Source organism: Ascaphus truei, chromosome 1, assembly GCF_040206685.1.
Source record: "Ascaphus truei isolate aAscTru1 chromosome 1, aAscTru1.hap1, whole genome shotgun sequence".
Lineage (NCBI taxonomy): Eukaryota > Metazoa > Chordata > Amphibia > Anura > Ascaphidae > Ascaphus > Ascaphus truei.
In genome coordinates, this window is record NC_134483.1 from 450,341,956 (window position 1) to 450,414,044 (window position 72,089).

Consider the following 72,089-nt stretch of genomic DNA (forward strand, 5'->3'; position numbering starts at 1 on the left):
CGAGCAACAGAGGAAAGGGCGTATCTTTGTTATATTGCGGGGGAAAAAGCGACAGGTTTTAGAAATGTTTTGAATGTGAGGGGCGAATGTGAGAGAGGAGTCGAGTGTGATCTCTAGGCAGCGTGCTTGGGCTACTGGGTGAATGATCGTAGTTCCAACAGTAATGTGGAAGGAGGTAGTAGGGCCAGGTTTGGGAGGAAGTATGAGGAGCTCTGTTTTAGGTAGAAAGAGATACCCGGGCGCTACCTCTAAATAAGAAAGGGTAGGGAAATAAAAATATGAATTACAACCTTAAAAGTTCATAAGGTTCCCCTCCGCTTCTTGGTCTCTTCCTGTGACTCAAAAAACCCCAAAAGGATCTATCCAGGATCCTTGGTAGTGTAGGGATACAGAAGGAAAAAATGAGGGAGCACAGGTTGAGGGGTAGATAGGAATAACAAATTAGATTCAGGTGTATTAGTCCCTGAAGCAATAGATGTGGGGATGTTAAAGTGTATAATACTATAAACACTTACACGGCCTTGTGCAAATGCTGTCGCATCAAGGTTTCTTTTGGTACACCTGAACCTAATTTGTTATTCCTATCTACCCCTCAACCTGTGCTCCCCCATTTTTTGCTTCTGAGCTCTGTTTTAGCCATGTTGAGTTTAAGGCGGCGGAGGGCCATCCAGGATGATATAGCAGAGAGACATTCAGAAACTTTGGTTTGTACAGCAGGTGTAAGGTCAGGTGTTGAAAAGTACATTTGTGTGTCGTCAGCATAGAGGTGATATTTAAACCCAAAATATGTTATTAGGTCACCTAGAGAGAGTGTGTACAGAGAAAAAAGAAGAGGTCCCAAGACAGAGCCCTGGGGTACCCCACAGAGAGATCAATAGAGGAGGAGGAGGTGTTGGCAGAAGAGACACTGAAAGTACGATGGGTGAGGTAGGATGAGATCCAGGATAGAGCTTTGTTTCGAATACCAAGAGTATGGGAATGTGAAGGAGAAGAGGGTGGTCCACGTTGTCAAATGCTGCAGAGAGGTCGAGTAATATGAGCAGAGTGTAATGACCTCTGTCTTTGGCAGCATGGAGGTCATCTGTTATTTTAGTGAGGGCTGTTTCCGTGGAGTGAGCAGTGCGGAAGCCAGATTGTAGAGGGTCTAGGAGAGAATTGGTGTTGAGAAAATGGAGCAAGCGAGAGAATACAAGACGTTCAAGGAGTTTGGAGGCAAAAGGCAGGAGGGAGACAGGTAGATAGTTAGAAAAACAGGTAGGGTCAAGCTTGCTGTTTTTAAGTAATGGTATAACTGTTGCATGTTTGAAGGAGGATGGATAGGTTGCAGAGCAGAGGGAAGAGTTAAAAATGTCTGTGAGCATAGGGATTATAGTAGGACCAAGAGGTTTTAGGAGATGGGAGGGAATGGGGTCAAGAGAGCAAGTGGTAGAGGGAGAAGAGGCGATCAACAGCAACACATTCTCCCCTGAGATAGTGGAAAAAGAGTCAAGGAAGGCAGGAGGAGAGTTAGGAAGAGGTGTAGGATGGGAGGAAGAGACAGAGGGGATGTTCTGACGTATGGATTCCACCTTTTCCTTAAAATAGTCAGCAAAGTACTGAGCGGAGTTGGAGGAAGGAGAGGCAGCTGAGGGTGGTTTGAGTAGAGTATCAAAGACAGAGAAAAGTCGGCGTGGGTTAACTTGTGCATGTTGATTAGTGAAGAAAAGTAGGCTTGTTTAGCTTGCGAGAGGGCAGAGTTGAAACAGGATAGCATAAATTTGTAGTGAAGGAAGTCTGCGAGAGTATGAGATTTCCTCCAGAGGCGTTCAGAGGAACGAGTGGAGGAACGCAGATAAATGTATATGTATATATTACTCACACGGCCCTGTGTGAGTAACAATCCTATAATGGGTATCTTGTCCTTGGGCTTCTAAATAAAATGCCTATGGTCTGGTCTCAGTTCCCCCTCAGTGTCCACATCTCAAAATGGTGGTCTTCACCTCGGTGTTGGTATGTGCAGAGAAAATCCAACTCGGTAAAAGTGAATAAATTTATTACATAAAAAAAATGGTAACTCCACACTTACATTTTGATATGCTCGCATCGGCACGTGCCGGGTCTGTATGCAGCGTGTGACTCGAGATTAGTCCCCACTTCCGCGTCTGGATCCTGTGGTTGTGACGTCAGCTCTAGCAAATCCCCTACGGTGGCTGTCTGCAGTCAATTCTAGAGCAACGCGTAGTAACTAAGCTTTGTCAGGCTCACCCTGACTATATATATATAGTCTACCGGAGACTCTCACTGCCGCCACCAGTCTGGGTTCTTTCAAAACTAAAACTGTCTCACATTTTAATCTGGTCTGTAACTGTTATATACGCATATAGCATATATTATCTTTAACTGTGCATGCAATGTCTTGTATATAATGTACTGTTTAACCCTTGTCACTTAATGTAACTATGTATTTGTAACCATGTATTTGTCATTATAACTCTGTGCCCAGGACATACTTGAAACCGAGAGGTAACTCTCAATGTATTACTTTCTGGTAAAACATTTTATAAATAAATATATATATATACATAGTTTATAAGTATTTATGCTTATTTACACATATGTAACTATCGTTCCATACATATAAGAATCAATCAAAACGTTTGACATACTGTATGTAGAAGTGTGTCAAAAATACATATCATACCTTAATACTTTTCATGCTGTTATGGTACTGATATACTTATACAACGGTAGCAATAATACAACCTACACACACAGATTTGTCACCCTGTCATCATTAGAAATTTTAGGGAAGCTTAATGCAACCTCAAATATACTAGCCAGAGGAACTGGTAGTGTGCGCCAGTCAAGACTCTGAATCCCTAAGTCAAGAGATAATGTTAATAGATGTTCACTTTTTAATACATGTTCACTCACTCACCCAAGTGTTGATCGTCTTCACATTTGAAAGACACACCCACAAGTATACAGCATATAACCGAAGAAAACATTTTAGAAAAAGTTCTCTGGTAAATCTTGTGGGATTGTTTGCTTCAGCCTGAGGATATATCAAACAGTATAGACAATAGTTAGGTGTGTGATGTAACTGGGAATTATTCTATGTGTGATAATAGATCTTCTAACAGTTCAAATCAGTCCAGGAAAAATATCAGTTTGCAAGACCACAAATACCCTACAGCTATTTTGGGGTAACAAAAAATCAACAAACACACACACAAAGCCTGTTATTCATTCTATATTTTCTCACTATTCCAACTTATTTTTTTTTCCTGACCTTCCCCAAATACCTTTTTTACTTACACTTTCATAGAATGTATGTGTTAGCAAATTGTATATCCGTATAGGTTAACTAGTGTGTTGATGAACCAAGCTGCAATAATGTTAACAGGTACATTTTGTACATGTGCTTCTTAGTACAGTATCTATATGTTAAACTCTCTTTCTTCCTTGCCCCTGACAATGTCTGGGAAGTAAACATACAGTAATAAGATAGTGAATCTTTTGATCAATGCGGTTTTTGTATCTCATCTATTCTTATATGCATGAAATGGCAGAGATCATTTGAAATTCCCCAAAACTTGGCATCACTAAATAAAACAGAACATATATATATATTTTTCTCATTGAGCAGTGGGGATTGCTGTTTAAATAAGGTACTCTGATGAATATGTAAAAGAAAAATTCACAAATAAGCACTCTACCTATATTAAGTGTTGTTAATCTATATTAATTGTTGTTACTGACACCCAGTTGCAATTTTTTGGAATACAATGGGAAATATAAATGTAAAGCGAAATACAATCGATCATATAGATCCATGAATTTAGATAATTAATTCAACCAACAACGACGCTTAAAAAACAATAAAAAGTTGAGAATGTCTCAAAGAGGTCTCAAGAAAAAGCTCCTGCTGCCTGGATAACCCACAGATTCTCTCAAAATCTACAAATCGATACTTGAAAAATGGTTCTCCTTGGCGCACATGTTCAAAACTGGAAGGTCATAAAGTGGGGGAGAGAAGAAAAGTGAAAAAAGCCATATAATGTAGATAATGTATCCCTTATTGGTGTGTGTGTGTGTGTTGTACAGTGTTCGACAATTAATGATAATCACACGCCCGTGGCGAGTGGATTTAGGCCGCTGGCGAGCGCGTTCTGCGGCTCTATTAATTTTCCCCTGCTCGCGCCAAAATGTTAAAATTTAAAAAAAAAAAAATAATTCCTCTTGATCAACGAGAGCTACGACCGAGATCCCCTGAGGCTCCCAAGATGGCCGCCGACCGCACGTGGACCGCCTGAAACAAGCTTCGCCGCACAATCACCAACCGGCGGGAGAACTAACGGGGATGCCCGGGATGGACGTCTGAGAGGGGAGCGGGGAGCGGACGTGCTCCGGTGCAACCCTGACTCCGGCGTCGCCGCAGGTGAGCACGAAGGGCAAGCGGGAGGACGAGAGCTGTGTGCCTCAGGGGATTGGATGGGATGCCGGGGGCAGGGCTTTAAAATGCCGGGCCGCAGGGGATTGGATGGGATGCCGGGGGCGGGGCTTTGACAAAAAAAATCAAATAAAAAGCAGTCGCAGGGGCGGCCACGTGGCTTCCCGCTCTCCCCTGCCTTCCCTACCCCGGCTCCTCTTCCATTGGCACCCCGGTTCTGCCTCCCTCCGGCTCCTCGGAACTCCTTCTGGTTCCCGGCTCTCCTTCCCCAGGCACCCCGGCACTCCCTCCCCCCGGCTCTCCCTCGGCACCCCGGTTCTGCCTCCCTCCGGCTCCCCCTCCGGTTCCCCGGCTCCTCCTCCCTCGGTACCCCGGTTCTACTGCTCCCCGGCCCTCCCTCTGGTTCCCAGCACTCTTTCCTCAGGCACCCGGGCACTCCCTCCCCCCGGCTCGCTCTCCCCACCCGGAGCCCGCTCACAGCCGCTCGCTAGACGTGCAGCACCTGCTGCTAGTGGGCGCGTGCCTCCGCCGAACCAGCCGCCTCCACCGAACCCGTAGCTACCTGAGGTAGGATACATACGGGGGGAGATGCAGAGGGGAGATGCAGAGGGGGGGCGGGAGAGAGAGATGGGAGATGCAGGGGGGGGGACAGAGAGATGGGAGATGCGGGGGGGAAAGAAAGAGATGGGAGATGCAGGGGGGGGGAGAAAGAGATGGGAGATGCAGGGGGGGAGAGAGAGAGATGGGAGATGCAGGGGCGGGGGAGAGATGGGAGATGCATGGGCGGGGGAGAGATGGGAGATGCAGGGGGGGAGAGAAAGAGATGGGAGATGCAGGGGGGGAGATAAAGAGATGGGAGATGCAGAGGGGGAGAGAAAGAGATGGGAGATGCAGGGGGTGGGAGAAAGAGATGGGAGATGCAGGGGGGGAGAAAGAGATGGGAGATGCAGGGGGGGAGAGAAAGAGATGGGAGATGCAGGGGGAGAGAGAAAGATGGGAGATGCAGGGGGGGGAGAAAGAGATGGGAGATGCAGGGGGGGGAGAAAGAGATGGGAGATGCGGGGGGGAGAGAAAGAGATGGGAGATGCAGGGGGGGGAGAGAAAGAGATGGGAGATGCAGGGGGGGGGGAGAGAAAGAGATGGGAGATGCAGGGGGGGAGAGAAAGAGATGGGAGATGCAGGGGGGGTGAGAAAGAGATGGGAGATGCAGGGGGGGAGAGAAAGAGATGGGAGATGCACCCAATCACCCCACCACCCAATCACCCCGCTACCCCACCAAATCAACCCCGCCACCCCACCCAATCAATCGCTCTGTCTCTCTCCCTCTGTCTCTCTCTTGCCCTCTGTCTCTCTCTCACCCTCTCTCTCTCTCTCTCTCTCTCTCGCCCTCTCTCTCTCTCTCGCCCTCTCTCTCTCTCTCTCGCCCTCTCACCCTCTCTCTCTCTCGCCCTCTCTCTCTCTCTCGCCCTCTCTCTCTCTCTCTCGCCCACTCGCCCTCTCTCGCCCTCTCTCTCGCCCTCTCTCTCGCCCTCTCTCTCTCGCCCACTCGCCCTCTCTCTCGCCCTCTCTCGCCCTCCCTCTCTCGCCCTCCCTCTCTCGCCCTCCCTCTCTCGCCCTCCCTCTCTCGCCCTCCCTCTCTCGCCCTCCCTCTCTCGCCCTCCCTCTCTCGCCCTCCCTCTCTCGCCCTCCCTCTCTCGCCCTCCCTCTCACGCCCTCCCTCTCTCGCCCTCCCTCTCACGCCCTCCCTCTCTCGCCCTCCCTTTCTCGCCCTCCCTCTCTCGCCCTCCCTCTCTCGCCCTCTCTCACCCTCCCTCTCACGCCCTCTCTCACCCCCTCCCTCTCTCACCCCCTCTCTCTCTCTCACCCCCTCTCTCTCTCACCCCCTCTCTCTCTCTCACCCCCTCTCTCTCTCACCCCCTCTCTCTCTCGCCCCCTCTCTCACCCCCTCTATCTCTCGCCCCCTCTCTCTCTCTCACCCCCTCTCTCTCTCTCACCCCCTCTCTCTCTCTCTCACCCCCTCTCTCACCCCCTCTCTCTCTCACCCCCTCTCTCTCACCCCCCTCTCTCTCTCCCTCTCTCTGTGTCTGTCTCACACTCTGTTTCTGGATCTCTTATTTTCCCTATATATCTTAACTGCCCTATACTACACCGAAATAACCTACACTGCTTTAGATATTGTGAAGCGGGGACGTCCATACACTGGTTAAGGGGTTCAGGAAACTAGTCATTCACATCTGGCTTTTATTTCTAGATCCGACATTTACACACACACACGTAACAAGGACTAATTGTAGTATAATGTAATACAATAAATACATTTATGTCAAAAACGAATGTTGTTCTGACTAGGAATTTATTAAATGTATTTTATTTATATATTTTATTTTAAAGCGGGGTTGGGGGCGGGACTAGGGGCGGGGTTGGGGGCGGGACTAGGTGGCGAGTAGATTTTTTTGTTGGGCGAGTAGATTTTTGGGTGATTTGTCGAACACTGTGTGTATGTATGTATGTATATATATATATATATATATATATATATATATATATATATATATATAAAGAAAAAGACACAGGCGCACACCTAGTGCATTAACGTAATAACATAAAATTTATAGAACTTAAATTCATACAAATGCCCACTCACAAGAGTACTGAATATATTAGCAGGTATGAGATTGGCTCTCATGTGCCAGCATCTGGTTCAAAGCACTAGCATCCTCACGTGTCTCTCCTCCGTGTGACTGGATAGCCAGAAGTGAAGTATTTCCAAATTGGTGTCCAGTGTATGAAGTCCCTCCGGGAACCAGCAACTCCAGGATCTTTGTGCCGGCAACAATACCACGGGCGAACAGGAACCAGCGTCGCACTTCCAACAGTACCAATGTTCATAGGCAAATGACGGCCTCAATTAGACCACGCCCTACGCGTTTCATCATCTATGATGACTTCATCAGGAGTTATACACTGTATATACATTTTAAGTTATGGTGGGTGAAAAAGGCAACAAAAACCGTCCACCGTTAGCATATAGCCAATAAAGAATATCCCTTGTGAGCACATACACATGTCTTTTTCAGGTCTGCACCCCTGCCTTTCAAACATTATCACCTAGCATACAGTGCTATTTTATTTTGCATTGTGGGATGAGTGATTAAACCTAATTGGACAAAGATTTATAACATGGAATGAAACACTTGGAAAATTAAATTTGAAACTCCATTAATTTGTGGATTTTGTTATCAAATTGTCCTAGTATTGGCAAACTTTAGTTAAAAAAACGATAATATCTGGCCAATTTAATTCTCTCACTATTGTGAGGTATTATACGATCCAATAAGTAAGCCTAGTTTCCACTGACAGTCAATGCCCTGACAGCGATCAAGCAGTGTCAAGTCAAAAAAAATTTAAATACTGAATACCATTTAAATTCTCACATTATTGTATGTAATTGCATACAGTATAGCGCTGAAAAACAAGTACAGGATGTAGCTGACTTCAGTGGTGTCAAACAGTGGAACTCCTGTATATGCAACAGACCTGTGCAGCAAAATAATGTCACATGCAGCAATTATTTCTGGCAAGAACCAAAATAGCGTAATTCAGTCAAACTGAATCACATGCAACATTTCTTCAGTAAAAAGATCACTATTATTTCACAGCTGTGTCCTCAAATCTGACATAACAATGATAAATGTCCTAGTGAGGAGCGAAACTACAATCTCCCTCTTCAATACATATACTACTTTTTTTCATCAAGGGCAGTGGAGTGCCATACTTTTCTATCTTTATTTGAATTATCAACCCTTCCCTCATTGTTTCAGCTGGATGTGTACCCATGACAGCTTTCAGCAGTACCGTGAGGGCTCCAGTTATGGACATAACGTATGTGCCATGTTAAAGCTCATAAAATTGTAGATATTTACCTCCGTAATCTCTTAGCTGCTGACTAGAGTATAGGCATTGCTCTGCATTATCACCTTGTTCTATATTCTGTAAAGCCACTCCACCATGGTTTGGAGTCAGGGGCGGATTGGGCCGCCGGGAAACAGGCATTTGCCCTGTGGGTCGGTGGGTCCATGGGCCGGAGTAAGCAGGGGTTGATGGAGGTTACAGAGGTAAACTGATTCCCAGATAACTCCGGGCCTCTGTAAGTGTCTCTAATCGGAACGTCATCTCTTCCTGTAATGTTGCGTTGTCATGGTGACCCAACGTCACATGGCAATGTTTTGCTATGAAAATATATCATGACAATCCGACTAGAGATGGGCAAATCCGCTCAGATCCGTTTCTCAGATTTTCTCGCATTTTCCCCCAAAAATCTGTTTCACGGTGTAAAATAGCAAATGGATTTGGTTGCGTTTAATTTGTGCGGATTCATCAAAAGCTGCCATTGGATACAAACCATGGACGATTTGTAGAATCCAATCCACAGATTCAGCAATCCGTTGGTGGATTCTTAAGAATGTATATTACTAATATAATAATAAAATCCGCATAACGCCAATCACCCTTTATGAGATCCGCGGACCAAAGGAACTGGCCAATCCGTTGTGGATCCAAATTTGCCCAAAAAATGTGCCCATCTCTAAATGCAATGTCTCATCACGCTGTATCATTGGAGGAGGGCCGGTAAGACAGATATCGCCAGGCTGATATCTGTCTCCATTCATCTTTGTAACACAGAGAAGTGGCTTCACAGCATATTAAATATGGATTGTAGCTTATCTGTTGAATAACTTTCCAAAAACTAAGGGGTAAATATTTGAAATGGGACATGGAACACAGTCTTGTACTCCTGTCTGTAAATTCTCCCCACTTACCATTTAGATTGTAAGCTATTCGGGGCAGGGACTCCTTTTCCTACTGTTTTATTTCTGAAGCGCTTTTCCCCACTGTGGCAGGACGGCCTGTAGCCGAGGTCAGGGAACAGTCCACACGTGTAGTTTCAGGATAATGAAAAATTTTCAATGGCTTTATTTCTCCACAGTAACATAACATGCGGGTACACTGTCCCTTTAACAAAATAAATCCTGCTCGACGATGGGAGAAAAACTGACTAACACAGCAGACCTATCTAGCAGGCTGGCTGGTTAAACCATAACCAAACCTTCAGAGTCTTTTAAGCAGTCATGAAAACAAATTAAACAAATCTTACTTTTGGCTGCAGTAAGTAGTGTGTTGTATCCTTCTGGCTAGCAGCACATCTATCCATGTGCTCTTGTCTGAGGGAGCCAGCTACTGCTGGTAACAAGATCCTTTTCTACCTTTCTGGCTCTCAGGTGTCAGCTTACTTCCTGACTACCCAAGTTCCACCTGAGTTAACCCTTATGAGTGCTGGATGAAGCACTCAGACATATGTCTCCCAGGCGTAACTGATAGGAGTTGACTTCACTCTGTCACACCCACAATGTGTTATATTATTATGTCACATGTATTACTGCTGTAAAGTGCTTTGTACCTGAATGGTGCTATATACTGTAAATAAAGATATATATATATTGTGACATAGTCCAAAGATATTAGGCAGCTTTCTGCCCGGTTTTAGGTCAGAAAGTACAGGAATAGTGCAAAATAATCCATTCCACAGCTTCCATTAACTCAGGCTGGTGGATGGAAAATCCAGACCACAGTTTACAATGTGTCTAGTTCTCCCTCACCTGCTCTCCTAATCACTAGAACAGGTATTTAGAGCAGAAAGGGTTGCTTTTCAGTCTCTCTTCTTTGAGCCTGGAGGCTGGGGGCATCGCTGCTCCCCTGCATCCAGTTCGGGGAGGACGCCCCCTTCAAGTATCGCAGTACCAGAAGATTTGCCTGGACACTTGGGACCAAGTTCCCCAACACGAACAGATAAGACAAACAAATGTTTATTGCTGTATCTAAAAGACTGTATGCTGTATCTAGTGACCCTAAATGAGAGGGCATTGTTTTAAGCTGGGGAACCAGGTTAGTTGGCCCAGCAGCAGTTAGAGAGGCTGATTCTGCTGTGTAGTTAGATCCCTGAATGGGATAGGATTTTGTTTATATGATTTATTTCTGTTTCTTAAAGTAACAGTGTGTGAAATATTATAACACTGATATGATTAAACCGCTGAAGGTTAATAGCTGAGCGCCTCCTACCTACACATGTTAAAGCTGCAGTCCCTTACTGGGATGAAAATAAAGCAGGCAGAAGCCTGAGTTAAGCAACGTAAGGCTTTGTATGATCCTGTTAATTGTATAATTAACTCTAGAAGACTGTGTCGGGAAGATCCCAGACAGACGTCAGCGCTACAAAAGAGGTGCGTTTGTCACAATATATATATTAAGACACAGACACAAGCACACCGTCAAATAACTGATACTCAAAACAAACTGGCATATATGCTAATTAAAAAGATATACAGTATATAAATACATACAAAGAAAATAATGTTCACCAGATATAAATGTTAGCAAAAGAGCACTCCTTGCTCAGCTGAGGTGATCAAATACTAGTAAATGAGGTGCAGAAACAGGAAAGAGCAGATATAATCCTGAAGGAAATAATGGCATCCCCAGATTTGGATAGTAATACTAATTGGATAGCAATACAGTACATTTTGTCATCTTTAAATTATGGCACCAGCTGAAATTAATACTAAAATAACCTTCCTTTGCAATGAAAACCAGGCACCAGTCACCAGGAGAAAGAGGGATTTGCTACATAAACAGAAGTTCCAAACAACGTACGCTTTGAATGGTTTTGCTATAAATTTTCTTTCTGTACAGAAGTTACACACTTCCCAACACAACTCCCAGTGTTTGGGATACAGGAAAGCTATTCTACACTATAAAGGTATTACTGTTCAATGTATAAAATGCATTGTCCCTAGTGACTTCAAGTATAGGACACAGAGTAACAGAGTTGGTAATGCTTGGGTTGTTCTTCTTAAAATTGGAAGAAAGGAGACACCAGGTATTTATTTAATTGGTTATCTGTAATTCGATGAACATAATGTCAATTCTGTAGATTCTGTTATTATATAGATAAATTGCATTTATTCCATACTACTGTTCCAACATTTTGGCCCAACTGAGGCGCCGGATATATGATACCAAAAAATGGCGCGTCAGCAGAAGCCAGAGGGGTTACTGTACATAAATAGTCCGTATGGATTGCATATTTTCTGCCAAACGTTCTGCCCTGATAAAGGCCAGGGTTGGGCCGAAACATTGGAACATTAATATAAAATAAATTAAATATTTATCTTCATGAATTAGTGATTCCTGCTTTGTCTTGCTGTGCCTCTTCAAGAAGTGTCATATACAAGACGTTCCCAGTTATCAGTGGCACCTTCACCTCAGTATTACTATTTGTTACGTTTGTATGCCTAGCTCGAGTTGTAGAAGACAAACAGATGTGACTGACAAAACCCAACAACAAAAGCGACAAACAAAACAATAGGAAAATAAAATAAAAATAATAATGGAATTTCAGAGTAAACTGCATTACAAAGATATAATAATTATATAGTATGTTATAATAAAGTAGTCATGACAACTGGCAGCCTGGACTCACATGGCTTTTTTATATCTTTCTTTGGGCCATACTTACTAAGCAGTGCTACTCTATAAAACTCCTTCCAGCAAGGCCTATTAAATATTGCCCTTTAAGGCCCATTTAAGTGACTGGGGCTATAAGATGTCGTCTAGCACTGAATGGCGTCATATAGAGTAATACCCCTTAGTACATATGGCCCTTTATGGCTTATTAATTTATATGGCTGTAAGGTGTCTTAAGGAATAGCACAGTAAATATTCCCCTTTATATCATAGCCTGAATTTGTATGGTATTTATATGTATCTATGTATACTTTTATTTGTATAGCTTCAACAATGTATGCAGTGCTTTACAACATTACAGTACAAGGTAAATTAATTTACAAACACTGGGAATAAGTGCAACAAGTAAATTACAGTAAGGCAAAAGGAGACCCTGCCCTGAAGAGCTTACATACTAAATGTACTGTTGGAAGGCTTACAGACACATTGGGAGTAACAAAATGCATTATTAAAAGTGCAGTCAGAGGAGGTCAAGTGCATCTGGAGTCCATGGTAGAGTCTCAGAACATTTAAGGAGATAGTTCTTCTATGAGGTGGAATTTCAGCTTAATTTGTCTGTATGTAATATATATATATATATATATATATATATATATATATATATATATATATATATATATATATATATATATATGTATGAACCAGGAGAAGAAAAATTAGGAGTAGCGCCAAAAGGATAACAAAAAACTGACAAATAAAGCTGTGAAGACTTAGTGAACCATATACTAATAGGAGTAAGAAAATGAAAAATAGTAACAACTATACACAACCATTATTAATAAAAAATGTATTAAAAAAATACACATATAATATAACACATAAAAAATAATAATAATAAAAAATGTATATAATGAAAAATATATAAATAAAAATATATAAAAGATACAAAAACCAGTCCCAGAACACTGTCCTTCAGAGTCTTTGCAGCCCGTTCGAGAGGAACACCACTCCCTTGAAGATATCTAAAGGAGAAAAAAACAAAAAACAGGCGCACTCATAGTGTAGTAAGGTAAACAAATTTATATATGGGACAAAAATATATGGGGTAGATAGCCCCAATTAACCAGTGCTACAGAGCTATGTATAACCCACAATAATTGGAAAATAAATGTTTCTGACTGCGTTTTGAACCGGATCACTTGGTGTGATAATGCATGCTTGAGGCTATATGCATAAAACCCCTAGATGGCACCAGGTATGGCAGAGATATGCAGAGTTGTAAGTGGGGAGTCTTTGAACCCCCCTCTTGACCTCTGCAGTCTCCCTGAACTGGGTAAACCTGTATGCCTGGGGTGGCTCTCTTTAAGCAGCACTTGTACTCACATGTGATGTGGACGCCGGTTCTGTGTGCTCCATGGCTGATGTGGAAAACAGAAGGAGTGTACCTGTTCCGGTTGAGGAGAGGTGATTCAGCGGGCACCACGAGGCAGAGAAAAAACGTAGCGGAAGCTGGACTGTGCTGTATGATGTTCCTTTATTAAAGCATAGTTAAAAAGAGGGGGGATAAGGCATGCCCCTGCACCTCTAACGCGTTTCACCCAGACGAGGGCTTTTTTTTTTTTTTTTAAAAGCCCTCGTCTGGGTGAAACGCGTTAGAGGTGCAGGGGCATGCCTTATCCCCCCTCTTTTTAACTATTCTTTAATAAAGGAACATCATACAGCACAGTCCAGCTTCCGCTACGTTTTTTCTCTGCCTCGTGGTGCCCGCTGAATCACCTCTCCTCAACCGGAACAAATTTATATATGGGACTGGTAAAATATGAACTATACACTCACAAACGGGCGATATTATTTGGAGTATTTTTTTATTCAATATTGAATTTTTCACTTTGGGAAAACGGAGATATCATTCGTTGTACTGTCGGGACTCATTGCCATTACGGCGCTTGCTGCACTATCAGTGTTGGAGCTGACCCGGAAGCCTTCCATGCAATACACGTATTGTGAGTGACGACGCTGACCCGGAAGCCCTCCACAACGAGTGAGACACTTGAACAGCGAGGAGGTGCCTGGTTACTTTCGATCCATGAAGGAAGCACTACCACGGACTCCTTTCCATACGGTGCTGTGAACGGTCTTCTATCTGGTGTTGCAGTCGAGTTCCTGCTGTACATGTTGGCGATTAAGTAATATGTCTCATACATGCGATTTATTATCCTCCGTTTGTAAGTGGAAAATTCATATTTTACCAGTCCCATATATAAATTTGTTTACCTTACTACACTATGAGTGCGCCTGCTTTTTGTTTTTTTCTTCTTTAGAGAGATATATATATATATATATATATATATATATATATATATATATATATATATATATATATATATATATATATACATATACCTTAACCCTGGCTGTGCTCAAAGCTGTGACCATGCAGCAAGCTTAAGCCTATAGGGAACCATGTTAAAAATGGTTATTGAGGCAAAAAGTGACACTGTGTGCTCATTTGCATGTCATTTCCCAGAATCCCTTGCTGCAGTGGAAGTGCTGTATTCTGGGTGATAATGGGGAAAGGCGGGGTTGCAGACCTGCCTAAGACATGCAGATGAGCATACAGCTATATTTGCATATTTGGTTTCCTGTGGAGGGTTTTTGTCACTTTTTTACTCACCATAACTTAACTCAGTATTATGGTTTAGCCTATCCCATAGCCTCTCTTGCATTCGCAGTAAAATCAACCCCACACTGATGAGACCCATCAAGGTCGAAACAGCTGTCTGTGGGTGGTTTTCTGGGTATGCACCTTAACCCTGGCTGTGCTCAAAGCTGTGACCATGCAGCAAGCTTAAGACTATAGGGAACCATGTTAAAAATGGTTATTGAGGCAAAAAGTGACACTGTGTGCTCATTTGCATGTCATTTCCCAGAATCCCTTGCTGCAGTGGAAGTGCTGTATTCTGGGTGATAATGGGGAAAGGCGGGGTTGCAGACCTGCCTAAGACATGCAGATGAGCATACAGCTATATTTGCATATATATATATATATTTGTATATATATATATATATATATATATATATATATATATATATATATATATATATATATATATATATACAGTGTTCAACAAACCTATACATTTGCTCGCCCCGGGCGAGTGGATTTAACCCCCGGGCGAGTAAATATTGGCCCAAGCAGCACACGTTTGGTACTAGGTGGCGAGTAGATTTTTTTGTGTGGCGAGTAGATTTTTTGGTGATTTGTCGACCACTGTATGTATATATTATATATATATATATATATATATATATATATATATATATATATATATATATATATATATATAATGAATGGGGGAACATGAATAACATCATAAGATAACTAGCACGGAATCCATAGAGAATATGTATTTCAACTGGTGTAAGATCTGTAAAGCAAACTAGTTATACCTGTGTTACATTTCTCTAGAAAAAGGAGCGCAGGCTGTACATTTTACAGTGCAAAACGTAGTTTTAGTCAGTAGCCCTGAATAATCCATGCACAAGTCATTATTCTGCTGAGGGAAAGGCAAACAAAGCAAACTGATGAGTGACATTTGTTTATATTAGTAGAGACGTCTGAGTGAGTGGTTTTTCTAAACATAGAATGAAAATCTCTTGGTATTTAGTTTCATATTGTAGATGTTGCTATTTTGTATTGTAGTAGTAAGCACCGCTCATGATGTTTTATAATATAATATTCTTTTTTAAATTCACATTCCTTGGTAACCCTGTTTAATGTAGTTGCCATAGTCAAATTAAGAATGACTAGTGACCACAGTGCAGTATGTAATGATTTTTATCATCACGGTAGACTATCAACGCCATAGGGAGGGGAGGTAGAGTTGCTACAAGCAACTGTTTGTTATTATAACATATTACTAACAAACAAATAGAAGAGTACTTACCCATACTGCAGTAATGGTTTTATTATTTGTGTGTACAATGGGTTTATAGGTTTAAACCACTGAGCAATGTGTATTTGGCCTGTAAAACAGGCAAAATATCTCTTAGTTTCAATAATATTAATAATAACCATCATATATGTAACCCTATATCCCCCTGACTAAAGGGACTACCGGTTCTGCCGTCACCTGTCTGGCTGCCAGAAGACCTGAACCTCCGCCACTTGGAGCCTGGGGTGTCAATTGTCTGCTGTGGTTCAGCGCCTCCACCCGTGAGGGATCCCAACGCAGTGGGATGATCCCTGCACAGGAGCCAATACAAACAGTAATCACACCACAAGTATGTAACAATAGGTTTTACTGAACAAATATACCTTCAACCTATACCATACATTATATAACACTCACAACCCCAATAGACCACACGAGTGTCCCCACAGAACAAAGGGTACTTGGCACCAATACCCTGATGTCTTTTACCCCAATGTCAAGGCCCACCCAATAGTGTGTATGGTAGCGCTACCCTTGAACCATTGGTGCACTTTGTGAGGTACCTGTAGTGGCCGACTAACAAACAGGGATCCGCTGATGCAGCGACGTCTTCGTCCGTGAAGGCTTCCGCATCCGCGTTGGGTGAACTCCGGTAGGAGGGTCTCATCTTGGAGAGTCTCTTAAACGTAGGTGATCTGGTGCCAGACTACAGGCCGCAAGACACTGCGCGGCATCTGCACTGCCGCTATACGCTTACTATATGCAGCTACTGGGGAAATGTCCTTAGCTATGGGTTTCCCTGTAGCAGCCATAATCTTATTATGTGAGTGGGGCCTATCTTGGACGTAAGGGTAATCTGGCCTAGTCTGGGTGCCACTGACACCCAGACCCTACCATCCCCTTCTCTGTCCTGGCTCCCGCCTCGAGCTTTAAGCGTGCCAAATGTAGTAAAAACCCTCACAGTAAAATCCTCTAACCTTATTGGTTAACACTGCCCTCGTGGTCAGGCCGTCCCAGAGCACTCTGGGTATTGTAGTCCCCTGCGGAGAAAATACAGAAAATGGCCGCCACTCTCTCTTCACCTCTGCACATGCGTGCCTATCTCTAATGGCCACTGCAACTGTCCGGAGCTCTCTGCGCATGCGCCCTTTGTCGTGCATGTGCAAACATTCACAAGATGATGGCGGCTCCCTGTGGTAGGTGACACTATGGAGTCCCGGCGACCCGCACGACACACCCTCGCATGCCCACACTCCCTGTACAGCCACAGTCTCCCTTTACCTTCCCCTGAGTGCCCGCACACCGCCAACAGCCAGCCGCTTGCTCCGGCAGCCGCACTACCAACCAGGAGGTAAGTAGCACGGGGAAGACCTAGCTACATATAACTAATAGTTTCTCAATAAAATGTTTAGTACTTTTGAAAAATTAAGACCAAAATTCTAATATTATGTAGCCATGTGTAAAAATGGTGTACATATCTTTCTCATGCTGGCAGTAATCCTGGTAAGTATGCAGGGTTGCCAGTAACGATCATGGAGGTTTGCCCTCAAACCCTGGTGAAGTGTCATATGTAACAAAGGAAGTGACAGCATGCTTGTGTCCACTGTTAGTGACACAGAGGTGGGTCTGTTTTCTGGAGTCTATATAAGACACAGCACTGCCTAAAGTTAGTAGTTTCTGTGTGTGTTAACAAGGAGAGTTCAAGGGGAAGTGTCTGCAGCAGTTCAAGTCTGCCTGTCAGATACTTCGTTGCAAACTGATTACACACTGTGACCAGGGACCTGGCACAGCTGGTGGATCTTCCTTAGGGGAGAGGTGGAAACAACTCTATTGAAAGAGGAGGAACCTTCTGAATGGAGTACCTCATGAAAATGCTGGACTAAGTGACAACCGCGATGAGGGGCAGTCTGCCTATGGAGATGACATTAAAGATGCCCTGGTTCAAAAGATCCCTCCTGTGTGAGTGTGGAGTTATTCCCCAGGAGGATGCACCAAGAAGGCGTTCCCCATCAGATACTTTCCCCTGCTGCCGTAGAGATCCTGATGGGGTGGAGGCACTGCAATGAATGTGAGTAGGACTCAGACACTACCTCAGACGCCTGTCATGGTGATACTTCCCCAATACCAACCCAGCGGGAGACTCAGGAGTCCTGTTGCCAGCAGGTGCACCACATATCACACATCCATGTAATTGGGGGATTTTCTTACATATGGGTCAGGATCAGAAGGGCCCAGGGAAAACACTGTTACTATTACAAAACAAAAAGAACAATGTTTTGATTTTATTCAAAATGTTCTTGCCATTTTGCAATAATTTGCCAGTCAGTGCTTGTTGAATACTTCAGTAGATAGCCTGCAAATCATTTGTGCATTCGTTGTAAAATAATATGTGTAGTTTAGATAATCAGGTTAAATAATTACATATATAAGCTGTGAATGCTGCTTTACTCCTTAAAAAAAATGAAGCTATAACATGATCTGTTCTTGTTGAGGTGATTTCTTTTTTGCTTTTAATTTTTTTTTTTTTTAAATATGAGCTTTTGCCGTTCTGTGATTTGTTTATGATGTCATTAGCATCCGTTTGCATGATGCAAATTTTTGCTTTTTTTTACTGTGTGTGATGGCAGCAGCCATTGACATTTCCATGGGAAGCAAATGTTTAGTAACACCCCCAGAATGCAACTACTGAATGTAAAAAGGACAGCATTGTTAAATATAGCAGGGAACCGGCCACTCCGGACCCCAGCCTCCTAGGCACATTCTGTTAACAGTTACCCCGCAAAAAAAATTCCTTGAAACTCATACCCTAACAATTCCTGCTTGCTGGCATGCCCGGAAATAAAATACTTTTATTACATACAGTATGATAGAATGGTACAATGTATGTGGGCCCAAGAGCTAACCCTCTTGGACCCTTATACATGGATCAGGGGTAACCAAAATGGGCTAGACTTTATTTGGGAGCCTGGTTACCCCCTCCCGTCACAGTGGTGCTTTATATTAAAAAAATATATATTAAAATAAATTGTCCTTGGTATATCCAGTATTTAAACAACTTCATAGACTAAAAACTGAAATAATCCAGTAATAGAGCATTTAAAATGACAGTACTATTTTTGTTCTTTTGGGTCAAGTTTTCAATCAAACATGCATTCATTCAAGATCAAGCTGTTCTTCATTATAATCAGCATTAGAACAGAAGAGCGCCGAGTTCTTAATTTTATCCAATACTGTAATTAGAGCCAATGTGGCTTCTTCGTTATTGTACATCTAATCCAGTAGCAATAACTAAAAGCACCATAAAAACTGGAGTGAAGTTGATAAATTATATTAAAACTGGATTAGTGAACAAATAACACTGAGTGAATTTACAGTCTCACTAATCTATTGCTGTCTTCTTAAACATTTACTTGACATTTAATTACAAAACTGCAACCATCTTGGATAAAATAAATCTGTTTAAACTTTCCCACCTCTTGCTTAATATTAAACACAGAATGTCATAAGACTGCTCCATATATTTTCTTAATGTGAAGCAGAAAAAAAGATTGTAAAAATAACTACAAGAATATCTGTAAATAGGAAATAAATCAAATATTAAAATGATGAACTACTGAGTGGCTGCAACTGTTACCATGTTTGCACTATAAACTAGTCCTTCATTCTATAGCAGCGTTTCCCAAACTTTTTTTTCCGTGACCCGGTTATTTTTGAACTTCTCCTTCGTGACCCACTAAAATTTTTATCGCCTATAGGTAAAATAAAACCGCTATGAATGTCCATACAGATTTCATATATTCTCCCAATCCCCTCTATTCTCTCTCTCCCTCCCCACCCTCTCTCTCTGACCTGCACAGACGCACACAGTCACTGACCTACAGATACTCACACAGACAGACCAACACACACAGCCACTGCTGGCCTGCACACACACACACACACACAGCCACTGCTGGCCTGCACAGACACACACACAGCCACTGATACACACAGTGGCTGTGGCTGATACACACACACACACACACACACACACACACACACACACAGATCCATACACATACACAGATACATACATACATATACACACACACACACAAACACACTCTCTCTCCCCATACACACACACACAGATACATACACACAAAGATACATACACACACTCTCCCCCATACACACACACAGATACATACATACATACATACATACAGATACACACACACACACACACACACACAGATACACACACACAGATACATACACCCACTCTCTCCCCCATACACACACAGCCACTGATATACAAACACTCCCCTATATATACACACACACTATCTCTCCCCTATACACACACACGCAGCCACTGATACACTCACCTATACACACACACTGATACATACTCTCTCTCTCTCCCCTACACACACACACACTCTCTCTCCCCTACACACACACACACACACACACTTTCTCTCCCCTACACACACACTCTCTTTCCCCTACACACACATACACACACACGCTCGCTCTCTCCCCTACACACACACAAACACTCTCTCCCCTATATATACACACGCACGCACCCACTGATGCACGCACCCACTGATGCACACACTCTCTCTCTCCCACACACACACACACTCCCCTATACACACACACTCCCCTATACACACACACTGCCACTGATACACACACACACACTCCCCTATATACACACACACACACACACACACACAATTTATTACAGAGGCAGCGACGGATGTGAGTGACTGGAGAGGGGGGGGGGGGCGGGGAGAGAGGAAAGGCCAAGTGATCCGAGCAGGCAGCTCCACGCCTCCCTCTGCCCGCCAGCGACCGCACCACTGCGCCTATCTCCCGCACCAAGGGGACTGAGGGGAAGGGAGCGCCAGGAACGGAGGCACAGGTGCGCCCCCGCACCACTTCCTACCTCATGCCGGGCATCGTGTCCTGTGGGGGGCGGAGCATGTCATGGGCGGCAACATCATGATGCAGGGCTGCAGTTGGAGCCCGATTCAGCGAATCCCTGTTGACACCCCAGCGATAGCAGCCTGCACCACTTCAGCACTGTCCCGCACCTCACCTCGGGCCGCCGCAAGGAGGGAGGGGTGGACGCCGCAAGGAGGGTGGGGGGGACGCCGTGCGGCCAGCCTCGCTGCGACCCGGCAATTTTGCTTCCGTGACCCGGTGCCGGGTCGCGACCCACCATTTGGGAAACGCTGTTCTATAGCATTTAAATACTATATTAAAGCAGGTGTCCAAGCTGCCATTTCAATTTTTTTATTTATTTATTTTTCCTCTTTAATATGTGCATCAATACAAATCACACAATAATAAGTAATTAGCTAAGTGAGCCCCCAAACCGAATCTTCGCCGATCGATCACAGGAGAACGGATCGATTAGCGAAGATTCAGCTCGAGGGTTCACTAAATGGCGGTAATTGCAGTAGAACAGAACCAAAGATGCAACGTTCTGTGGGGAAGAACATGTGACCAGACAGTCACTAGATACAATTCGTGCATGCTAGAGGAGGGGAAGGGCTCAAAAAAGGGTGTGCCAGAATCTGTTTCAGAAGAGGAACGGTATGTTACTTTGTAAATGGTTGCTATAGAAACAAAAAAATGCTTGTTACATTATAATACATTAAAAATGTCATTTAGAGTTGTTTGAGAAAATACTTGTAGCATTTTTTATAGTACAGAACTGAATTATTTAAATAAAAAAAAAACACATGTATGATATTGCATGAACTGCAACTTAAAGTAATTATTCAATTATGCCACAAAACATTAGTGCTATTTAAGTCCATCTTGTTTTCTTTGTTCACTAATCCCCTCTAAAAAGGTTTCATTCGATCGTTTGGTGTTTTCAGTTACTAAACATGATACTGTAGCTGGACATGAAACACTAGTGGCATATTACACGATCACTTTATTGTTCTATGGGTCTAGCCTGAAATGTAAATATCAAGTGGCCACATGGCCACAAAGTGTGAAAGAAACCAAGGCGGAAATTGAACCCACAAACATTTGTACGCAAGTCTAATTCCATAATCCCCATACTATTGACAAAGAATGCGTTTGGAATGGCCTCTCTGTGTCTCCAGTTGCACTCCAACTTTCAAGACAATTGTGTCATCAGTTTCATGCAGACTGAATCATTAATACTCTCAAACCCTTGGAAAGCAATGTAAAGAAATGTCTGCGATAGACTGGCATAAAGTTTAAAAAAAGATGAAACCCAACACTGATGACTCGGAAGGCAGAAATGTTTCTTGTTTAAAGTAATTAAAACAAACGTGTTTCAGCGCAACTTTTAGAGTGCATAAAACGTGTGATCAGGTGAAAATAAAAGGTAAATATAATGAATACAACCCCTTTACAATGGGAGGTGCTGCTTGTTTAAACTAATATCTCAAATTGATAGCAGCATACGTGTTCCAGAATTTTGGTGACCTAATCACTAAAAAATAAAGCGGTTAATTAAGTAACATGAGTAAATCTGGGTCATAGTTTTGGTGTTCGAGAAACCAAAGACAAAACTAAAAGTGGAACATAGTGATCTCAATTTCTGCAAAAGTTATTCTACCAACTGTTCAATAGTCTGAAATCATTTACACTAAAACAGCAATAGGCCATTGTATCTTTCAAGATAATAAATATCTATGCATTTTGGTAACATGACCATGCCCATCCCATATAATTTAAGACATTAATCCAATCCAAGCCAATGCTGGTTAATAGTTTTCCTTGGATTATCATACTATACAGTAGGATAACTGAAGAATGGAGACAATGTTATGTAGAATCAAACACTCAGTATTACAGTGTAAGAGCGGCTACACTTACCTCTTGGGAATGGAAGGATCGTGAACCAATAAAAGAACAATTTGGAAAGACAATTCTATTATGTTTGTATGAACTGTATGTATCCTTTTATTTATATAGCGCCATAGTTTACGCAGCGCTTTACAAAGAAACAATACCAGATCAATAGAGTACAAATAATGGGGATATGCACAACAGGTAAATGTGTACAAAGGAAGACCTGCCTCAAAAAGCTTACACTCTAAGTCAGGGGTGCACAAATTTCTGGTGCTGCGCCCCCGTGCCTGCCCTCCCCCATTGCTCGCGCCCCCCCCCCCTTACCTTTGTTGCGCCGTCAAATTACGCCGCAGGATCACGTGATGTCACACTACGAGACCCTGCTGCATCATTTGATGCCTAGTTGCCATGGGGAAGTGGGTGACAAATTATGCTGCGGGGTCATGTAACGTCACATCACCCTGCGACATCATGTGATGCTGCAATGCCATGGCAATGAGTGGCCCGAAGCCGGTTGAATCACGGTAAGTGAGTTGCAGAGGCCTCACGCCGTCCACAGGCATTTAATTTAAATGCTTTGGGGAAGAGTGCAGGACCTCTGTAACCGCCACACCCCCCCCAAAAAAAATCTTGCGCTCCCCCAGTTTGCGCACCCGTGGTCCAAGTGATAAAATAAATGTGATTACGTACAGTCGTATGTAGGACAGCATTGAACTCATTTTATTTGTGCTACAGTATGTTTACTTGATCACAAACAGGCAATACTGATAACTACGACATTCTTATCTTGGAAATGCTTGTAAATAATTTTAGGCGGATGTTTAAGGTGGGTTGTTCTGCCCTTATTTTTGCCTTATTTATCCTAATGTATAAATAAGACAGTTAGGGAAATTAATGATCTCCCATTCAAAGTCCCCATTGCAAATATAAAGGAAAATTGTTGATACTTATATTTTTACTTTAAAGGCATCAATCACCTAGTATTTTATATACCTAATACCGGTAAATAAATTGTTGCTGTTCAATGTAGGTTTATGTGGAACTATAAAGACATGGAACCCTCTCTAGAAGGGCAATTACTAATTTATATAACATTTAAATATGTTATTTTTTTACAAAAGAGTAAAGCTGAAGTCAAACATTAAAATGATCTGAGGTGTAGTACAAGTAGGCAGTGGAAGTAAATGCTAAAGTGTAACGGTGTAATCAATCCTGGCTGTTGCTTGGTAAATCTGTACAGATCGTACAGATGTAACTTTTCTTAACTACCGGAATGTCTCTCGTTTTAGCAGAACTGCCATGTAAGGCTTTTTTTGCATGACAGATTACCAAAATTCCAGAAATATTTCAGGTTGCCGTATTTATTGAAATATATTATATATAAATTGTAATTTCTTTGCTATTGTCTGACATTATGTTTGCTACACGTATTGTATTATAATTGTCTGTATTCTATTGTCTCTCTTGTAAAGTGCTGCATACATAGTCGGTACTATATAAATGACAAATATACATACAGTACACTCAGTCTAATAAGCCTATTATTTGAATGGGTTAACTGATATATTCTCACAGTTCTGCAACAAGTTATGATGTGCTTTGTTCTTTTTCCAAACCACTGTTAGGATAACACAAGGAAGGAAAACTATCACCCACTAAGAGTAAATACATGAAAAAAGGGTGATCCGCTGACCCCTTTCTTCTTTTGTTGTAGCTGCGTTGTGGTCACTCTGGTTACATAAAGCAGAAGAAATGACACAGTTGCGCACCGAGTTCAGAGTACATCTGTCTTGAATTTCAGAACAGCCAGATTTAGCCTCACACACATTCACACTGACGTACCATGAAAAGTTCTTTCCATCATCGTGGGACAATGCTTGGGGAGGTTTTGCCATGATTACTTTCAACACTAATTGATTTTACAAAGTTCCCAAGGGTGCTTATTCAAGGGAAAGGATGAGATAAGGGTTGGCTGCGATTTGACCTGGTTTAATTACATCTATTTGTAAATCTTGTTTTGCAATAGACAACAATGCGGATAGCATTGAGCATGACAGACTGGTTTATATGTTCAGTTAGCTTTAGCAAAAATTAATCAAACATGTTCTCTCCGAGGGTTAGCCATTTGGTTCATGGACACTACTCTCTTGCCATATTTTTATAGCATAAACAAACTAAGCCATTAAGGTGACTTTTTAATTTATGGTACATGTGTGAAATAACCCTTTCAGTGCTGTAATACCCAAGGAGTTAAAATAATAAGGATATGCTGCATTTTTATCAGTGTACCTTCCTTTCACAATGGTTTGCATTGAGAACTATCATGGAAGTAGCACCCATATAATGTTAAAAGCACAGGCTTACAAATTCAGAACATCAGTGCAGTGTGTTGAGCTGAATTAGTGGGTCTCTATATGTACCAGTGTATGACACAGCAGTTGCATTAGCAGGGTCAGTAGCTATAAATGGCTGTGGGCACGATCAAAATGTGTGTTTGCAAAATATTTATCCTGCCTGATTCCTCCGACTACTAAATCTTAAAATCACTTTGAAGGAGATTTACTAACCTCTGATATGTTGCAATGCAATCCCGCTTTAAAGAGCCAGTCCAAGCTATGCGTTTTGTTGTTGTTTATTTTTTAATAGGATTGAAGCAGGGGGTCTCCAGAGTTGAACCCCATTATTGCAGTTCCAGGGACTCCCTACTTCCCAAGATAGGGGGTGCAAGTAGCCACCGGCTGGGCTAGCTGTGGATCATGAAATGGTGGCATCAAAGCTGCCGTGTCACACAAGCCAATAGAAAGCATCCCTTGTAGCTTCCTATTGCCCGCGTGACCAGGACCTTTAAACATCACCAAGATACTGGCATCCTCATAATACAGGAGGTAAGAATCTCGTGAAGCAGGGTGTCCACAATGCTGAACTTAATGGGACTCCGTTCTGGAGACCCCCTGCTTCAATCCAGCCTTTTTTTTTTGCCTCATAGTTGAACTACTCCTGCATTGAAGTTAATTAATTCCAATATACATACATAAAGAGAAAGAATCCCTGTATAACAAACACTCTTCCTCCACTAATTTTTATTTAATTGATTTGATTGTGATTGTAAAGGAGACAAACAAAAGAGTTAAAACCTAAATGATGCTAAAGTGCTAGATGCCCACTCATCAACACAAATAGTGAAATAAGTGTCATACTGCACCGACACACTTTATTCGAGCAAATACCCAGTATGTACCTGGCAGATACCTGGAATGCGCCGCTCCTCACCTCAGACAAGCCCCGTTGTGTTTGCCTTCCCAGCCTGGGTTCATGCCTGGCTGACGGGCGGCTGATCTGTTAAATGATAATGATTAGGATTTAATAGGCTGCAATGCTTCGCGTGTCTACCAGATGGCATAAATTCATGAATTGTAATGCAGTATATATATATATATATACTGTGCAGTATTGCAGCCAGCGGGAATAAAATGCTTCAATCCCTGCCTGGAAAATACCTCAATGCACTCGGGCAGAAAACAGTCACAAACCTCAATACACCCGAATTCGTGGGACTAGCCGAGCTCGAATAAAGTGTGTCGCCAGTGTATACACAATTTGTGTGTTTGATTATATATAAATAACCATAGGTAAATGAATCTAATTGATATCATAAACATACATGGACTATTAAGTCCCTAGTATGTGCAAGCGTTGGTAAATAGCCCATAAAGCGATGCAAATGTCATGATATATCCCATGTATTAAAGCATCAACAGCTTTGTTCACCTATGATCACACTATTCCCTATGTTGTATGGTCTTATACCAAAATTGCTGTAGTGTTGTTTGGTACATAATCAACCATAAATTAGGCACATATTAGACCATATTGGTAGTGTACTAAGTGTTTGACCACATAATATAGCCTCGAACAGTTAAAATTAGTTCCCAATTGTCACGGTAGACCAGAGCTTTTAACACCAAAATATCCTGATACTTTGATTGAGCAAAGCAAGAGATAAAATAAATTGTGATTTATTTACAGAATGAACATACACAGCTGGATTTACAATTACCACGAAAAATACACTTCCTGGAACTGGGTCAAACGAAATAAAATGTTCCCAAAACGAAATGTTGCCATAACAAAGTCTCGAGGAGCAATTTCCAAGGAGCGGGATTTGCTCGCAAAAAGAGCCTGAAACAGACCTCGGTCAGCAGCGCAACTTGCTGCGGCTGTTTACTCCACTGAGCTGCTTCTTTCGTGATGAAACTTTAAAATCTTGAAACTTAGATGTTTCTTGGATGAATCCTTAGATTGTATGAAACTCTTACAGCATGATGACTCTCATTCCTGAGATTCTTGTAGGGTTAACAGTCCTATACATAACTACTGCAGCCTATCTTCTCCATGGGAATATTTCCTTCCCCCTATCACGGAGTTGCCAATACTTTGCAAACCTGGCAGAGGGGCTTCTCATTCTGCTCTGGGCATGTGCAAACTTTGCACCGTGGCTGCTTAGCATATGAGACCTTGCCCCTCTTACCTGGTGCCATTCAGGCTGGGCAGAGTGACAGCTGGCCAGATGGCTTATTGAAGTTGTATGCCTTTCCCCCTCCTTGCTAACAAAAGGTTTAACACCTCCATATCCTGGATCGCCTTTGAAGCTTAGAGGGCGGAGTGGCCCCTCCGTTTCCCATGCCAATGGATTTTTATCCATACTGAATGACTTCCTCTGAACATTACTTTAATAAAAATATAAACCTTGGGGACTTTTAAAACCATTTTCTTTTCCACCTATACAGAGAAACCTTGCCATTTCATACACTTAAACTAATAACCATATAACTCTCGCCACCTTATTACTGGTGGGAGATACACTAAACCCCCCATTGGTTCTGGGGTTCTTGGGCATATACCGGGGACATTTTAATGTAATTCAATTCCCTGCCCACTCTTACTGTTCTTGGTCTTTGCTGAATCAGGGAGATTTGGCGGTGAGCTGCAAACTGCTTTCTAGGGAGGATTTTATCGGGTGGTCTGTGTTCCTCATGTCCTCAGGAATCTGGGGGGATTCCTGAGTATATGTTTCAGGGTAACCCGCAACACTGGCCCCCCTTCTACCCAAACACACCCTGACGAAATGTTACCGCAAAATCACCCCTGAAGCTCACGCTCTGCAAATCTCCGCTGGTTGGCACTCTTGGAACAGTAAAAATACACATACAGCTGCAGCAGCCGTTATTCTAAAACTTCGCCCGGTATACCGCTCGGAATACCCCTGTCATGGCGCGTGATGTTTTCCAACCGTACCGCATTAAGACGCGAGTGCGGCGAGTGCAGAAAATGGCATTTTAGAGTTCTGGTTTTTAAACACCTTAAATTGACACAGTTGCACAGTACTGTACACATTGCAATTCATTCATTTCATTGCACCCAAAGAAACAGAATCCATGAAATTCAACAAAGCAATCGTGATAAGCGCGGGTGCCTGCGGCGATTGGCCGCGTTCATGCTGCGTGGAGTACAGCAGAGCACACGAAATCGGCACCGTGAAGTTTTACAATAACGGCCGCTGCAGCTGTATACCTTTATTACAAATGCAGTTACATTCCATGATTGGGTTAAAGAGCTGACAATCACAATTCCCCAATATGGCTCAGGGGCACCCAGCCGGGCTAAATACATTTATTAATTGTCTGGGTACCCCCTCTCTGTCACACCAATATCCATAGACTTTTCAAGTGCATTCGTATTGTCAGACTGCGTGTGTGCACACAGCGTAATAGGATCAAAAAGCTCTGTGGGAAACAATACCTCCAAACGGTTACCCATCTAGCACTGGCTGTTTCTAGTGGATACCTCCTGGGGCCCACAACTTAGTTTAACTGACTGAAAACATAAGGCGCACAGATTGCTGCAAAATTACCCACTTAGAAGCGGAGCTGGCACAAACCGCAGCCTAATACTGCGGTCAAATCCCTGACATCACAGATGCCTGCATCATTGAAACGCGACACACATTTAGTTCCCATGGGAACTTCACCGGGGGTGTGCGGATACCTGCAAACTACCTTCTATAATATTCCTCTCATTATAATTGGCTGCCTCTGAGCCAATCAGTGTCCACCAATATTGGACACTTGATATTGACATTGAAGGTGTTGTGTTATTGGCCCTGTTTAAAAACACTGTAGCATGTGTTAAAAACATAAAATCGACGCAATAATATGCATTACACACTGTGTAAACTGGCTAAATAGCACATCGTACACACAAAGTCTGCATATCCACCAAAACACTTTAAGCAGTTAATGCTTAACATAATGATATGTTACTTAAACCAAACAGAGTGACATTTGTGGTTGTGTTTAATGGAAACCCAAGTACTTTGGGCTAGTGCTTACATAACTTTATTAGGCATTAACTTGCTACATTGGCACGGAGGACATTGATGTAAATTTCTTCTATTTGTCAGGCCATATGATCATCATACTATTCTATATATCAAATTAAATATGGAGAAATGGTTCTTATCAGTTCTTAAATAACATATCCACAATAGTTATGTTACGTTCTCTCTCAGAGTGCTGTTTTTGCATGTCCTTTGTCCTACAAAAAACGACAAGGTAGGTGGTCATAATTCTGGACATCTTATCCCATATATATTGGTAATTTGGCCTATTTTGGAAATGAGAGATAAGGATTCTCAAGAGGGGGGGAGGGAGGGAAAGGGGAGAGGAGGGGGGGGGGTTAACCCCACTGTATTTAATTTCTCACAGACTGTGTGGGAGAGGAAGTGGCTCATGAGTAACGACACTGACTGGCACTGAGAGTTTGAAGCCTGGTTCAATGCCCTGTGTCGGCTCCTTGTGACCTTGGGAAAGTCACCTTATCTCCCTGTGCCTCAGGCACCAAAAACATAGATTGTAAGCTCCACGGGGCAGGGACTTGTGCCTGCAAAATGTCTCTGTAGAGTGCTGCGTACAACTAGCTGCGCTACACAAGAACATGCTATTAATAATTATTAATTACCTAAAACCCTCATTGAGTCCATGCTGTGACTGTGTTCCCAACATGTAAATCCATCTCGCTTCAGACCTAAGTAGCATGTTGACCAGATCTCCACTTCTGGCACCCAAAGTGATGTGATCTATGCCCTGAAATGATATAAAGGAGGTGTCCCCATTGTTTACCCTCGTGACATGCCTGGTCACCGACGTGTCTATTTAATTTCTAATAGTGCCAATGTGTTCGAGAACACGCCTTCTCAACTGCCTCGTAGTATTTCCCACATATTTCATTCAGCACCTACTCATAACTAGGTACACCACTCCAATGGTTTTGAAATTTAGGAATTTCTTTATATCAATTTTTTTTGTTTTATCCCAGTTCCAAAATACCTTGGATGGGTTAATGAATTGACATCCTTTGCCAGACTGCAGGTGTAAGTACCCACAGTTTTGGAGTGTAACCATGTCTTTGTAACCCGTGCCACATAATGGCTATGGACCAGAAAATTTGACATTCTGTGGTCTCCTATAAGTGATCGAGGTGTTCTTATTCAAGGTTTCCCTCAGATCCTCGTCCTCTAACAGAATGTGCCAATGGCGATTAAGAATATCACGGACACTATGCCATTGTCCACTATATGTGCCTATTATTTGTATAGGTTGTTTAAGTTGTTTTTATCCCCGTTGGCACCATACAGTAGACAGTTGCAATTTGTCCTTTTCGCTCTTGAATATGCCTTCTTGATACTGGTCTGGCTATAGCCCCGGTCACGGAAATTTGATTTCATGACCCATTGGTATTCCTTGTATCAGGGCTTTGGGATGATGACTAGAGGCTAGCAAGAGATTGTTTGTTGCTGTGGCCTTTGTGTGAACAGATGTTGTGAGTGTTCCCTCAGGATTTTTCTTGATCTCCAAATCAAGAAAAGTGATCGTGACCGGATCAATCTTACGAGTCAACTTTAAATTGTGATTATGTACATTCAACTTCTTGATAAATTCGTGAAATTGTTCTGATGTGCCGCTCCAGAGGAGCGGCACATCATCGATATATCTCGACCATAAATCGATGTGTTGCATATATTCCAACATCTCATTAGTGAAGGCCTTGCATTCTTCCCGCCAACCCAGGTAGATATTGGCGTACGTTGGGGCGCAAGTCGTCCCCATCGCCGTTCCCTGGAGTTGGTGGCAAGTCTTACCATAAAAAGGAAATAGTTATGTTTCAAAACATACTGTAGCAGATCTACCACAAACTCATTATGATTTATCAGGTCCACCCCTCTCGCCATTAGAAAGTGTCTTACTGAGGACAAACCAACCTCATGTTGTATGCTCGTATACAGAGACTCGACATCGAGTGACGCCAGAAAAGTATTTTCTGATACACCCACTCATCTAGTTTTCTTAAGATGTCAGTCGTGTTTTTTGTATAAAAAGATAGGTTTGTCACAAATGGCCTCAGGATTGAGTCTAGGTATACAATTGCGTGCTCCCCTAAGGACCCAACCCCGATACTATGGGCCTGGTTTTTGTGCAACTTAGGTATTGTATAAAACGTTGCTATCTTGGGGTGTTTAACCATTATAAAATCATAGTCCCTTTGTGTGATAACCTTGTTATTCAGTCCTTGTTGCAAGATAGATCTCAGAATTTTACTGTATGTTAGCGTGGGGTCTGCGGTTAAGGTCTCGTAACAGTTCTTATCCCCAATGAGTCTTAGATTTTCCTGAATGTAATTATGTTCTTTCTGGAGGACAATGTTCCCCCCTTATCCGAGGGTTTAATCATCACTCCTTTCATATCAGTTATTCATTGAGGGCTTGTTTCTCCCCATGACTCATATTGTTACACCCCCTCTTTTCTGCATCAATTCAAGGTCTTTTTGTCACTAATTTTATGAACACATCAATGTTGTTACTTGTACCGAGGTGTGGGGTAAATTTGCTTTTGGGACCAAAGTTCGTGAAAGGGCCATGTCCCGACTGTCTCTCATTGTCCTTGAGCAATTAGATCAAGTCCTTCAGATTAGCAAGATCTAGATCATTGATGTTGTCTAATTCATCAAGGGGTAGGAGGGAGTGGTCTCTATAGTTTGTGCAGGGCTAACTTTCTTCCAAATAGGTTAATGTCTTTAACCCGTTCATATCACAGGATGGTGTGAATGATAGTCCTTTTTTAAGGACAGACAGTTGGTTTGATGTTAAAACCTTAGTTGTCAAATTGACCACCTGGAGTTCATTTCTGTTGGCCACTGTCGGTTCCTCCTCCTGCCTCTGACTATGTATCACCAGATTCTTTCTTTTCACATGTAAATTGTTCAATATTCTTTTTTCATTTGATTTCTAGATCTTGAAATCTGCATTCTCCTCCCAATGCCCTAAAGACTTCAACTCTGTATCTAACTCACCGCTCACTACTGCCATATTTTTCTTTTCATATTCTATCAGTAGTACCATTAGTTCTTTAGAGCAGTTATACAGAGTGTCGTCCCACTTTTTTTATAAAGGCTTCATCCTGAATCCCATGTATTCTGTGGTCTCCCTCCCCCCCCCCATCTCACTTAGTGGCCAGTATCTGGGAAGGGAGCGTGTTACCTCGCTGTTTGGTGCTTCACCTGTTGGTTCGCAGGAGGTCTGAGATGTCTGCAGGGTGTTATTGAGACTTGAAGACTTGGACAGGACTTGGTTCACAGGACTCTGGTTCTTTCATGGTGTTTCAGCGCTTCCAGTAGTGATGGCTCCCACAGTGTAGGCGTCAGCACCCACCACTACACACATACCTTCTCTCAGCCCAGGGACTGACACCATAGGCTGAAGAATAATTGCAGGATCTTTATTCGCAGCATACATCTTACAGCTTAGCGGCATACTTCCCTGCATATGCCTCAGGACATCTGGACGGTGCTTACTTCCACTGCTTCAGGTGGCCTTGACTAACTAGTGAAGTGAACAGGCTTACCCCGCAATGGGGAAGACTCATAGTTCCCACCTGCTTCATTCCTCCTTCACCCTAGCCAGGGATCAGACAGGGACTCTCCTTCATCCTCTCTCTCCCCTGGGTGAGAGGAACACTCTTCACGCACATCCTTACTCCAGCAGGAACTGGGAAGGACTCTCACACGTCCTCCCTCTCCAAGGTGGAGAGGAAGACTGCCCACTAACTTTAGCCTACTCCCCTTAGAAACTTCTGGAAGGGGCGGGCTCATGGACTGTATCCACCTACTGTACAAGGGGCTGTACACAGGCCATGAGTCACCACAGACCTTCCTTCACTTTCTGGGGAAGCAGGAAGGGAGGTTAAGGGCCCACAGATTAACCTGCTAATGCCTGGAGCTTAACAGGGTTTACAAAGCAGATACACTGGGTGGAGAGGAACAGGCACGGTTGGGACATACCCTGTTACACCCATATGAGGGGAAGGTGTTAATTCTTAATCCCCTGGGAATCATGTTATTTTTAACATAATTTCTCAGGCTCTGTTGCATCAAGATCGATAGAAAACAGTGTATCAGCTTCTTGTAGTCTGCTTTGAATGTCAGTTCTACTAGACAGGAAGCAAATATCCAGGACATGGAAGACCTGTGCACCGCCGAAAACTGAGCAGGAGCTGGACAATATGACACAGTTGAAAAATGTATTGATAAAAGAGCATCACAGTAGAGTCCTGGCGGATCCTCTAACGCGTTTCACGCCAAATTGCTTTGTCCTATAACGCTATGTGTGCACACGCAGTCTGACAATACGAGTGCACTTGAAAAGTCTATGGATATTGGAAACTAATTTTAACTGTGTGAGGCTTTTATTATGTGGTCAAACACTTAGTACACTACCAATACTGTCTAATATGTGCCTAATTTATGGCTGATAATGTACCAAACAACACTGCAGCAATTTTGGTATAAGACCATATAACATAGGGAATAGTGTGATCATAGGTGCACAAAACTGTTAATGCTTTAATGCATGGGATATATCATAAAATTTGCATCGCTTTATGGGCTATTTACAAACTATCCTGGAACCAGGGTCACGTGTGATGTGTGAATAGCTCCAGTTAGCTTAACTCGGCCCCCTTTCCAGAGCACACTAAGTCCTGCTATATTTCTTTACTTTATTGAGAAAGCATCAATCATATACAGGCACTTGTGGATGGTGTGGTGAGAGAGTGCTTCTCTGTGGGTGCTTTATAATCAGAGGCAGGTAAAAAGGAAATGACCTTGCCAAGAGGTGTGTAGCATAGGAGTACTCACTCAACCAGGTCAGGAAGGAAAAGGAAGTGTGTAATGGTTGTAACACAGGAATGGGGACAGGGCTAAACTACCTGTGAAAACAGACAGGGGAGAATGGAAAAGTCCCTTTAACTTGGAGGACTAGAGATGTTGCCAGGGCAACCGGGGTCTAGCAGACTGGAGAGAGAAAAGTAACATAAATGTATCCATTCCATCTGCACTAGGTGTGAAGCTGCAGGGAAAGCTTACATACAAATAAAGGTAGCAGGCAGAGCTGCAGAAAGTGTGGGGGGGGGGGCACCAGGTCACACAAGTACTAAAACTCCTCAAACTGTTAGACAAACTGTAGCTGCATGATTCATAAGAGCAACAGATGCGTGAGAAAACGATAATAGTCACAGGGGGAATCATATATTGTAATTCCCACCACAGAATTTCACAATACAGATTGACTCAGAACCAAACATTATTGCAGTAACTACTTGAAAATATATTTACAATTTTACTTAATGTAACGGGTATTCCACCCCACCCAATCGCATATATAGTGTGGGTGAGTAGAACATGTAGTGTTACCGGTGTGGTGCGTATACCTGCAGGCTCACAGGAGGTCTGAGCCTCCGCTAATGAGAGCCTGGGGTGAATCCTCTGGAACGAATCTTCTTTCAGCGCCTCCACCTATGTAGGATTCTATGGAAATGTAGAATGACCCTAACATAGGAACCCACTCAGAAACCACATACACCAGTATTATGGATAACAGGTTTACTGAATGAACAAACACTTTACTAACACACATATAAGACATTACACAACATCATAACCTTATGCTATAACCGTATCACCTTCTGCCCAATGTCTGGTGTTCCCACCCAGTGTCCTGTAATCCCCACCCAATGTCCCGTACTCCTACGGAGATTGTGGGTGACTGCGCAGTCACTATGAACTAATAGGCCTGTTGGTGCACATATAATACAGAGGTACCTTCCGAGCACTCCGATGCTCGGGCCTGCAACACTCTTCTCAAAGGGTCAGACGTGCGATGCATCCGTCTGATCCTATCCAGGTACTTCTCCAGGAACCCCAACGAGGGTCCCACCGCTTCACGGGAACACAACCGAATCACGGCAACACCAACCGCATCACGGGAACAGCAACCGCCGCTATCCCTGTCTATCCCTAACTAACCCTAAAGTGACAGGAACCCTAACCTAGGGCCTGTCCCTGATGAACCGTAACCTGAGGTGATTTGGGGGAAACTCCTAGGGCCTGCGGGGTTAATAACCTGCCCCACTCCCTTAGCTACCCAAGTCCCTAATCCTCCCTAACATCTAGCTACTCGCTACTCCTAACAGCCTGCAGCAGACACACAGCTCTCACCGTCAGCCTGCAGACATTCACACACGCTGCACACACTGCACCCAGCACATGCAGCGACACACACACAGCTGGCAATCGTACACAGCCACCTGGATACCCGCAGCAATAATCCACTGCACACACTCTGTGCCTATTTGCCAGTGCGCACAGCACTACCCACTGTGGCACTGCCAAACCTGCACCTTACACACCTAAGGGTGACCTCCTTATCTAGGGCCGTCCCTTATAAATTACCCACTAACCTGGTGGGGAGTTGGGGCCTACCTGGAGTGTGGGTACCTATCTGGATGCAGGAGCTGCACTCACTCCCTGCACCCTTGCTTCCCCTTCAGCTCCGCTGCTCCAACTGACTCACGCAGCTCTCTGCCCGCGAAATGTATCCAATTCCTCTCAGACTCTTGGCCCTCATTGGCCACACTGTCCCACCTGGTGTGCCTGGCCCTAAGCCTCATGGGAATTGTAGTCCCGAGGCCCTTACAATAACATTGGGGCCGCGTGCGCTCCTCCCCTCTGCCTACACTAACTCCTAATGGCCGCCGCAACCTTTCCTGAGCTATCCCTACTCTCGCGCGACTCTCCTGCGCTTTACCTGCCCTCACGCAACTGCTCCCTGTCGCTAGGGTTCTCCTTGCGCATGCGCGAGCTATCGGGGCCGCCTAGGACCTACTGCGCATGCGCGAACCGGCGCAACATGGCGGCGCCCTTACAACCCGACTCCGAGAGTGCCGGAAGCCCTGAGACGCGCGTGCGGCCTTGGCAACCGGCCGCACGCGTCCCTGGCAACCCCCGAGTGGGGCCTGACCGCCCTCACCCCTGAGATCGCCGCGCGGTGCCGCCATTTGACTCGGCTGCACCCGCGATCGTCAGTAAGGTGAGGGGGGTGCTGACAGGCTGGGGAGACCTGGCTACATTAATATGATTTCTTCAGAATCTTGCACTTAGTGAGAATATTCCTCACAAGACCACATCCTGTTTCAAAGTTGTCTCAACTGTTCATTTTTAAATTATTATTAAAAAAAACTGCTGTAATGGCACTCTAAATATAATAAATATGATTCAGCAAATCTATATCCGGGAGCCCTTAAATTACCACACTGACACATACAGTATGCTGAAGTTTACAGAGAACCCCTAGTCCTCACAGAGCACAGACCTAATCTGCAGGTAACAGGAAGAAGATTCCCTTCAGTGATTTCATAGACCTTTGCTCTCCACTAAAGAAAACACAGAGGAGAAGACGTTATACAAGATTTCCAGAGGATATGTTGCTCTTTAATGGTGAAGGTCAGGTCTTTTATGTGGGGGAGCTTGCAGGAACTGAGTTAGAGAACCTTCTTTTTTACCAGCAAAAAAACTCCATAAAGTGATTACAAAAATGATTCAGAATGGACCTGAAATTAGAAGAGGATACATATTTTTTCTAGCACATATCCTTATTTAAAGTTGAATTACTTATTGTAGTTGAAATATAAATTATGTTATCTTTGCTAAGTGCTTTTTCCTCCTACAAAAACACTGCGAGTGAGTTGTTGCTAGCGATTGTTTACTTAAAGTGACATCGTTTTCACACAAGACTGATGTACTTTCATTTTGGAAAAGTAGTTGGCGAATCGATGAGACAGCAGCTCCTTGAAAAATAGAAACTCACCAGCAAATAGAAAAATAAAAAAGTTTATTGACCTACATAAAAATTACAAAAAACAAATGAAACCACAGACTCGCCTCCCACGCATTTCATTCCCCCTATGGCGCTTTCTCAAGATACTCCTTGAGAGAGCGCCATAGGGAGTGTGAAATGCCTGGGAGGAGAGTCTCTAGTTTTGTGTAACAATGCTTGTCTCAAGCAGGAAGCGGACCCGCAGGGCTGAGGTAGGAAGGTGAAAGAACAGACCTGAGCCGAGGGACAGAGTCCTGTTAGAGTAGTGTGTAGTAAGCCGAAGATCAGGGCTGGTAGCAGAGTTGTGAAGTGTGGATGCAGAGGTCGAGGAAGGCTGAAGTCAAGGATAGCCGAGATACTTGCAGTGGTCGGGGCGGGCTGAAGAAAAGAATAGTCGAAGTACGTGAGCCGGATCTGGTTACATGAAAGACAATAGGCAAAAACGCGTAACATGAACTCAGTAGGAAACTGGAAATTTGCTCGGTAACTTCCTGCTCACAGTGCTGTTCTTTAAAAGGAAGCTGCCAGAAGCAAAGATGGACAATCCAGCCACAAAGGGCGAGCAAAAGCAAAATCCCGTGAAAACCCGGAAAATTATTTTGTCAAACCTCACATTTTGTTCGTGTTTTTGAAATTTTTATGTAGGTCAATAAACATTTTTTATTTTTGCTGGTGTGTTTATTTTTCAAGGAGCTGCAGTCTCATCGATTCAGCAACTACTTTTCTAACACTTACTATTGAAGAGACGCACTCGGGTGTTACTGAGGATTTCACAAAGAGCTGATGGGCATGTGCGTTTCATCATCTGGAGGAGCAGGACGGTGAATGATCGTGAGCAAGCTACTACTCCACACCTGGCATACCGGAGACACGGAGATAAGATACAAGTTTTGGACATTCATTGAGGATTTCATTTAACCCTCACTTGAGTGTTCTAACTGCTACATTCTATAATTCCCAATTGATATATACACCCTCTCAACCCGACTTATGCTCCGTTTTGATAGAGATATATATATATATATATATATATATATATCTACATTCTTATTTTTAACTTTATGTTCTGTATTTCCTTGAGCTTATATTTGGTTTTCTTTATGGTACTTTCATTTTGGCCCACAGAAATTACATAGAAAATATTTTAGATAATACTTGTAAAAATGTGGCATCTCTGTATAGGAGTACACAAGATAACTAATTAAATGTATAAACCTACAGGAACAATGCATGCTGTTTTATGCATGGTGACCTCTACTGGTGTATACACTGGGGTGACTGCATCTCAAGGTGATCAATCAGTGGTGTTCTTTCCAGAGTTTGTTTTTTTTTTTTTTGTCAAAATGTAAAAGCATAATCCTTCATTATAACAAGATGCCAACCAAGCACATTATGAAGGCCATATTTTGACATACTGTACTTTTTCTGTCAAATTATATTTAGCTACAAAAATACAGTTGGCACAGTGTAAAACATGCTAATAATAATAAATTATTAAATTAATAGGATAGGGTGTTGAGTGTAGGATGAGTAAGATTTTCAGTCACCGAAAATCCATCATCTTTAATGAAACAATTAAAAACATACACAGTGATCATCATGAGAAATACATGTGCCAATACTCTAATAGATAGCCTAAATTTAGAAGATTTGATTGAAGTGAACAATGAATTATTATTGATGGCTATAAATATGTACAACAAGCGACAGAGAAGCCCAATGCTACATCCGATATGACAAAAATACACAGTAAAATACTTATATATTCTAATGAAAAAGGGTCATTTAGTTTAACCCTTTGGCCAAAGCATTGTATGCCTGTGAGCCATGACAAGGCAGACCCAGTTCACAGGTCCTATCACTACCAGATAAAATACTAATATACAGTACCTCTATTAGGATTACAATTATCCTTTACCTCTATTAGGAAGGAGAAAGACCAACATTGGATCTATATCCAGTAGAATGAAAAGGCCTGCTGACTTGGGAAGTGGGGGGGTGGGGAGGGGGGTGAGCTTAAAACCCTTGGAAGGAGGAGCCACTAAGTGGTCTAAATGAGCAACAGAACTTAAGGTGCTTTCTTGACAGGAGATCATTTTTTCCCCATTATACTGACAGAGGCATCTACGTGGATTTCATCTGATCCCTTCTGGACTCCATACCTCATGAACTTCTCATTCGTACATATTATTAATATTCATTGTTACGTTATTGGGATTGAAATACACAACAAAGCTCTCGAATAACATTTTCTTATTAGCAAGTTTGGAGTTTTCTTTTCAGTTCTCTTTATTTGATTTGTTCATTCACTTAGGTGTTGGTGTTACATGCACCTGTAATATTGTCCATTTTCACCTTTGGTTAGAAGTGATTTATTTTTTGTATCTGTAACCCTGCTTCCCCCTCCCCCCAGACTCTACGGTGGTGTCTAGGGTGCATGAGGGCGGATTACATGCGGTGTGGTGCGTACCTGTGAGGAACAGGAGGGCCTGAGCTTCCCGCGATGTTGTGGGGGAGCCAGGACCGGGCATCTGGGGTGGTAGCCTCCATGATCTCTTAGTGGTGCAGCGCCTCCATCTTCTATACTCCCAGGAATATGGGACAGGACCGGTATAGAAGAACCCCTTGGGTCCCAGGGTAGTATTTTCCAAGTCACACACAATCTTTGATGATAAGGAATAGTCTCTTTTATTGACAGAGCAGCAATATCCCAACGATAGTGGCTTCCAACAGCCGCAACAACAATAGCCAGGACGGGTTATTATGCCGCTCGCCTTGCACCCAGATAATTCCTCCTCTCCTTCCCTCCAAGTCGCTCCTCCGGCAGGATGGTCTGGGCTAGGGCTTCAATACCCCATGGCCCACCCCCGAGGTTAGCCTCGCGGTGGGTCTTGGATTTTCCCCATCACCCCTGGCAGTGGGGTGAGGGCATTAGTCCACCAAGTCTATAATTCTATCAGCTCTACTAAAGGATGCTGAATCTTTCCGCTCTTCTCTCTCTTGCACTCTGCGCAAGGGAGACCGTAGTCTCCTCCAAATCCTCGGACCGATCCGCAGAATTCCTTGACTCATGGCATATTAACTGCCCTGCATACTCCCGGCATAACTTACCGGCAACTCCAGACTCTCGATCTCACTATTAACTCTCGGTATCACTAACTCTCTAACTCTACTCACCGGAGTTGGCTGCTAAATATAGAGCTAGCCCCGCCCCTCGTGATGTCAACAGAACCTCCCCTCTTGCTCACGCCTGCAGCAGAGTCCAGGCCTGCGTCTACCACTCAGGATAGGGCTATGAAGGGGGAAAACCCATGATGATTACTGGTGCCTGATCTTAACAGGACTTACCACAGCAGAAGGAAGATAGGTATAGCCTGTGCTGTCTACAGGGGGCTACATATCCATTTAGGTATCTGTGCTCGTCTCACTCCTTAGGATCCTGTAAGGGATCTCGCACTTCCCCTCTCTGTGTGGGGTTGCCATGGCGACCGGCAAACACTGAGTGTTTGGTCCGGTGCTCCCATGTTTGTCTGGGGCCCGCCCCTTTCGACGTCTGACGTCAGCACGACGCATCGATGCACCTATGTCATCTGGGGGAGGTGGACGGTCAGAGCGAGGTGGGGTGAGTACCAGGGTATAAACATTTTTATATGTTTAGTTTTGTAGCCCTCACCTTGTAAAATTCAAGAGAATATATAAGTATTTTACTGTGTATTTTTGTCATGTTGGAAGTGGCTTTGGGCTTTTCTGTTCTATGTATCCGCCATGCTCAGTAGCACTCCTTTTTGACACTTATATATGTAGCCCTGTTTCCTAGTAAATACAGTACGCTACCAATGCTGTGTAACCTGTTGACTCGCAGGGCCTGAGCCTCTGCCACGGAGAGCCTGGGGCGCTCACAGGAATATTGAGAACCTCTTACTTGGTGCAGCGCCTCCACCTGCGATGGCTCCCACCATAGGGGGAGTGGTTCCTCGCAGGACAATATATATATATATATATATATATATATATATATATATATATATATATATATATATATATATATATATATATATATATATATATATATATATATATATAGAGATATCACTCCACACGCAGCATGTATAATAACCAATGACTTTACTAACGCAACCAATAGTATGCATATAACCAACAGGTGTCCCTCCCTAGAGGAGACACTAAACTACTGCGTCTCGCAGGCCTCAAGTGAGAAATATGTATGTGTGACTGCGCAGCCACTATGACTTGGTATAGAATATATGGTATAGTGGTGCACTTGATGATGTTACCTGCCGAGCACTCCGGTGCCCGGGCCTGCCAAGGAGCTTCACAAAGGATCAGACGATGGTTGAATACTGGAACTACCTTCCGGGGCGATCCCACCCGGTCGGCTGCTGCTGTGGCAGCGGAGGTCTGAGCCCAAACCTCTGGCCAGATAACGCAACTGTCTCTGTACTTATGGTTCTCCGACGCACAGTAAAGGGGAACTGTAACCTTACTGGGGCTGGTCCCTACATCCGCTCCACTCTACGGGGACTCAGGGCCTAACTGGGCCGGGGTATAAGGCCTAGTATAGGGGCTGTTGACCTCCCTACACATAGAGCTCCTTCTCCTTCCTCCTCCCGCTCGGTTCTGCCAAAACATGCTCCCCCTGCGCAACCTCTAACCTTCCTCCCGATATCCTGGCCACCCTATAGGCTCCCTGGCATCACCTGGTCTCGCGGTGCCTGCTGGGACTCGTAGTCCCGTACGCTCCACCCTATAGGAGCCGTCCATCTTTCGCGGGCTTTGCAACCTGTGGCCGCGCATGCGCGACCTCTGTTCCCTAGCCACCTCCACGGCCCGCCGCGCCGGTGCGACCATTCAATATGGCGGCGCCCTGATCGCGCTCTGATACTGCGGAGCCTCCGGTCCGGAGGGATTTCAACTTCAATTGGCTTGACCCTAAAAACCACAAAATCCAGATACAACTCAAGTCACTTAACCTATCGCAACTCATTTCCCAACCCACACGAATAAACCTGAAGTCGCATAACCATTCCTTGCTAGACTGGATTCTCTCCTCAAACCCCAGCAGAATCCAATCCTCTGGCATCCTTCCTGACATTTTCAGTGACCATGCAATAGTGTACTGTGTAAGGAAAATTAAACCGCCCCATTCAAGCCCCAAAGTTCTCCTCACTAGAACATTTAAAAACTTTAACCCACAACAGTTTCTGGATGACCTTACCAACTGCCCATGGCACAGAATCGATTTAATTCCCGACCCTGATTCTGCGCTCGACTATTTCCAATCCGAGTTCTTAAAACTCTGCGATACCCATGCTCCACTACGCAAAATAAGGGTACGGGGGGCCCACCTTCCATGGGTTACACCTGACCTTATAGCACTCTACCAGTTCAGGGATGCCTTGTGGAAAAGCTACAAAGTAACTGGCACTACCAAGGATCTCAATCACTACAGATGCCTGCGGAACGTGTGCACAAGGCAAACAAGGCATGCAAAAGCACAATATTACTCTGACAATCTCCTCCAGAATACATCAAACCCAGCTAATTTCTGGAAGGTTATCAACAATATATTCCAGCCTCCTAACCATCAACAACCAAGTAATATCACTAAGGGGGATATTACTCTGACAAACCCCACTGACATTGCAAATGCATTCAATGATTACTTTGTGGGGTGTGCCACTAACTTATTAGCGAAACGCAGCACAAACCCCAAACCTGAATCTCATCCTGGGAGTACCCCTATAGTCCCACCCCCTCCCAACACTGCCCACAATTTTCAATTTAGCCCAGTATCTGAAGAGGAGATTACACAAGCGCTCCTCAAACTAAAACTAAGCAGCCAATGTGGACCCGACTTACTACAATCTAGGTTCCTACGACTTGGTGCCCCAGCCATTGCCAAACCAATTGCGTCCATAGTCAACTCTATCCTGTCTGCAGGCCATATCCCTAAGACCTGGAAAACTGCCAGAGTTGTCCCAATCTTCAAAAGTGGGGACAAAAACACTGTCTCAAACTACAGGCCAATCTCACTTCTCCCAATTCTATCCAAAGTTATGGAAAAATGTGTCCACTCCCAATTAAGCGAGTTCTACACCAAGACAAATTTCCCTAGCCAATTCCAGTCTGGGTTTCGTCCCAAACACTCCACCGTAACTACCCTGCTAAAAGTTTGCAATGAAATCCAGTGTGGAATGGAACGGGGACAACTCACTGGTGCAGTATTCCTAGATTTTGCAAAGGCTTTTGACACAGTTGATCATGCTATCCTGCTTAACAAACTCCAGAGCTCTGGAATAGGGAAACATGCTTTAAACTGGTTTCAGTCCTACCTATCAGGAAGATCCCAACATGTGTCCATCTCAGGCTCTAACTCCAACCCCCTGGATATCACCTGTGGTGTCCCGCAAGGCTCTGTTCTGGGGCCCCTACTCTTCTCAGTTTTCATTAATGATCTTCCCACAGCTTGTAAGGAAGCCTCAATACACATGTATGCAGATGACACAATCCTGTATGCACACAGCCATAGCCTCTCTGACCTTCAACACATACTTCAGTCTGACTTTTTGAGACTCGAAAACTGGATTTCCCAAAACAAACTGTTTTTAAACACTGACAAGACTGTAACAATGGTATTTGGGACCAAGACTAAATTTGTAAAGCTTCCAGTGACTGAGCTCCTGATTAGAACCAACGCTAAAACCACCCTAACACCTGTCACTAGTTTTAAATACCTGGGCTTATGGTTTGACTCCCACTTAACATTCGGGATGCACATTGATACCCTGACAACCAAGACCTATGCCAAACTAGGGGTACTTTACAGGAACAAATCCTCCCTAAGTCTCCTGGTCAGAAAGCGTATTGCACAGCAGATGCTAATGCCAATTATTGACTATGGAGACATAGTATATGGCTCGGCTCCTCAAACCCACCTTAGCAAACTTGACACCCTCTACAATTCAATTTGTCGTTTTGTTCTCCAATGCAACTACAACACACATCACTGCGAAATGCTCAAAGAACTAGATTGGTCATCACTAGAGTCTAGGCGCAAAGTTCACCTTTCCTGTCTCACCCTCAAATACTTTCTGGGCAAGCTACCCAGCTACCTGTACAAGCTCCTCACCCCTACCACATGCAGTACCTATCACCTGAGATCAGACTCCAAAAGACTATTCATGGTCCCAAGACTCAACAAAGTATCCGGACGTTCCTCCTTCTCCTTCCGTGCACCCCAAAACTGGAACAACCTACCAGAGACTCTCATATCCACCACCAGCTTAAGTTCTTTCAAATCTAAGGCTGTCTCACACTTTAATCTGGTCTGTAACTGTTTCATACGCTCATAATATATATTTTCTTTAACTGTGCATGCAATGTCTTGTATATAAATGTATACCTTGTTCATTTATGTAACTGTATTTGTAACCATGTATTATTTGTTTTACTCTGTGCCCAGGACATACTTGAAAACGAGAGGTAACTCTCAATGTATTACTTCCTGGTAAAATATTTTATAAATAAAATAAATAAAATAAATGCACTGCTGCAACCTTCCCTATTCTCCCCGCATTAAAGCAATAGGACGAGTCTGGGGAGCCTGGCTACAATACATATATATTTTTGTGGAGGCTCAGGGGTTCCCAAAATGAACTTCTTGGGGTTCTGTGTGTTGTTTAATTTATTGTCAGCTGGTCTCAGCTGTTGGAGGTTAGTGGCCGTTCCCTCCCAGGTGTCAAGCTCACCCCTCCCCACTGCCCTAGTGAGCAGGTCTTTCATTTTACTGGATATGGATCCAATGTTGGTCCTTCTCCCTCCTAATAGAGGTAAATGAGAATTGTAATGCTACTATAGGTGTATTAGTATTTTATTTGGTAGTGTTAGGACCTGCGAGCAGGGTCTGCCTTGATGTGGCTCACAGGCTTTCAATGATATGGCCAAAGGGTTAAACTAAATGACCCTTTTTCAAAAGAATATATAAGTATTTGACTGTGTATTTTTGTCATATTGGACGTGGCATTGGACTTTTTTGTTCCTCACCTTGTAAAAGGCAGTATTGTACTATATATGGCACATTAAACCATTCATGATTATGTCCGTGTGCCTGCCTCCTGTTTGCTTACTGGCCACTTCTGGGACTCATGGATTTCCCTGGTAACAGCACACCAGCAGCTAAGTAACCCCTCTTACCCTATTTTTGAGTGCATGCATTACCTTTCTTCCCGGTGCCTTTAAATACATTGTCTAAGGGTATAACAAGAGCCCTTTATACAAAATGGCAATGTACTGGATGTGAAATGAGGTTTGCTAAGAAGCTTTCTTGCCATGTTTGACCAAACAAAAATATTGTGGAGCTTTGGGAATATGGGACAGAAAGCTGTGTGTTGTTGAACATTCTACAGTTCTGTGTGCAAAACTTCCATTCATTCAGACCACCTCACCAATTTTAAACAGAAAAAAAACTTTCCTTCTGTATGATTTTGTGTCTCTATTAAGTGGGATATATAACAGACGTGAGCACAGCAGGGAGTTTATACTGGAGACAGCTCTAGTTATGTGTTATCTGGAAATGAGCATTCATCAATCTATCAAAAGACCAGCATTCATCTCAGAATTATGCAACCAGAAAACAGCCAGCTGTACTCTTAATTAAGCTGAATGTAAACAAGGAATATTGAAAGCAAGGGATTTCCTCTTGTAAACGAGAACAGTCAGGGGGGGGGTGAGAGAAAGACAGACGTGGAGATAAAGACAAAGGGCCTCATGCAGAGAGCAGCGCTATTAACAATCTCGCCCTTTTCCGGCGAAAATCACGCTAAAAACGGCCAAAAATGGCGAGGTAGGAAAAAAGCGCCATTTTTTTTTTCTATTTGAAAATCTCGCCGCGCGGCTGGCGAGAAACTACATCTCGCCAGTCTGAAAAATATCCAAATTCAGAAAGGCGCGCTCGCCATCTAGCGGCTGTTTTTGGTGCGATTTTCTTCAATTTTCTCCGCCAACTAAAGTTGGCAAGAAGCAGGAGCTCGCCGGCTATAGGGGAAAAAAAAAAATGCGCGATTTTTTTTTCTCCCTTTCAGCTGCGCGCATCTCCTCATTTACAATTCTCCACATGCAGTAATGCTACAAATAGCGGATTTCGCCCATTTCTGCATATGGAGAATAAAACTCTCCATTAATGCTACTTTTTCTTAAACTCTCCAATTTATTCTAGCGCTGCTCTCTGCATAGGCCCCAAAGAGTACAGTAGGCCATGAAAGAGCTGCTTTTAAGAGACCAAGGAAAAGGAGCATAAAAGTGCAAGTAACTGAAGTACACTGTCGAGATTCAAGCAAAATGTAAGCTGCATTCTCATTAATCATTTTCTGCCCAACTAGAGCAATTTACTGTAACATAAGAGCAGCAGTGTGCAAATGTAAACAATTCAATATTGTGCAACGTAGGCTCTGGAGCCTCTGGGTTATGCAAATTAGCAGCAATTGCCCTTCTAATACAAGCCCATTACAGCACGTTTATGCCTATTGAGGTGCATGCTTTAAGTGGCAATTTGCAGTTACAAAGAAACCAATTTGCTTAGCTAGAGTGGAACAAGTAACTGATTATTATTTATCAATGCATTTGTTGAAATTGACAAAATACAAACACATTATTCCTTAGTTAATATGTAAACGAAGTGTTTTAATGTAGTTACATCATGTTTCACATATTCTATCTAAAAGACAATAAAAAGATTCACAACTCCAGCCACATTAGGAAAACTGAAGTGTGTCAAAGCAGAAACCAACACATGACAATTATAGATGGGTTCAGGGTGGCAGGCGAAAAATACGCCAAATGGGGTTAGAAATAATTGATTATCGAAGCATTCCCCATTCAATAAAACCACTACTTTGCATCCCCTTATTTGTTTTAATCTGTGTTTTATTATTGTCATTTATTATTGTTGAAATCAACTATACTTGCTTTTAATAATGTTAATTTATATACATATTTATATACATATAGCTGTATGAAGAATTTGGTAAAAAAAACAAAAAAACGGAGTAAAATCCTTTGCCTCATATACATAGCTGATTTTCAGTATAAGTGCTCATGCTCATGGTGAATTGACAATTTGTCATTAAAATTAGGGTGTAGAAAAAACACTTATTACCCCACAGTCAATAGATAGAAAACTGATAGTTCAAATAAAGGTACTTATTCCATAATAGAGGATGCAGCTCTCTTCTGAGGATCCAACCCAACGGTCCAAGGTACACTAAAGAAAATATAAAAAAGGAAGAGAGCGCAAAGCTATATTACAAGGACAACGGTTAGAAACACTTACATACAGAACGTCTGTTGAATTTATTATTGTTGTCAAGATTAAGGAGGCTTAATCATTTCACACAGCTGTAGCCCTTGTACCCCCCTGGGTACTGAAACTACGTGTGCTGCTATCACCTGTTTGGCTAACAAGAGGCTTGAGCCTCCGCCACTGGGAGCCTGGGATATACTTAGTATCTTGGTGCAGCGCCTCCACCGGCAAGGGATCCCAGCGTGGTGGGAGGAGCCCCTCACCGGAACCCAATACACACACAGTAATAACACACGGGTATATGATAACAGTATTTACTATGCATAGAGTATAAATCATCCACATAACACAGCTAGCAGATTATCATCCAACAATAACACCTCCCGGGTGAAACCCCAAAGTACTGGCTTCCTGGGCACTTAACCCCTGAGTGTCCACAAGCAAGCCCCCCCCAAAGAGTGTGTGTGGGATAGGGCGCTTCCCTGTGTGTTGGGGCCCATTCGTGCACTTGTTAATACCTCCCTTGGATCCTTAGGCGGATGCCTCTGGAGGGGCTTCCCGACTGGAGTGTACCCCTATAAATAGTCTCTATCACGGATATCTGAACAGCCTCCTGTGCAACAGGCTGTACTTCCTTCAGGCAATGTCCTGCAGCATGTCTCACACTATTGCTATAGGGAAAGAGTCCCTATGCACTATGGCCTTTCCCCACAGCATACACATAGAGATTTTCTGCAGTGAGTCAGGGGACTATCTGGGACCTTGGGGCAATTCTGGCCTAGCCCACAGAAGCACTGCTCCGGGGGCCCTACCTGCTCCCTCGCCGTCCAAACCTTGCCTGATCTCTGCACTCCCAGCATGCACTATATGCACTGTATATCTTCCCCTTCCAGGAAAAAACAGCAGTTCCATTGGCTGCCGGGGGTCACCTGTTACAATCTCCCTAAGCATCATGGAAGTTGTTGTCTTTGCAGAGTCCCCTTATCATTGCAGCCTCGTGCGCCTACATCACCGCGCATGCATGACTGTCATGGCCGCCGCAACCTTCTTCGCGCTTGCGCAACCTCCGCGACGTACGCCCACACCCAACATGGCGGCGCCCTACGGAGGGAGCTGCCGGCGAGCCCGTCGCCCTCCCTGCAACATCCCCCTGTATCGGAGGTAAGGGGGGGGGGGGAACGGGAGATCGGGGGACCTGGCTACACAGCATTATCGAAACCAAAGCTAGATAAAAAGTCTCAATACAATTATCTCGTATTTGCAGCGGTTTGCTTGTGCACTTCTTGCTATAAAAACGATTGTTTTTTACTATTTCAAAATAATAGATATTGAAGTTATAACAATATGATTACATTCTTACTCTGGTTGCTTTTCATAGAATTAAACAAGACAGGCCTCTTTTTTTCCAATCAGTTAGTGTTTTGTAATCCTAAAGGATTGTATGTACAATCCTGTTCTTCTCTGTCCAGCTGCAAATTGTTATAGACTGCACAAGCATAACAAGGAAAATGTTCTGTCACTTAAGGCAGAGAACGTGATGGCAATGTAACATTTAGCATTTCTCAAACAGTGACTAGATCTTCAATAATTTGTATTGCCATTGCATTGTTGACTGTGATTAAGTAGGTTTCGTAGTTGTGTAGTGACTCAGAGGAAGTTTAGAAAATCATGCTCTACTAAATATGTGCAATTAGGGAAAGGGGGTGGTGTTAGGACGAACTAGATATGAACAAAAAAGTGGGGGGAAAAGAGTTCCTCTATTGCTGCACTCAAAATATAGGTTCCCCAATTAGTTAATTAAATGTAACTTTTAAGGTATTGTAATAAAAGAAAACCACCCTTGACAATAGTGAAAGTAAAAAAAATGAGAGCCTAAATTACAAATAAAAAAACTTTAAAAATGTAGTCGGTACATGCCCAAAAATCAAACAACCTCTATTGCCTAATATGCATGAACTGCCTGTCAAAGTATAGCACGGCTGAATTAAATAAAAGTATTGCGTTTAAGGCAGGGATTGAGTTATTCTGTGGAAATATTAGAACCAAAGTAATTAATTAAATAAAGCAACTGATTGAATTAATAAACAAGGAGCGTAGTATCAAGTGTTAGAGTTTAATTATAAATCAGATCCCACTTTGAGGCTTTTGCTTAGTAGATCTCAATTCACAGTTAGGTATGTCGTAATATAGGAGTACAAGAGGTAGATAAAGGTAGCACAAGTAGTACATTATATCAGAGCATATAGCTCTGGCTTTTATAATCCCATGTATGAACTGTTTCACTCATACATTGGTTGCAGCATTTCCTAGTGCTGATCTATCTTTAGTGACAATTAACCATTTGTCAGGAAAAAATATGCTTGTCTCTGAAGTGGGAGTCTGAACATCAGCAATTGTAATAATAGGCACAGCAGGGGAAACAGTAAAAGAGGAGCCCGTCTTCAAAGCAGGAAACCTAATATCAACAATAGAGGGATCACTGATTGAAGGGAACACCATAGGAGGTAGAGAAGGGCACCATAATCGGCAATCAGGATCTCGCACAGCATAGGGAAAACACTGGGACAAATGTTCCATGACTCCAAGAAGGGAATCTTAGTTTTGTTTCCCCCAGAAGGGACAAGAGGTTGCTCAGGAAGAGGCAGGCTGAAGGGGTGTGACTGACGAGTACATAACTCCTGCAGCAGTCTTAGCATTATTAACCTTAAACACTTATCAGATACCCCCGCTACAGCTGGTGATGTAGGGAATGGTGCTTGAAGGGGCAAGAATTGTAGTAACACTGAAGATGGACAGAACCCCTATATAGCACTCTATTCCTATGTGAGATGGTGGATAAATTAAAACATATATTTATTCAAAAACTTTGTTAAAACAATGGGGTTTAAAACATTTATTAAATAGTACCAAGTGTTTAATGAACTCTTGGGGTAGGTTACTCCAGAGGAGTGTTATATGGATGTTAAAGTCCAGTGTTAGTGAACTCACTGGCCCTAGTAATCCTCATATATAGTGATTAGCTAGGGATTTGTATGGAGTGGGAATGAAAGTATTGACCATATATGTAGTGCCACAGTAATTGAGTACTAGTTGGTGCACCTTTACACAGAGACCTTTAAACTGTGCTGCAATAATTTGCAGTCAGTTATAGTGTTATTGGTTGTATGTTACAATCCTAGGTAGTTGTGCACCAAATCATGATCACTAACGCCAATTAAGATTAATTGTGCGTGAGCGCGGAGAATAAATATTATATCGTGTGAACCTGGGATCTGAAGTATGCAGATCTGAAGTTAACACTAGTACTCAAGAGGTTAACTACTGATAAAAATAGGGCACTGCAGAAACTCCTATATGGTTAGATAAGGAGTGTCTGCTAAGTACTGCATCGTGTAGGATCTATATGCAGGTTAGTAGTATAAAACCTTTATCCTAATTGGTGTTGTGCTGCTCCATATATGGTATGAAACTGGCACTCCAGATGTTAATAGCTGGATCGGACACTTGATGCTTACAAAATTAACATAATCCCATAATTTAGTGTAGTGGTAGGATATTAGCGAGATAGTAGTCCCTAGTAGTATAGATAATTGTGGCTTACCACGGCAATAATCATAGTCGGGGTCACAAGCAGGGATCCAAGGCAGGCACCAAGAATCGTAGTCAGGGTCACAGGCACGGGTTAGCAGCAGGGCATCCAGAGACTGAGGCTATGGCAGTGACAGGGCAGGGAGGTGGCGTGAGGGGAGGGGGGTAAACCCCACAGGATAGCCTGTCACTGCCTCTATCTGCTGGGACTTACATGACAGGAGGGACAGAAAGATAGCTGGACCAGCCATGGCTATACTAGTATTTCTGGATTGTTGAAACGGTTTGTTACATGTTTTAGATAAGTTAGTAGTGTTATCTGTATCTGAGGATTCCCTGAGATATGTATTCTACTTTTTTGGTAAATGTATTGCTATTTGTATATTCTACCTTCTTTTTAGTCGTTTGTATCACACTAGTGTAGCCAGGTAACCTGATGGCTACTATTCTGTCCTTGGGCTGGCAGTAAACCCTGGTACAATCAGGTTGCCAGTAGTTGATATGGGGTTTTCCCCCTCCAAGGAACTGCATTTGAGTGACGGTGGGAGGAGTTGACGTCAGGCTTGGGCATGACCAATCTTGAGCCAGACCTGGTGCCCTCCTCCTGGCAGTACATAAAGGCAGGACCGCCCTAAATTGTGTGTTGTCCTTCCCCACTGAGGAAAGCAGGTCGCACAGTGGGAAGGCTGAAATTGGGCCTTCTCCAGTCCTCTGCGTTTCGGGGGAGAGTGAGTGTGGACCATACCTCTGCCTCTGCTAGGGAGGTGGGGAAGAGCTAGGATGGCTGCGAGTGCCCTTGGCCTGTAGTGGCGGTCAAGGGACCATCCTTGAGTGAATAGCTGAGAGACTGCATCAGGCAGAACCTGCCTTGTTCCTATAACTGTACAGAAGAGTAATAAACAGTTCCTGTTTGCATATACCTCCTACCTGGTGCATGACCTTACTGGGGGGAGAGGTAATAGTTTAGTCCGTGGGAGATCACCTTCAGTTCTTGGAGCCTACGGCTGATGGAGGTGCTGCACTGCTAAAGAGTTATGTGGGGTATGAACCCCAGAAGCCTGGTCCTGTGTCCCCACTACCACCGGCGGATGACTCAGCCCTCCAGTACCAGTAGGTATCATGCACCCCACGACCAGTAATGGCCAAATGTCCCACCGGGCGGGGGAAACACCATTACATTTGGAGGCGCTGCTGAGATCTGTAACAGGACAAGCTTTCAGCGAGACAAAGCTGGAAGTAGCAAGGTACGCTTCCAGAACAAGTGCTAATGAAGGAGGGAGGCTGGATGTAGTCAGGGGGATAGTATTCCTTGCAAATAACGGCCTAGACTGCCCTATCAGGTGAATAGTTTGGACACAAGGGTTATTGCTCTTCTACATGAACTTTTGCACAATCTTGCAAGAATCTGGCACGAAAGCAAGAACCCCCCCCCCCCAAGCGATGTGACTGGCTAAGCCAGGAGTCAGTCATGCCCCGTCTACATCATCGGGTGCCCCCCCTCTAATCTCCACCAGAGGGAGGAGACATGCCGACAGCCAATGCCCAAAGACTTCGGAGAATAAGTGAGGTACCGGATGCAGCAGACCGCACCCTCAGTTCTTTGGAGCCTGCGAGTGAAAGGAGTGAGCTGCCCTTTACTCTTGTGCCTCTATTTTCAGAAAAGATTGACTATGTCAAGTGAGATTGAGTTTAACCACTACAGACTATAAAGGTAGCTGGGAAGAGGTACCTGCGATGCCTCTGTCCCAAATGCGACTTCCCAGGTGGAGAACTGGTCTGTGTAGCCCAGTGTGCCCGCTATGGTGCACCGTTCCTGAAGCCCACGCTGCTGCGGCCTACAGCATTCATGGAGAAAAATGCGTCCGACCCCAATAACTGGGTGGTCGACCCTGCTGCTACCAAGCAACAATCTACCTCAAGTATGGACACTTCGGCGGGCCGTGCGCTTGAAATGAGGCCCAAGGGGATCCAAGTATCCCGATGACTATCGAGCAGGCTGAGACGGTTCGAGACCCGGTCTCCGCAGAGGAACCTGATACGGTCGGTGAGCCGGAGCCAGCCCACGAGATGTCAGGTAAGGTGACTGCCTGGGGTGAGGAGGCACCGCTGTTCCCAGAGGCGCAGGAGCCTGGAGAGGCCTTGCCTATTGCCGCTGTGGACTCGGAAATGATCCGGTGCCTTTCCCCTGCGGATGTGGCCCTACCCTCTTCCTGCACCAGTAGCCATCGATCTTCGGTGGTGTTTCGGCTGCTATCGAATATGCGACTGAGACTGAAGACAGACTGAAGGTGCCAAAGGACTCTGCACAACAGCGGAGCCCGTTACCGATGATCGCGACCGTGAGACCTGAGAGGCGATGAGTCTACCTTTCGTGGAGGTGTCCAGAGGCCTATCCAGCGATTCTCCGGCACAAATGGAAGTACCTTCCGGTGCTGACGACAACGTGCCGAAAGCAGACAAAGATAAAGATCCCACCTCTACGCCGCGACAGGATGTCGACCTTTTCGGTACGGGATCTGGATATGCTCCAGGATCCCGTTCGACTTGCCGGAAGTGATGCTGAACTGCTAGCGACTGCTGGGGTGGATGAGATAGATTCCCGCTCTGGTGAGTACTGCTCCCACTCGTTAAAGAGAACTGATTTTATCCAGTCTATGTATGAGTGTAGGGCTCGACAGAAATTTGCAGAAGTGCCCAAAAAGAATGACCGACCTCCATTGTGCCCAGATGTCCCAACCCCAGCGTTTCTGGCCCAGTCACTAGACTATTTGCGGGCTCATAGGCCCACGCCAGCCCCTACACCTCACGTGGTGCAAATCACATTAGTGTCAGGTTCGGGTAATGAAGACCCACGAGGTAACCAGGGAACCCCTTCTACCCAAATGTCTCAGGATGGGTTACAGCCTGGGGAAGCTGATCAGGCCACACGAGAATGGTACTCTAAAAAGAGGAGCCTGCGGGCCTCTAAGACTTTTGTTCTCTCTTCAGATTGGAAGGATTGGTCCTATGGGAATAAGATGTTACTAGATGACAAATGTATAGAAGATGATGTGTGTAGTGTCAACAATGGAGTCAGTCATTATGCCATGTCTGTCGCGTCTGATGTTTCAGGGTTCTCAAGGACCACATCCAACACAGAGTCTGCTGTAGTATAGCCAGCTGGGTCCTTACAGTGGTGGCACCCTAGCTTCAGGGGATACGTGCCCTTTATGGACCGAACAAGGTTCTTATTAGAGACAGGAACCATAGTAGATTATTGGTGGGCTGAAGGGTGTTTAGCCCCGAGGAGGCCGCCAGAGAAATTAGGAAAAGAGAAGCGGAGATAGGTTGGGTATTATACAGCCTACGGGTATGACCCTAAATAATTATGTGCCTCCGGTTCAAGAACCATTGTACTGGGTCCAGCCAGGTCAGGCTGAGGGTTGCTGGCTCACTAAATCAGCCAAACTGAGAGACATGTAGTACAGAAGTACTGGAACTCCCATGGGTTCGAGTACCTGTATGTCTCCGAGCCGTTCATGTGAGAAACTGCCGCTAACCGGGAACAGTGGTAAACAGAGGCTGTAAAGGCTTATGTGCTAGAACACAGCAGGAGCACTTTCCATAACATGCAGGAAAGGATAGCTTATTTGGTGCGTCTGGAAGGTAGGCAGATCAGCGTATATGGATAGGGTGGAGTACATTTCAGAACGAAACCCAAAACGAGTGTTCTTCATTACAGTCACTGATGAGTCAGGAGCGTTAATAAGAAAGCGTGACCCAGAGCACTAATATTGATAAAAGGGTTCTCCATGTTAGGAGGAACCTATGTTTCAGTATGGCAGCAATTTTGTGGATGTATATTCAAGTAAACTGTCATGTACTGTATTCACAGAGAATGTATATCATGCATAATAATGTGATATCAATTTTGTGAAGTGTTATCTTGTTATGTTTAGGTTTCATTCGATGATGGTACCCGAAAATGTAGGACCCAAGCGGGGTAGTTCGGATTCCACCAGAGGGAGAGTGTAGCCAGGTCACCTGATGGCTACTATTCTGTCCTTGGGCTGGCAGTTAACCCTGGTACAATCAGGCTGCAGTAGTTGATATGGGGTTTTCCCCCTCCGAGGAGCTGCATTTGAGTGACGGCGGGAGGCGGTGACATCAGGCTTGGGCATGACCAATCATGAGTCAGACCTGGTGCCCTCCTCCTGGCAGTATTTAAAGGCAGGGCCGCCCTAAATTGTGTGTTGTCCTTCCCCACAGAGGAAGGCAGGTCGCACAGTGGAAAGGCTGAGATTGGACCTTCTCCAGTCCTCTTCCCTTTCGGCGAGAGTGTGTGGACCATACCTCTGCCTCTGCTAGGAAGTTGGGGATGAGCTAGTATGGCTGCTGGTACCCTTGGCCTGTAGTGACGGTCCAGAGACCATCCTTGAGTGAATATATGAGACTGCATCGGGCAGAACCTGCCTTGTTCCTGTTCTGCACTGAAGAGTAATAAACCATTCCTGTTTGCATATACCTCCTGCCTGGTGCATGACCTTACTGGGGGGAGAGGTAATAGTTTCTACCGTGGGAGATCACCTTAAGTCCCTGGAACCTACGGCAGATGGAGGCTCTGCCTGGCTAAAGAGATATGTGGTGTATGAACCCCAGAAGCCTGGTCCTGTGTCCCCACTACCACCGGTGGACGATTCCATCCTCCTGTTATCAGCAGGTATCATGCACAACACAGCCAGTAATGGGCAAATCTCCCACCGGGTGGGGGAAACACCGTTACACTAGTGTTCTTTTCTATTTCATAATCATAGCTATTGTAGTTATAAGAATATGATTACATTCTTACTCTGGTTGTTTTTTCATATAATTAAACAAGACTGGCCTCTTTTTTCCAATCAGTCAGAGTTTGGTAATCCTAAAGGATTGTAGTTATAATCCTGTTCCTCTCTGTCCAGCTGCAAACTGTTATAGACTGCAGAAGCATAACAAGGAAAATGTTCTGTCACTTAAGGCAGAGAACGTGATGGTAATGTAACATTTATCATTTTTCAAACAGTGACTCTAGTTCTGCAATCATTTGTGTAACCATTGCATTGTTTACTGTGATTATATAGGTTTTGTAGTTGTGTAGTGACTCAGAGGAAACAACTAAGCTACAGTCCTGAGATATTAAAATATTGTTAACAGACAGTGGGCTCTATGCAGTAAGCGCCGAAAAAGTCCTCTCGCCAAGTGTTCCTTATCGGCATGATTCTGCCGATTTTCCCTCGCCGTATGCAATAAGTGCCGAATCCCTTCTGAATCAAGCCGAAAACATTTGGTCCCACTCTGCCGATGATTTGCCGATCACACACAGGTGTATCGGTGTGCATGGCGGGGTAGTGTTAGGTTCGCCAATGAAACTTCTTGCTGAATCTGCCGAAGCAAGCATGTTTTTCATTGAGCGGCCCATTTAAAGGCAGTGTGTATTTTTATTCATTCTCTGTGTTTTTGGGAGAGAGAGAGAGAGAGACAGAGAGACACACAGAGCTTGGTGATTTACATATTTCATATTGACTGAGAGAGTTATTGTGTATTGTGAGAGGTTTGTCCTGTGTTGTTTTGTTAACATCTTTGTCTTGTTTTCACTTTGTAAGTGTTCAGTGCGATTTTCTTTAAATTTATTTTCTGTTCTTTGTGAGTGCTATAGGTATGGCCGAAAGGCGTGGGAAGAGTGTTGCTGGTGTGAGTGGTACTGGTAGTCATGTGAGTACGCATCTGAGTGAACGTAGGATTCAGGGGAGTGCTGTTGCTGCGAGTGCGAGTGGTGTTGCTGGGAGTGCGAGTGCTGCTGGTGGCTCTGTTGCTGGTGCTGCTGTGGTGTCTGTTGCTGGTGCTGATGGGGTGTCTGTTGCTGGTGGGGTGTCTATTGCTGGTGGGGTGTCTGCTGCTGGTGCGTCTGGTGGTGCGGTGGTTGGTGGTGGCCCGCTTTTGGAGTGTCTTCCATTGGAAGGAGAGTCCAGTCAGCAGCAGCCAAGCTCTAGGCTGCACGTGTTCGGAGGAAACGTCTGGAGCGGCCACGTAATCCTCGTTTCAATGAAGAGGAAAACAGAGTTCTTGCCACAAGGATTTTGGAGCACTGTGACTCTCTGTATGGGCATTTACTAGGTAAGTCTATCTTTGCATAGATTGTTCAAAGACATGTTATCCTAGGTCATGTGAGATGTCTTAATATCAAACTATTATTCTCTAATATCTATCAATTAAAGTTAATTGTTACACACATATTCCTTCATGCTTTATAACGACCATAACAATCAGTCTAAAAAGTTTGCCAAAGTTCATACAATATTCATGCAAGCTTCCTTAGATTTGTATGTTTACACGTAAATGCTCATGTGCTACACATATTCAACCTAAACCAGTATGTTTGGTATCTCTTGGACCAGGTAGCAGTTTAGGATCGGCTCGTTTTTCTAATAATAATTAACGTCATATATTTTGTATGTATTTCAAGGGCGGACAAGTTCAGCATCCAAAAAAGAAATGTGGGAGCAAATAACATTGGCTCTGTCTGCGTGTTGGAATCATGTCAGGGACCGGGCGAATTGTCGGAAGAGATTCGATGATATCAGGGCAAACTTAAAGAAAAAAATACAAGCACAACGGATGCATGCTTCTGCCACTGGAGGTGGGCCGCCAGCACAAGCTCTAATCTTAACTCCATTGGAGGAGCAGATGCGGGAAACATTTCTTCCTGTCGTCGGGAAGGTTTGGAAGGGGACAGAGATATCGGAATTTATTCGGCTCAATTTCCAGCAGGTGACAAATGTTACTGTATTACGTTTGTCGTATGTTACAGTTCTTATCTATATTTCCGCAGAAACATATAGTTTTTCACAATATAAGCATACCTACATATATCTGTATATCTCTCTCTCTATATCTATATCTATATCTATATATATATATATTTATTTATATATAGTTGTCCTACAATAACCAAAAATAATTTTATATATATATATATATATATATATATATATATATATATATATATATATATATATATATATATATATATAGTTGTCCGAAAAAATTCAAATATATATATATATATATATCTATATATATATATATATATATATATATAGATATATATATATCTGTGTGTTTGGAAACATGTATTGGCTCAGCTATCGTGGATGACACCATTATGAGTAAACATGCACAACTTTGAGCAGCAAAAAGGGATTATGTGTAATTATCTTCCAAATGACACACACTGCAACCTTCTACCTTACAAAGCATTCAACATTTTTGCCCTATAGTTCAAAGCTGAATGTATGTGTGAATCTTTGTTCAAACAATGGGTTAACATGCATAACAACAAAGCACACCCGCACTCATTCTTTGTCACAGTAATGTATAACTTCGTTATACTGTGTCTGTGCACACAAATGCATAATTCACTATTTCATGTATGTGTCGATACATATATACGTATGGTAAAAAAAGAGAAGAAGAAGGGTCAAAAAGGAGCACTCAAACAATCTATATTGAAAAAATAGAAAAAATGTACTTTATTAGCAATGAGTAATAAAAAAAACACACACAAGACTGACCCAAACAAATACCACATAGTAAGTTGCTGTGCGTAAACACTGTGATAAATTCTACACCAAATCACACAAAGGTCTGGCAAAACCCAAAACATAAAGGTTCAAATTTGGCATAGCAGAACCAGGGGAAAAATGATTATTCCCCCAGTAATGCAAATGAGATCGGCCGATTTGAGTAAAAAATTAATTGAGCAAACCAGACCACATGAAAAAATGGTTAAACCTCAAATACCTGCTAGTGAAGCAGCAAAAAGAGAAATATCTACTTCAAATACTGCATAGAATGACATAAACATGACAGGCATGGTAAATAGGTGTAATAATGAGCATAGTAAAACACACAGCAAATATACCTAACTGGCTGAGAAAAGAATCATATAATGTAAACAGTCATATAATGTAAACAAAACCACTCAGGTAAACATACAAATGACCCTGCAATGTGCTGCAAACAGAATAAATAGACTGATGCCAGTGCTATGCTAAACACTATATACATATAATATATATATAATATATATATATATGTATATTTTAGTGATAATCTATGTTACACCTATAAACAGGCCATTACTGCCTGATCATGTCTTGCATGGAATATTTTGCATTCAAAGGCGAACATAAGTAATTTGCACAAACACATTTCGTTATGTTTTATTAAAGCTCTTGTTTCGCTTCATGTAGTATAATGTGAGCATAAATAGGAACATGTACCATATGGTATTTAATTGTGTTCATATGTAGCTCACTTCATATTTTTATTTCGCTCATGTACCGGTGTGTGAAACCAGCTGCAATTAATATGTAATCACAGCATAGAGGTGAACAGAGGGGGTGGGGTCGGGCACAGAGCCAGATCACAGGGTCATGGTAGGGTCAAGTCTTGTGGGACGGCTTACAGGTGGTAGAACCAAATACAAGGTCAGGGTGGTGTCACGTCTTGGGGGAGGGACTACAGTTGTTACAAGCTGACAAGGTGAACAGAAGTTCATCACATTCATTTGAAATGGTAATTATCTGAATACTTTCACCCACCAGGCCACTATATATGAAAACGTACGTTAGTCATTCGTTCAGTCATATCTTATTTTAACCTTATAGAAACGCCACCTTATCACACCAGTACCATCTGTGAGCGACACACTGCATGTGTTGATGAGTGTCAGCCACATTGAGCGCTACACCTGCTTCTCTTAAATGTTCAAGAGTGAACAAAGAAGTTCAAAGGGTACCCCTATAACTGCACTCTAAACCAAAAGTGTATGTTTCTAAGGCTATAAGGTGAAGAATCCCCTATACCAGAAACTAAAATCGAAAGCGGCGCAAAAAACAAAAAAGTTTTAATACATCTTTAAATTTAACAATTACACTCAAATGGATAAAATATGGGTATGAACTGAACCCCTCGGAGGAGCGAAGGGAGTCAAAAATAGGGATAATAGTATAGCTAGTAGTCTCCTATGGAACATATAAGGGAGATTAACCCCATAGACTCCTGCGTATTATTTAGGACATATGATGCTCATGAACTAAACACATATCAAATGCATATAAAAAGACCTGCATAGGCAGAAATTAGATAGCTGTATCAGACTTAATAGTACACAATGTTGACAGCACTACACAGATAAATATAAGTATTGCACTGTATATAGTAACATGGTGTTAAATGGTCTATGCTCATAACCAAATAGCAACTCCTGGGACTGTGTCCCTTTCAAAGGTGTTATCCCTTCCCTCAGACTCGTATGGATACAAGTGTTGCAATCAGTGTAACAAGCCTGTAACAGAAAAGCGTTGTATAGTAACAGCTTCCCGGCGGCTAGCTAGGATACATACAAGCAGCTCTGCATGAGTTAGACGGCTGCTGTAATAGCAACAGCCAGCACTATTGGTTTGCAGAAGGAAAGGGTAAGGGAGAGAAAGCCGGCTATGGCGAGCCTTAAACAGACAGAGAGAGGCATACGACCCGTTCCAGCATCTGATACAGTCCTTGCAGTCGCTCCTACGGTGACGTCACCCTCGTGACGTCAGCAACAACCGACACGTGTTTCGCGCGTGTGACGCGCTTCTTCAGGGGGAGGAGTCTGCCCTTCCGATTTAGTCCCTGATATTTATAGGGAGACTTGGACTCCTATTGGTCCATAGGTCTTTATAACGTTTGCCTGTATGCTGCAAATAGCGAGATTAACCCTATCAGTCCGGGTTTGTGTCTACAAACTAATAGTTTGGGACATGATGAATATTTAGGATATTTAGAATTCCTTATACATTTATAATTTTTCCTGGCTACTGCACATTAAGTATAAGTGGGAAAAAAATATATATATATAGTATGGATAACCCAAAACAATGAGATTATGTGCATGTAGGAGTGTCTCAACAAATTATTATAGTGATCTGCCCCTAAGGTCAATACAGATCTCGACATATTTAATATACTGTATGGTATTAGCTCCAAGATTATGTAGAGACTCTGCAAGATATCACATTATTACTAGCTGAGGTAGCATACTTGCTATAATAATTTGTTGAGACACTCCTACATGCACATAATCTCATTGTTTTGGGTTATCCATACTATATATATATATATTTTATCCACTTATACTTAATGTGCAGTAGCCAGGAAAAATTATAAATGTATAAGGAATTCTAAATATCCTAAATATTCATCATGTCCCAAACTATTAGCACACACCCAGTGCCCCTGAAGTGCAACAGCCCACACCAAGTGCCACAGAACTGCCACAGGCCAGTACAAGTCGTACAGTTAAGGCCAGAGTACTTGGCAGAGGGAAAAGGCAAACACAACAGCCAACAAGCAGGCCTGTGACTCGCTCTCAAAAGGATAAACAAAAATAAATAATCACATTCACTAAATTTGTTGGTGTCCTGGTGTTGTTTAATGCAGACTATTTCATGCATAGTGTATGTATGATCATGTACAGATGCTTGATAACATTCAAGTATGTCCTTGTACACATGAATGTTTAGAAATGCTCACTGACTGAATGAAGGCATATTTGATAACATATGAGTATGTATTAATCATCAGTTGATTAATGGTACAACATTATTACACACTTGGCATGTTAATGGAAGATGACATTCACTTAGCTCTTGTTCAAGATGAGATGTATGTGGGTTATTTTGGTAATGTACATAGTCATTTCATGCTAATATTAGTGTCATACAACTTTAAGTAAGTACCCATAGAACAGCATACATTTTTATGTTATGTTTTCTGGTGTCTTAACTCTGTAAGACATTACTTACCTTAATCTTCTTTCATAGATCATAATGTTGGCATGTGATCATGTATGATTTTTGGTTACAATAACAGATCTGTCAGTGTTTATGATTATATCTGTAGTCTATCTGTATCTCTATCTATATATGTATACACACACACACATACACACACACACACACACACACACACACACACACACACACACACACAGTGTGTGTGTGTGTCTGGGTATATTTATATATATATTAACTGATATATATATATATATATATATATCAAAACAAAACAAAACAAAAAATCAAAGTAGCGCCTCTATTGTAACCTAACAACTGTGATAAAGTCTACCTAACTGTGAAATACAACCAATGGGGTGGCAAAGATGGGTATATAAATTTAAAAACCTATGTTAACTTGAGGTATAACATTTAAAAAAAATATATAAAAAAATATAAAACAATACTTTAATAGTAAAAAATATTGAAAAAATGTGTAACATTGGAGTAAGTGAAAACAATGGATAAAATCCGTAAAAAACCTTAAAAAACACAGAGTCCTGTTCCAAATGAACGCATCCAGGTAATAGGCAGCCCGTTAAGAAGGGATCACTACTCCCTTTTGATACCTATGAAAAAGAAAAGAACAGGCGCATACCTAGTGCATTAAAGTATAACAATTCGGTTTATAGAACAATAAAAACAGTCAAATGCCCACTCACAAGTGTACACGGTATATAAGCAGGTATGAGATAGGCTCTCATTAGCCAATACTGCCGTCCGACTCAGCAATGGTGTCCTTCTCCCGTGTGCTCTCCGCGTGGTCTCCTGCAACCTGAAGTGACGTCCACCCGGTCGGGTGCCCCGCACAGGAAATCCCTCCGGGAATCAGTACCTTCAGCTGCCTGCTTCTGGTCACTGCACCACCGTGGTGGCTGAAGGTATTGGTTCCCGGAGGGATTTCCTGTGCGGGGCACCCGACCGGGTGGACGTCACTTCCGGTACACGTACACTTGAAAAGAGAAGAAATGGCAGAAGCTTCCACATTGCACAGCCATCCACGTAAATTATGATTTATGAAGCAATCGAATCAACGGCAGAGAAAAGGGCAACCGTGGGCCAAATCTATGACTTGATCCAAAAGAAATATCCATACTACCAAGAACCTGACAAACAACGAAATTTTAAAACTTCTGTACGATTCACTTTATCCACAAATGAATGTTTTGAGCGTGTCCATAATCAGCTAGATCAACGATATGGATGCTGGCATGTTGCGCCATCATTTAAACTTACCATGGAACATGGAACATATCTTCTGTTAAATAGCATATTTTTGCCTAGTACCAGTTACACTGAAGCCGCACCGACTGTCGCATCTGCTGATATACCTGCACCCTCCATTCATCAAGACCAGATGCAAGATGGACATAACTACTATGATATGTATCCAAACTTATATGGGCAATACCAATGTGGATGTGAAAACAACCAACAACTGTACGTACCTCCGGACGTCTTGTTTAAAGAAGCCACTGCAGATCCATATGACGCCCTCATGGAGATGTGTGTGATTCAGGATTCAACGGTTGCCTCAACCATGGATGATACTGTTGTGCCATTCTGGAGCGAATTGGTGCAGCCAAATCAGTTTTGACTTCTACAAGAATGGTAAATACAAATTTCGTTATGCCTTTACTCAAATTATATATGTGTACATTAATAATATACACCATTTGTTAGCCAAATGAGTGTATACAGCTTAACATTGCAGACTGCCTTACATGTAGCGTGCACAAAGACATTATTTCCTATAACAATATACTACATGACGAACCATTAGTACACATTGGTGACGGAGTCCTAAATCATAGATGATTATCGCTTTTAAAGTATCATTTCAACATGTTACACTAACTGTAACACACACACACACCTCATTGTTTAGAATTCAACATATAAAAACAAAGTGTCGCCCACATATGACGTGGGAATCTGGTCATGTCCCAAGGCGTCCTTAAAAAGGTTACCGATGCAAGCCCCACCCCCAACCGATGTGCGCGCGTGAAACAGTATTGGCTGTGCCCGTAGCTTATTGTTACGGTCAGTGCAGTGTGTCATGCGCGCGCGTCGGCGGGGTGGTGCGTGCACAGCGCTGGAGGCCAATGTTCATTCAGTGGGAGGGGTGTTTGCGTGCATTTCACGGTGCCTTAACATGACGTCACACGTATTTTGTTCGCTCATTGGCTGATCGTCCATTTTTGCCGTGGGCACACGTCCGTTTACAAAGTTTAGATATGTAAGTGTGTTGAAGTGAATTTATTTCGCTTCCATATCATAACTTTCAGCCATGATATGCATAATGCTAGCAGCACCATGGAGGGACATGTATTGAACGCACAGTATACACATCATTTTGCGCATGCGCTAAGACTTAGTCCACACATTCGTGACGTGCGCGTGCAACAGACGTTGTGCGCGCACATTATTATGTATACAGGCACCGGAACAAACATATCAGTAGTAATGCCAGCAAAGCGATGTGAAAAATGAGACAGTTCTGTATCTGTAGTTTTATCCTTGCAGTTTAAACATATACGTAACTTATGCGTGAATATCCACAATCATATAGAGCTGTGTTAAGCGTTGTCATGCTGAGACATAGATAAATGTGCCGTCTTTGAACATCATGTGTTTGCTGTATTTCACAGATGTCGCGGATGAATACATGGGACCAATGTATGATTTCAGATGGGCCAATTGTTATATTAGATGATTGTGACGACTAGCGAACAACTATTATAATAAATATGTAACAATGCTTGCAATGATTGGTGCGCAGATTAACAATCACTACATAATGTTATCCTGTTGTGCAAATATTTACTATGCACTTAATTATCATAATGATGTTGCTAAGCACTGAAGTTAGAACTTATATTGATATTTTGTTCTTTTCTACTAACATTATATGTATTGCCATGTGATATATGCAACCAACATTATCACTCAGCAAACACATTAATCTACTATATGTTATAATCTCACGTGTGACTTGTCAAAGAATGTAAATGCGACATAACAACTCGTAGACATTGTATCTGAACGTACACAATAACAATAGGGAGGTGATAGAAACTGTTTAGGCGTGTGAATGTTATATTATCACCTAAATTAGAGAGTGATGCAGCGCACCGCGATCCAAATGAAGAACAGGTCTGGCCAAAAATATCTAATCTTTATTGAAGTGTCATAAAATCAAGGGATGCAACCCTTCTACGCGTTTCGTGCATAGCACTTTATCAAGAAGTGCTTCTACACGATATACAGAGCGTTTATGTAGCAATGGCCGCCAAATCTCGCGATATCTGTGACGTCACGTTTGTGTCATAACCAATCAAAAACTCACTAGTCTCGCGCATGCGCATCGCGGCTCTGAACGGGGGAGTAACCAGCCCCACACAATCTCTCCACCACTGCAAGGGAACGCCCATGGGGAAGTGCCACACAGGGTAGGATGATGACAGGGGAAACTGTATCCGCCACCGTCCAAGCTCTACGTGCCTGCTGCTGCTATGAAACAGCACCACAATCTTGTGATGGGATCTAAACTATGTGTGGCTATAGAAATTGTTAGTGTCATACCATCACATCACATATTACACCCCCATGTAGTGGAGAGACTGATGTCCCTGCTCCAACCAGCTAATCATCCTAAACGGAGAGAGCTGAAATATGGAGCATGTTCCCCATCCCCCAATCATGAGGAGTTCATGTGAATAAAAATTTCAACAAAAATATACATGATAAAATTTGAGCAAAATTGTAGTGGTAACCTAACATGCATGAGCTAATGAATGTTAGGTACAGATCATTAAACCATGAACATTTGTGTGTACATTTAATTCACACGAGTAACTATAGTTTAGTGTTATTAGTAAACGTTCAACACATACATAGCTAAGTGAGGCCGATGATAAAAGCAACATTATTATGTTGGTTTATATTATTTCTGTTAGAAATACATGCATCACACAAAAAATACAACACACACACAGTATGTTGCTGAAATGTGTGCGTATGCAAATGTCCACTTCATTAATGTTCATATGTTCACAGTAGTTATAAAGGATCATGATCATTATGAATAACTAACGTGAATGAAATAAAACTTTGATTAACTACATTGTCATTGTGTTGAATGATTTAGGAAAAGTTGAGAACTATACTTTGGAATGGTGTTAACATTTTGACAAATGTTAGATGAACGTCAAATCAACACACATCTTTGACTTATACATACACATGGGACAATGTAGTAATCAACATGAAGATGAAGTGAGAGAAGAACTAATCACATACATTGCAATCTTAATGATGTTTAACACATTTGGGTCTTTTCATACAAACATGCATTGAGTGTTAACAGCGCTCATGTGCATGAATGTATGTTGTTAGGTTGCCAAAATTACATGTTATGTAATGTACGTAATGATTTGAAAACACAATACACAATAACCACCAAGTGTAGATAAACGCACGGACACAATACAGAAACGACATGTTTCAATTGTCACATCTTTTTTATTATGTTATGTTTATACATCCTGTAACTATACCTGTATCGAGGTTAGCACATCTTATGACAGATGTGAATTCAAATACATACCATGAGCAGTCCTTGGAGTGATATACCTTGAAAAAGAAAACATGAATGAATATAAATCATTGTCATGACATGTTCATTAAGGTAAGCAACACACAGAAGTGACAATTTTGTATGTGATATGAAACATTATCTACAATACGTCAAATATGATTTTAAATACACAATAGTCTACACATCATTGTGACACACATGTCACACTCCAAAAGAAAAATTGTATGTAACCATACTGCAAGAGCTATTGGCTATCGACATAGTAGGTTTATTATGTATGCATAACCAAAAATAGCATGTACGGAAAATATAGATTTAGTACACATTATTTCCTCATGTACACACAACACCTTTAAGTGGTAAGAAGTATAATACAACCTGTTGATGAATGACATACCGGTGCCACATGCAATTGTCCACACAGCAGATAAGAGAAAGGTGTGAGAACCATATTCATCTGTTTCCTAAGTGAATGGTATTTGGACACATGTATTTATCATTACAATGAATTAATACATCTATGTAGTACTATGAACATATATGTATTTGCTTACATGAAAAAAAGGTGTTTATGACATTCCGACGTGTCTCCACACCACTGGCTGTTTGCTCAGTGTCAGCTGGTAAATGTACGGGATGCTCCTCCTCCAAGGCCTGACGTATGTCGGTTTCTAAATTATTGCGGAGAACCAGATTGTGCAAAATGCAACATGCAATTATAATATCTGACACGCTTATATTGAAGTGCCCCACCAGTTCTATCTAAACAACTAAATTGTGTCTTGAGAAGCCCAAATGTTCTCTCTATGACGGATCGTGTAGATATATGTGCCACGTTATACCTCTCCTCTGCTTCACATTGAGGGTTTGCCACCGGGGTCAACAGCCACGGCCTAATTCCGTAACCTGAGTCACCTATAATCCATCATGCACAAATATGATACAATTTGTGTTAACATTATTACATTCAACAGTTCCTAGAAAAACAAGAGTTGTTTGTTAACACATCATAATATGTACTCACCCACCAGCCAACCAGGTACAAAATAGCCTTCTTCAAAAGCATGGAAGACTGATGAGTTTCTGAGGATAGAGGAATCGTGACTGGAACCAGGGAATTTGGCTACCACATGCATAATCTTCATCGTGGCATCGCATACCACCTGTACATTCAGGGAATGGTAGTGCTTACGATTGCGGTAAGCGTGCTCACTCTGACTAGGCGGGATCAAAGCAACATGGGTGCAATCTATTGCACCCATCACACATGGTATCCCGGCTATGGTATAAAAGCCATTCCTGACTTCCAGCCACTCTGTGTGCTCTGTAGGAAAATGAATATAATTCCTAGCGCGTCTATTCAGTGCACATAGAAACTGGGTAAAGGCCCGTGAGAATGTAGATTGCGAGACCCCACCTACTATGCCCACAGTTGTCTGGAATGACGCGGAAGCAAGATAATGTAATGAGCACAGCATTTTAACAAGCCCAGGGACTGCACGACCTCTGGCTGTCACAAAATCTAAATCTCCCCGTATCTCTTCATAAAGAGCTAAGATTGCTGCTGAACTCAAACGATAGCGACTTATAATCTCCTCCTCACTCATCCCATCTAACATGGTTCTCTCCCTGTACAAACGAGGACGAGGCACAACTTCTCTCCCCTCTCATCTCCTTGCCCTCTCCCTCTCCCTCGACCTCTCCCTCTCCTCTCTGCATCCCTGTCCCTGTCCCTGTCTCTGTCCCTGTCTCTGTCCCTTCCTTGGCCTGTGACATCCTCTCCATCAGCAAGCCTCTCCTCCAATAGAATCTTCCTCTGTCTCATAAACATTCGCATCATTTTCAGGTCTGTAGCTGTCAATGCGCAGGTAATTGGCCTCCTTTACATACCTATGTGATGATGTCAGGTGACTTGATGAAGTGCAAGGTGTTAACTCCAAGTAGTTAACTCCAAACGGGAATCCAGAACGAATTAAACGGATTATTTATGTGTGTTCCCCAGGCAATCATGATATTTGACAATGATATAACGTTAAGCTTTGTATAAGAATTTATTAGCAAGTATTTATGGAATGTGTAATGCACGTACCACTTCTGAACGCAACACTCAATCATCTCATTAGGATACAACCATGACATTGACGTTGAAAAAGTACGTTGCAACATGTCTAATTTGGCATGTTATTGTCACATGTTCACATGAACTAATTGTAATTGTGCATATGCATAATTTAATGCCATCAGGATACTTGCTATTGATTATGTTTCAATCGTGTAAAAATGAGTAACTATTATAGATGTGTGTATAAGTTAGCATGAAGTGATTGTAATGCATCGTGTACAATATAACATGCAATGTTATTGAGTGTCCAATTGCGGACGTCCTCAAAAGAGGGAGGTCACAAAGTACATGTAAACATGAAAACAAACAGCTACATTTACGTTTGATCATGCGTTACACATTGAAAGCATTCTCTAATGTATACCAACATTAGTATACGCTGGATCTGTTAGATGTGTGAAATCTGTTACATCATATAATAAATTGAAGCACACTTAAGTAACATGTTTCATATTATGTGACCTGTTCCTTTAACAGTTTACTATAGGAGTTTCCCTTGACACATCATAACATTAAGACTAATGTGACACGCAAATCATCATAACATTGAAAAGTACAATGTTGTGCCAATAATAAACGTAAGCGTTGACACGATGAAGTGATTGACATCGATACTGCAATGCCAAGCACATTTTTATTATGAGCAATAGAACGTAAACAATCCTATAATGTTATAAGTCCCCGCTCCATTGACTCCATTGATGTAGAGATGAGGATTTTTTTCTAAGTGCCATCCCGGCAACCTTGCCGATCCTTCTCCCCTCCAACTTGCCAACTTTAGTTTGCGGGACCAATTGCCGATGAAATCTCTACTTTTGAGTGCCGATCAGCACCGATAAGCTGATCGGGGCTACTAGAATACAGCCGAATTTAAAAAGTGCTGAAAAGTGCCGATAAGTGGGTTATTGGCAGCCGCATGCCGATAAATTTTTATCGGGAAGAAAAATGCCGATTTTGACCACTTATCGGCGCTTACTGGATCTCAAATCCAATTTTGGCAGGAAAATGCCGATAAAAGCCTTATCGGCGCTTACTGCATGACGCCCAGTATTTGGAAATACTTTTTTTTAAGCAAAGTTACCGTATGATTTTGAACTAACGTCCATGCATTAACACTTGAAATATGCTCATTAGCCAACTCATTCCACTCATATTCCACTAATTCTTTTAATTATTTCTTTAAAAAAAAAAACATTTATAATGGTTGTACAAATGACTCATACTTAAGCAGAGGAGACACTGAGGTTATTATCATTTATTAAAGGCTAAAGCTGTAAATTAGAATTACTCCACATGTACTCCACTATCGCTCCGTGTAGCAAGAACCACTGTGCCGTGGTGTGTCGTTATTATGCCGCTTGACCTTTGTTTGTGGTCAGACGAAATTATTATTTGTGTTGTTGCAATTCGGTGCGTGTCATGCAGGTGGCACACTGAATATCTTGCTTATGGGATTCTGAATGCTACAGTGCTGTTCAATGTCTGAAGCAGGTATCTTAGTTGGAGAGAATATGTATGTCTGTTTATTTGTTTAATGACCTTGTATTGCTTACACTGTATCTAATGTGGTTTTTTCACTTTTTATTAAAAACCTGTATGTATTTAATTGAATCTGTGTCAGACATTAACTTCATTTCTGAGTGTTGCATGGTTAGGTGTTCAGAATACTCACAAACGTGAGAGGTATGTAGGCATATAAAGGTTTCTTTAACCCATGGGATGAGGCCAATTGGTAGGATAGGAACCGCACTGATAGTCAGGTACACTGTAGCGATCTGGTACACTTTAACCAGCGGCCCCTTAGAAATAAAATGAACCGAACATAGTGCAGACTGTACATAGAATATTTATAAAAACAAGCAAAATCCAATCAACTCACATGGTAATGGAAAGAAACAAGCGTGTAGATCACAATGTGGATCTCTGCAAAACCGGAAGAGTGGTATCTCAGCTGTTCCTCTGTTCTGGTATGCGTGTCACGGATGCGTCTCACCGAGGACCGGAAGTGACGTCATCTGCTTCCAGAGGCTCCGGTTTCGTCTCAGGGCATCACTCTACGCGTTTCACCTTGTAGGTTTCTTCAAAAATCACTCCTGAAGAAACCTACAAGGTGAAACGCGTAGAGTGATGCCCTAAGACGAAACCGGAGCCTCTGGAAGCAGATGACGTCACTTCCGGTCCTCGGTGAGACGCATCCGTGACACGCATACCAGAACAGAGGAACAGCCAAGATACCACTCTTCCGGTTTTGCAGAGATCCACATTGTGATCTACACGCTTGTTTCTTTCCATCACCATGTGAGTTGATTGGATTTTGCTTGTTTTTATAAATATTCTATGTACAGTCTGCACTATGTCCGGTTCATTTTATTTCTAAGGGGCCGCTGGTTAAAGTGTACCAGATCGCTACAGTGTACCTGACTATCAGTGCGGTTCCTATCCTACCAATTGGCCTCATCCCATGGGTTAAAGAAACCTTTATATGCCTACATACCTCTCACATTTGTGAGTATTCTGAACACCTAACTAATGCCATTTACCACACAGAATTCACACAATACTGCACCATAAGTTTGTTGTCTTCTTTTATTTTCCACATGATTTGCGCTTCTTGATGATTTTCACCCTTCACTTGTCCACGAGGATTGAAAGAGCAGTCCTGCATCAAGTCACAGCAGCATTTATCACACGTGGTTGTATAAGTATCACTATTTATTTTCTTATTTATGTATAACACTGTGGGTTTATTTGATGTTGATTTAATCCATATACACTGAGCGCCACATTTTGATAAGTTTTATACACATGAGTGTTGCATGGGACATGATGGCAACTCCTTGTAGCATAAGACCAGCTTGTAGATATGCATATATAGACAGGTCCCCTGGGTCCCTACTTACCTCTGCTGAGGGAGGGGAAGCTGCGGCTGGTGGCGAGTGCTGCCGGGGTTGCAGGCAAACCCACGAGACTACCAGGGAGGCGGCAGGAGCTGTGGGCAGTTAGGGGGTTCGACCAGGTCGCCGGAACTCTGCGGCGGGATGCCGGTAAGGGCGTCGCCATCTTTGGTGCATCACGCATGCGCAGTATGTATCTCGTGCATGTGCTGTAAATATTGCGGCAGCCGTTAGGTGGAGAGGCTCCGCATAGGGAACTACAGTTCCCAGCAGCCACAGGGGCTGCTAGACACATGGGCACGAACAGCCAATAGGGCTGGAGGATTCTCCTACAGGCAAAAGAGATACATTTGACGCGCTAGAAGCCACGCTTCAGTCGGGAGCTGGACAGAAAAGGGAACGGTAGTGTCTCAGGTGCCAGTGGCCTGAGACAAGGCCTAGAGTCCCCCTTCAGGCCCCAGCTATGCCTGACTCATCAGTAGCTGGTGGGTGCTTCCGGGAATGCCCCTCAGATAGGGACACTGTCCCCATTAGCCCAATAATGTCAGGAACACAGCAAAGACACTGTACTGTGATGTACGACCTGTGGTCTGGGACCAGACCACCACCGCAAGTGAGAGACTGTTAAAGGTGAGACACTCCAACGGGAGCATTCCCCCATAGAGAGGCGGACGTCTTCGTTGGATCAAG